Source organism: Carassius carassius, chromosome 12, assembly GCF_963082965.1.
Source record: "Carassius carassius chromosome 12, fCarCar2.1, whole genome shotgun sequence".
NCBI lineage: Eukaryota > Metazoa > Chordata > Actinopteri > Cypriniformes > Cyprinidae > Carassius > Carassius carassius.
Genome location: NC_081766.1, coordinates 14385136 through 14456496, shown reverse-complemented (window position 1 = coordinate 14456496; position 71361 = coordinate 14385136). Strand labels below are relative to the sequence as shown.

The 71361-nt window shown below is 36.8% G+C and overlaps 5 protein-coding genes, 1 non-coding gene and 1 pseudogene across 6 annotated transcripts; 3 read left to right on the top strand and 4 right to left on the bottom strand.

Moving 5' to 3' along the window:
* Positions 1-3280: 3280 nt before the first annotated feature.
* On the top strand, positions 3281-12447 carry LOC132154889 (dnaJ homolog subfamily B member 6-like). Its single transcript, XM_059563611.1, has 10 exons — positions 3281-3433; positions 6547-6632; positions 6817-6926; positions 7905-7967; positions 8112-8219; positions 8650-8817; positions 9083-9242; positions 9632-9702; positions 11815-11946; positions 12033-12447. The coding sequence occupies exons 2-10, from the start codon at positions 6565-6567 to the stop codon at positions 12098-12100; spliced, it is 948 nt and encodes a 315-aa protein (XP_059419594.1). The 5' UTR covers positions 3281-3433; positions 6547-6564; the 3' UTR covers positions 12101-12447.
* Positions 12448-12526: 79 nt separating this feature from the next.
* On the bottom strand, positions 12527-20468 carry trpa1a (transient receptor potential cation channel, subfamily A, member 1a). The gene is made up of 27 exons (XM_059564266.1): positions 20424-20468; positions 19821-19971; positions 19522-19697; positions 19305-19412; positions 19119-19227; positions 18868-19013; positions 18645-18781; positions 18504-18552; positions 18303-18402; positions 17711-17811; positions 17381-17550; positions 17072-17236; positions 16826-16940; positions 16451-16617; positions 16283-16373; positions 16139-16198; positions 15971-16069; positions 15822-15892; positions 15598-15751; positions 15227-15316; positions 14379-14548; positions 14145-14274; positions 13825-14007; positions 13672-13740; positions 13474-13578; positions 13147-13256; positions 12527-12834 (listed from the first exon to the last, which is right to left on the bottom strand). Exons 1-27 carry the CDS (start codon positions 20466-20468, stop codon positions 12618-12620), a joined length of 3288 nt encoding a protein of 1095 aa, XP_059420249.1. The 3' UTR covers positions 12527-12617.
* Positions 20469-26989: 6521 nt separating this feature from the next.
* LOC132154887 (potassium voltage-gated channel subfamily B member 2-like) lies at positions 26990-45579 on the top strand. Its single transcript, XM_059563609.1, has 3 exons — positions 26990-27496; positions 29355-30021; positions 41968-45579. Exons 2-3 carry the CDS (start codon positions 29446-29448, stop codon positions 43870-43872), a joined length of 2481 nt encoding a protein of 826 aa, XP_059419592.1. The 5' UTR covers positions 26990-27496; positions 29355-29445; the 3' UTR covers positions 43873-45579.
* A 202-nt stretch (positions 45580-45781) lies between these two features.
* LOC132154888 (large ribosomal subunit protein uL30-like) lies at positions 45782-60148 on the bottom strand. Its single transcript, XM_059563610.1, has 7 exons — positions 60094-60148; positions 59416-59518; positions 59141-59307; positions 58783-58920; positions 46332-46441; positions 46021-46238; positions 45782-45836 (listed from the first exon to the last, which is right to left on the bottom strand). Exons 1-6 carry the CDS (start codon positions 60105-60107, stop codon positions 46030-46032), a joined length of 741 nt encoding a protein of 246 aa, XP_059419593.1. The 5' UTR covers positions 60108-60148; the 3' UTR covers positions 45782-45836; positions 46021-46029.
* Positions 58986-59075, bottom strand: LOC132155451 (small nucleolar SNORD12/SNORD106). The gene has a single exon (XR_009437245.1). It is a non-coding gene; the product is annotated as a small nucleolar SNORD12/SNORD106 (small nucleolar RNA).
* A 175-nt stretch (positions 60149-60323) lies between the features above and the next one.
* On the top strand, positions 60324-62721 carry LOC132154885 (retinol dehydrogenase 10-B-like; annotated as a pseudogene).
* Positions 62722-68645: 5924 nt separating this feature from the next.
* On the bottom strand, positions 68646-71081 carry LOC132154205 (ubiquitin-conjugating enzyme E2 W). Its single transcript, XM_059562789.1, has 6 exons — positions 70940-71081; positions 70301-70392; positions 69513-69615; positions 69278-69433; positions 69117-69192; positions 68646-68990 (listed from the first exon to the last, which is right to left on the bottom strand). The coding sequence occupies exons 1-6, from the start codon at positions 70952-70954 to the stop codon at positions 68977-68979; spliced, it is 456 nt and encodes a 151-aa protein (XP_059418772.1). The 5' UTR covers positions 70955-71081; the 3' UTR covers positions 68646-68976.
* Positions 71082-71361: the final 280 nt, after the last annotated feature.

Genomic DNA, 71361 nt, shown 5'->3' with positions numbered 1-71361 from the left:
ACAGTCTCCTGCCAAACACACTCCATATTCACAATGCAGTTTAATTAATGGCATCACTAAAAGGTTTGGTGCAATGAAGTTTGCATCAAGTTCAATTTCCTAAGTGCCTCTGTATCCCTTTCTAAGCAACTGCAATACAGAGTTAGACAGAGCCATCAATAATACACCTCCGAAAGAGGTGGCCAGCTACAGTGAGTGACACCAATGTCATGAGACGGGATTGTCAAAATGAAAAGATCCCAAAATTTGTCCAGGAGCCACGTGAGTGTTTGAACTCTTTGATGATTTTACTGGCACTGCACATTTTAACTGTCTTAACAGGTAACAGGTTTACACACAGATGAAACCAGATAGATGTTTTCTAGTCAAGTCTGCTTTATTGTCAATTCTTCCACATGTACAGTACATACATACAGAGAATCGAAATTGCGTTACTCTCAGACCCCCAGTGCATACAGATAACATTAGAGCCTTAAAATCTAGATCAATTTCAATTCATGTTGAAATCACTCTATATAGATCACTTGATTTGTGACTCTGAATGACTAATGGAAAACTGTGAGCTGTGTCTTGTAAGCTCTCTGGAAGGAACATGCGTGTAGTGACTTGTCAAGTGAAGATAAAAGGGGATTCCTGTGGAACACCACAAGATCTTGTGTATAGTTGATTAATCCATTTCATTCAGTCACAGCTGCAGCCTTTTCATGAATTATATCTCATTCTGTGCACAAAGGTTATGTGTATTTTGATGTATGGCCACAGTGTAATTGACTGATAAAATACACATAAAGATATGGTTTGTGCACATAAACTGTATTATCCTTGTCCTGCTTGGTGAAATGCTGTGTTGGGGTACAAAATAGGAATTAGGCATCAGCTGTTCATTCGTTTAAACCTGAAAAGTGAAGATATGTTTTACTGAACATGTCAAAACGGAACGAAAATGAAAATGAACAAATCATCATTTCCTCCTGCAGCAAGTGAATGTGCATAAAATCTTGAATAAGAACAAAGAGAATCATTCATAAAGTTCATATTGTTTAATACAAGATTAATGTACAATTTGTATTGTCAACACTTCAAATTACAAGAAAACTTTTTCATTAACACACACATCACCATATTGTGTTTGTTTGTTTTGTTTTCGAAGGAAAGTGTTACTTTCATTGTTGCATTAAATTGTTCTATGACAATAAAGGCAAATATGTTACAAAAGATTCAAACACATGCTATTTATAAAGGGAAAAAAGTATCACAGTTTCGACAAAAATAAATAAGCAGTACAATGGTTTTCAACATTGATGACATTGAATTCTGAAGGCTCATGTGACACTGAAGCCTGGAGAAATGGCTGCTATAATTTCAGATTTTCCATCACAGGAATAAATTACATATATAATTAAGTAATTACAATAAATTAAAGCAGAAACAGTTATTTTAAATGGCAATAATATTGCCTTTTAAATTCATAAGCCTCTCTGGTCATATGTCTACCAGAATGTGCTGGAAAAAGAGACAAGCCAAGCTTGAGTGTTCAGTGATTAATAAATATGATTGTCTGTCAGATGTCTGAGGTCTTGTGAAGCCCTCAAGTGGTGAGGTGAGGTAGCGTATGTGTTCAGGTGCAAATGACTTTAAAGCCAGTCAAACTCACATCTCACCTCTGCCATGCAATAAACACTTGAGATTAGACTTTGCTCCTTTAGAGCCAGTGACACTATGTGTGATGACATTCCTCCAAATAACCTATAATATGTAAATATCACTCATCAAGCAACAAATCTGACTCATCACTTATCTCTTGATTTTACTTTTTAAGGCATTGATGAGTCTTTTTTCACAGACCTCTCCATCCCTGATGAAGCACTTAGCTAACTTCTATTGATAGCAGCAAGAGCGGCATGATCGATTATTCAACCTGACTCTGATTCTGCCTTCTCATGAACTGTTATTTAATAACCATGGATAGAATTAGACATACCATCCTGAGGGGGCAAATTGGACAGAGTGAGAGAGAGAAATGGTATGGCTGTGATCTAACAGGTCAAGGTTTCCTTGTTGTTTTAACAGGCTGCAATTGACAAACTTCTGCATCCCGCACAGCAGGACAGCAGTACCTGGATGCGTAACTAACATGAAACAGCATTTCCTCATTACGGAAACAGCTACGAGAGAGAGAGAGAGAGAGAGAGAGAGAGAGAGAGAGAGAGAGAGAGAGAGAGAGAGAGAGAGAGAGAGAGAGAGAGAGAGAGAGAGCGAGAGAGAGAGAGAGAGAGAGACTGGAGTTAATAGCTAATTGCTGCACCTATCTTATCATGCTCATTTATCAGTATAAATGCAAATTCCCATTGCCAAAATGACATTGTCACCAAGCCAGTTTGTTTTCCTATATTTATGCATAAATTGGCAATAAATTTAGTTGTAACTGGGATTAACTTCTGATAGTATCCTAACAGTAGCACCACATTCCTGGATTAATGCCAAAGGAACTTCCCATTCATATTTTTTATTTGAAACAGGATAGCCACTGACTATCTGCAAATGGACTCTAACTGATGGGTCTGGAAATGGCACTTGCTGTTGAACTGCTAACAGGCTTAGATTAATTGGAAACAGATGAATGACAGTGACAAGGCTTAAGACCAGCACCTGTTTCTATCAGAGGTGCCCCTCATGCCACACACTGCAAATGTCATTTTTAAAATCTGGCATTAATAATCTTCAACTCTATTAAAGTTATGTTAATATAGTATGCAAGTCTTTCTATTTACGTTTTTTTAATATTATTCATTAATGTAATTAGCCTATGTTTATTTCATTCTTGTTTTTTATGAGGCTATTAGAGAGTTATTACTGACACTGTGATCTAGCCTATAACTCATCAACGATTGAACGCTGCCAGCAGACGAGCCCAGAACGTCGCCAAGGAATCACAAGACAACTAAAAATAAATATAGGGATAACGTAATTTAATTTGTAGTTTGTAGTACAGAAGCATGTGATATCAGCTCTCCGGCCCGTGGATTAATTATATCGTTTATACGTGCGTGTGGTCATATTAGGATCCGAAAACTTCCTGAATAAACACTGGCTTTTTTGTATAAATGGTTTAATTAACTCTTTTTGTTATCGTTGTTTCTGGCTTTGTTCTATAAATGGTTTGTTTAAATCATTTTTATGTGTTTTTAACAGCTGTCAAACTCGTCCACTAAAATGATTTATCTCCTCAGAAAGACTGGAGCCAAAAGCGCGAATGCTTTGAATAACTCAAACAGGACGTGACGTCAAATCTAGCAAAAAAAAAACCCTAGAAGATTCGTGTTATTTCCGGACGCTTCGTTGCTGCTTGTCACATCAGTTCGATACAGCGTCGCACAGGCAGAGGTTAGCGAGCCAAAAACAGAGCAGCTGCCTCTGGCAGTGAAAATACAAGGTAGGTTAAGCGTTAAATATGTGTCCAGGCTTAGGGTAGAGCTTTGCTTCATTAGATAAATAATAATAAAACCTGCTAGCCTGCTCATAGCATTGATGCTAGGTGGCTAGCTCATCTAAAAGATGCCAAGGTTGCCAGGTCGAAATATGAACAACAGCAAGTTATATAGCTGTCCAGGTTTTTTGGTCTGTTGAAAGTGTATGATCAAAAAAGAGTAAGATTTTACTTAGTCTGAAAGACAGATAAAGTTCGTTTGGTGCTGGAAATTATACAGATATTCAGCCGCGAAAAACATCAATACATTATTAGTTGATAAGTATATTTGTGTTAAAATGTCTTAATCTGACAAGTTTTAGAACAAAACTGAACTCCCATCGCAGTTTATTTGTTTTAATCCTCCTCGATATGTTGTAACGCTCAGTGGTGCCTTAGGCCAGGTAGAGACCGTCTATAAACACTGTGGAAGGATAAAACCATTTCTTACTGTTAACCAAACAAGATACATTTATGTATCAAGGTCTTTGAAAGATACCCAGAAAAACACACTTATAACGCTCACTTGAATTTAAATAAGAAACATGTAAACAAGATATGTGGTAGTGGTTGTTATTATATTATTACTATTAATAAATATATTAATAATAGAAAAACAGTATGAAAATCATTAACATTCCATAATCCAAATTTTCTATTCCAGGTCCTTGTGAGAACGTTTTAATGTTGGTTGTATTCACAGAACTATGACAAAAAAAAAAACATGCCATTGACATTTAAATCAATAATTAAATTAATTTAAAAGAAATAGACCTCATAGTATGTGACTTGTTACAGATTAGACAAACTTTTTTTGATGGTGGTTTTAGCCACAGGACTGTAATAGAACGCATACTATTAAAAATGAAACCAGTACATCAATTAGTTTTAAATAAATACGATCTTGTCTCTCAACTTCAAAGGTTATGTCTTGTTACAGATTTCTCAAAGAACATTTTCCAGTTGTTTCCATTGTCAAGGGAGATGCAGAATTCATGCTATTGACATTCAAGAAAAGCTTGTGAAGCCTTCAATTGAGTCTCCAGTATTACTGCCCTCAGTATCTTTAGTTTAAATTCAAACTTTTAATAAATTAATTTAAAATCAATACAGTCATCTTAAATTTTCAGCTTCAAACGGTGTCTTGTTAATAGGGCTGCACAGTTAATCGAAAATTGCACAGGCAATACATCGCGATTAGGCAGAAGCTGTGATTTATGCGTATCTTTCATTGAAGAACGGTTCTGTGATCAGCAGTAAATCTCCATCCAAAGGCCAGAGGGCGCTCTCGCGCTGGAATGCCTGAATCACTGCAGTTGACTAAACGGAAGCTTTAACTGCTTTCATTGATTTAAATGCACGACTATTGGTTTATCTGAGTTCTTATTACAATTTTCATCATAATAAAGTATATCTATAATGAAATGCTACTCTACATAGCCTTTATCACTGTTTAGAATACAATTAACTAGTGTGTGCCTTAATTATTCTGTTCAAGAATCTACATCATCTCACAGAAGGATTTATTTTAAACACTCGACTGATGTTATGATATGTAAAAAATTGATAAACTGAATGCACTTTAAGTCGCTTTGGATAAAAGCGTCTGCTAAATGCATAAAATGTTATAAAGTGAATCTGGAGTTGAAACATGTTATTAAATGTGGTATTTTCACATGCTCTCAGATGGAGCAGCATTTACTATACAGAGCCATAGTTCACTGAGAAGATACGCAAACAGCTATCATTATCGCCAACGATTTAGACTATTTCATAATCCTACAATTATATCGTCTGCGATTATGAAAGTGATTTTGCATAGCTTGTCAGTTAACTAAATAAAGTAAAGGAAAGCAGGTGATTGAGATTTACTGCTAATCACAGAACCGGCTTTACTTCACATTCGATTAATCGTGCAGCCCTACAGTTACTGTGTTCTAGAAGAACATCTCCATGCAGATTTTACTCTCATATGTAAATCAGGGTTTGGGATGGAAATCTATATGTATTTTACATACATTTATTACATTACAATCTTGTCATCATTTAATCTGTATCACGTATGATATTAAAACTGAACTGAAATCATTTAATTTAGGATTTAGTAACAGCTTTGAATGCCAAATATGTATATATTTATGTATTTTGTTCCAAAATTAAAATATTATAATTCTTAATAACATTATTATTATTCTTTACAATACCTAGCATTTGTTGTTTAGCAATTGAGAGATGAGTGTTTGTGTGTGTGCATTTCAAAGTCTTGTGTGTACAGGTCTTTTTTTTTTTTTCATCAGTTAAGCATTTGGATGTGGAACCATTGAATATTTTTTTCTCTCCGTTTTGAACTTTGTAGATGGCCCCTATCCTGTGCCATAACGTTATAAAACTGAGTTGCCATACATCAAGGCAAAATAAGACACATACACAACACAGTGTGTTCTCTTCAACATTTTAAACCAATTTAAACAAAGCACGTTTTTTGCCATTATACTCAATCTTTAATGATCTTTTAAAGTTTTTCAAGGCTGAATATCTGTCTAATATCCAACGTCAAACCAACTTTATCTCAGTGTCAGGAAGGTATTAATGGGATTTATTAATATTGTTGGTGGTTGGCTAGCTTGTTGACATAGAGAAGCTTCAAAGAGAGAGTTCCCCCAGACATGAACAGTCTGTGTTAATTTACTCGCCCTTATGTTCTTCCAAACCTGCATGATTTTCTTTCTTCTGCGAAACACAAAAAGAGATATTTGTCAGAATGGCCGCCTCAATCATTATTCACTTTGATGAAGTTCTGTATAGATAATCAAATAAAGTTGCTTCAGTCCTGTAAATATTCATCTTTAAATAGTAATAACAGTAAAGAAGTTATTCATATATTTATTTGATAAAAATCAGTAAAGATTTCACAGTAAGATTGTGTACAACAGGTTTTTCAGCTAAGTTTTGATCTTAAACATTTAAAGGACTTAGAAATTCATGCACCAAATGAAACTGTAGGCTTTATATAGTTATAGTGCCTGCAGATTTGTGCTAATAATTCTTATATTTTTGTTTATCCACCTTCTGATTGCCAGCCATTGAAGTCGGTGCCCATGGATGACTATTATTACCATGTTCTAGGGGTGCAGAGAAATGCATCTCCAGATGAAATCAAAAAAGCGTAAGTTTCATCTTTGGTTTCATTTAGTCCTATTAATATCCCTAAAAATTCCTTCCTTTTTTAACATTTAACAGTAATTCAGATGTAGAATATAGTAGCATTAATTATTTTTTTTGCTTGTGTTAAATGTGGTATTCTATCCGTCTTGTCTTATTTATCACTCCATCATGTGTTTCTTTTGTAGTTACAGGAAACTAGCTCTCAGGTGGCATCCAGATAAGAATCCAGATAACAAGGACGAGGCAGAAAAGAAGTTTAAAGAGCTTTCAGAGGCTTATGAAGTCCTTTCAGATGGTAAGTCCTAACATAAGGAACTTTAAAAGGCTAATAAAAATAAAATGCTCATTTACGGCATTTCATTAAAGATATTTACCTCAAAATATATTAGCTTTTTTACCTTTGAAAATTTGATATACTGGCCTGAAATAAATCCTTGAGCCTTTCTAAAAATTGTACTAGCAGTAACAGTTAAAGTTTTAAATGAGCTATATCAAATGGGGTTGGGCGATGTCTACCAAATTGGCATCGGACGATGTCTACAGTAAATCCATATGCAGAAAGGCATGGAAAACAAATAAGGCGTTCTACTGAGCCACTAAAGAGACATGGTTAGCCGATTGCTAGCGGTAGACTGTTATATTACAGTACCTGAAAGTTCACTTACCACATACATAGAGGAAGGAGAGATGACTGAGAGGACAATGGCGAATGCTTTGCAGATCCTGAGCACCAATGACAAAAATCTAATCTTGTAAAATGTGTGGTACTACTGCCGCTCCTTATAGAGTCTGTGTGTTGCGAATCTTGAAAGTGAAAGTAAAACGAGAGTGCGCATTCAAACGTGGTTTCAGTGTCCTGCATATTAGTAGTGGATTAGTAGCTCCCTGATGCCTGCGATTTATAAACTGTATAATTACCCATTGATATAATTGCGAGAGAAAGTATTGAAATATTTTTCATAAACAAAATTTATTTGTCTTGTACACACTTTGAGACAATCCTTTATAAAGAGGGGTTGTGTTCAGCAATTGTAGCCGCTGCGTTTTATGATAAACATTTTTCAAATTCAAAAAAATGAATAATGCTTGATTTTACTGCAGCCACTGTGTCTGGTGCTTTCAAGGTGTGAATCAGGGCTGGTGCATGAGTAATATAATTACTAGGTTACTGACAGCTGCTGTGCAAATGATTTATACGGTCATTCACATTTTATGTTAGTATTTTTGCTTAACTATGAGAACATTGCTTAACTCTTGGTTTACTCTCCTTCAGCAAACAAAAGGAACTTGTACGATCGATATGGAAAAGAAGGCTTAACTGCAGGTGGAGGTGGAGGTAAATTGCATCCTACAGTGATTTTTAATGATATGGAGTTTGATCCTAATTCATTCCTATTTTGTAATATAAGTATATAAAGGATATGACAATATGCCAAGTCTGTTATGTTTGAACCTGTCACTTTTTTCTTCATTTGGACAGGAGGAGGAAGAGGTCACTTTAATAATGACCACTTTTTCACATTCCGCAATCCAGAGGATGTATTCAGGGAATTCTTTGGTGGGCAAGATCCATTTGCCGAATTCTTTGGTGAGTGTGTATTTACCTGAGTGTTTTTTTGTTGTGTGCCTTCATTGGCAAAGTAGATTTTCTCACGCAATTCCATAGACCTTATGTGCCAGAGAAACAAGCACATGGCCATCTTCAGAATTTTGTAATTGAACTTCCGTTTTTGCGGTAACTTAGTGTTTTTCTATAGCATTTGTTGAAGAGTAATTAGATGGTGAATTGGATTTACTTAATGTAGAGTTAAAAATTTATCATGAGCATTGTAATGTTTGAACCAGATGTCATAAATAGATTGTGAAGCTTTTAAAATGAGCGGTTCATTCATAAATCTGTAAGGTTTTACCTTCATGCTTTGGAAATACAATCTGGAAGACAGAAGACGTCATACACAACACTGAAAAGGGGCGGAGCTATATAAGGCCTATAAAAGCTACATTCTTTACATTTTTAGGTGGAGATCCATTTGACAATGACTTCTTTGGTGGCGGTCGACATCACCACCACCACCACCACCACCACCACCAGCGGGGCATGAGCAGGAGCCGAACAGGAGGGTCCTTCTTTGGGGGCTTTGGGGGATTCCCACCTTTTGGGGCAGGATTTTCATCTTTTGATGCAGGTCAGATGTTACAAATATGTTTGTGCTTCAATTCAAAATCTTTTCAATTGATGTAAAAGTGCAAACACAAACTGCTCAAAATAAAGAGCAAAACCAGCTTAAAAAAATCTAAAACTTGTACTTGAAGTCAAATGTTGGGGTGTATATATTTTTACAGGTGTTAGGCCATGTGCATCAGGACAACAACTTTTTAAAATGTTTTTTTTTTTGGTGCCAAAGTATTTCTTCCTTTCTTTACTTAATTTTTTTATTTTTATTTCATTAGGTTTCTCTCCCTTTGGGCTTATGGGAGGAGGTGGATTTACTTCTTTCTCTTCAAGTTCATTTGGTGGAGGGGGAGGGGGAGGGGGTGGAAGCATGGGCGGCTTCCGCTCTGTGTCAACCTCCACTAAATTCATCAATGGCAGGAAAATTACTACAAAAAGGTAGACCTCTTTCCAGAGTTGTAATTTGTCTTTTTTGTATTTTATTTTTAACATATTTCTGGTATCATCTGCTTCTAGTTATTTTTAGCTGCACAGAACAGCTCATTATGCTGCTTGAGACTGCAACCTGGTATATCTTTTTTTTTTTTTTTTTTTTGCATATAGTTTATTATTACACTATGTATTGTAATAATTTTTCACCATTTACTGCACTTTGATTTTTTTCTAATTATCTACCTATGGCATCTAATGAATCAGAAGTCTCACACATTCACATGAAATCACTTACATCAAAATATGGTGGATAGGTTTGAGATATAAAAGCAACGTCAAACCAATATATAAGCAACCTTTCCCTGTAATTCATAGATGTGCTGTTGTTTCTGTAGAATCATCGAGAATGGACAGGAACGTGTAGAAGTGGAAGAAGATGGACAGTTAAAATCTATAACCGTAAATGGTAAGGAACAACTGCTGCGATTGGAACACAATTAAGATAATGGAGCCCTTTCTGCACAAACTTGAGCTCAAACAATGTTAGTACTGTCATTCAGATGTCTGTACATTGCATTTGTTTTTTACTTTCTTTCTTCATTTTTAGACTTTTGCTTCTGAACAATTTTTTGTTTATATATTTATAAATGGGAACTGTCAGTATCTTGCACAGGATATGTGTCATTTTACTTGTATTTGGGACCATAATGTGAGATTAGTTTTTCTTTCCGCAAGCACTTTGTGTTACAGTGTCCTCATGAATGCACATAGCATTTGTGAGCCAACTGTGTGGAGTGTGAAATTGGAGTATGTAACTTAATGTTCAAACCTTATGGCAACTTGTCTTATTAATTTGTTAAACATATTTGTAAATGCTGTTAGAGTGCTAGATTCAATGTACTGATATGCAATTTTTATTAATGTTAATTAATTTAAAAAAATTTGTTTAGTTTTTTCTCATTTTTGCATGTAAGACAACAAATGTTGTTTATAGTTGTAATGTTATTACTAAATAACCTGATGAGAATCGGAGTTAATAATATAACTGATTTATTCCCATTCAATGAACCTTGTACTTTGTAAAATAATCTGAACCTAAATAAATGAGTTTCATCCTTTTTGGGGATGTGGCAGCTCTGCAGTCTGTAGTTTTGCTTTAACTGAGAGTGATCTTTGATTTTATTTCAAATCCAGTCATTACAGGAGTGTGTTGAGGCTCATTTGCTTAAACTAACAATGCTCTACTCTTTTATACCAAAAGAGTTTAGAGTGAGTAATATTTTTACCTCAACTCCGTTATGCTGAATTTATGTTGATGATTATTAAAGGGTTACTCCACCCCAAAATGAACATTTTGTGATTAATCACTTACCCCTATGTCGTTCCTAACCCGAAAAAGCTTAATTCGTCTTCGGAACATAATTTAAGATATTTTAGATGAAAACCGAGAGGTTTATGACTGTCCCATAGACTGCCAAAGTTATTCAATTTACACTGTCAAAGTCCAGAAAAATATGAAAAGCATTGTCAGAATAGTCCATCTGCCATCAGTAGTTCAACCGTAACGTTATGAAGTGACGAGAATACTCTTTGTAAGTGAAGAAAACTAAAATAACGACTTTATTCAACAATTCCTTTGTCTCTCTCTCCTGTGTCAGCTACGCAACAAAAATGTGCTGTTTCTATGTGTATTTATGCCTTGATTTGAAAGAAAACAGCACATCCTTGTGAGATGCAGCTTACACAGAAGAGTGTAGGCAGTTTGAGTGATGTGGAGAGACACAGAGGAGACTGTTGACAAAGGAATTGTTGAATAAAGTCGTTAATTTTGTTTTCTTCGCAAACCGTATTCTTGTCACTACATAACATTATGGTTGAACTTCAAATGGCAGATGGACTATTCTGATGATGCTTTTCATACTTTTCTGGACTTTGACAGTGTAACATACTTGGCAGACTATGGGACAGTCACAAGCCTCCCGGTTTTCATCTAAAATATCTTAAATTGTGTTCCGAAGACGAACAAAGCTTTTACGGGTTTGGAACGACATGGGGGTAAGTGATAGATGACAAAATGTTCATTTTGGGGTGGAGTATCCTCTTAATGTTTGTACTATATTCAAATCAGAAACCTAATACAGACAGTGAGCAGTTTCTCGCAAAGTGGAAACTTCCTTAATATGCCGATTCCAAATATTATGTGATACTTTCAGATATACATTCTGATTTGGAATGTATGGATAAAATGTCTAACCATTTTAATATTAATAAGCTGTGATATAATAAAGTTTCATAAGTATTTCATAATGCAGAATAACTAAATTTGTTAGCTGTTGCTTTTTAATGTCCTTAACCAAATGAAGCTGGCTGCAGTGCTACCAGAATGCATGGCTAACTAAACTAACAAGCTTTGTGATTGTGTTTTATGCTCTCTAAATGCATCTCTGTCTCTGGATGTAGTATACATAACATAGAATTATCATCATCAAAACAGACAGTAAATTAAATACAGACATTAAAACACTCATTAAAATAGTGCTCTCCGCCCTTGTAAACTAAACTACACTCCTCTCTCTAGGAAAAGCCCAGGAGATAGGCATGCTGGAGGGTCACAGACAGAGGAAGGAGCTCCCTGACTCCTCTTCCTCCTCCTCACATTCTGCAAGGCAGTCAGCTCAGAGAGAGGAGCAAAATAAAACTACAGGCAAAGGTCAGAAGCCTATTTCATATTCCGTGTGAGATTCCTGCAGCTCGAGCATGAACCTTGTGATACTTAAAAGTTATGTATCTCAACAGAGCAAACTGGAGTCAAGAGGAAGAGAATGACGATGAAGGGAGAGACCAAAAAGACCAAAGAGACCTAAATTTGTCTCTGCGTCTAAACTCATAGGACTGATAGTCTGACATACTGTAGCAGTGGATATTCTTTGTCGAGGTTGGGAAAAACTCGCTAGCATTTTTGTTGTTTGTTGTTGTTGTTTATTTTTTTAGATGCAAAGGTCAAATTTATTATTTTACGTTTTTTATGCCGATACTAATTGATAACAAATAGTAAATCATCTGCTCTGAAGAACTGTGACTGATACGTAAAAAAAAAAAAAGCTGAACTGTGCATGCGTTTCTCATTCACATGATCCACTCAATTTATTAATAAAGAAAACCAATGTACAATGATTTTCAGTAATAAAACCTGTCTCGTCTTCGGTTTCATTTATGGTCAAACTTTGTAACATTTAACACATTCCTTATAGACACAATGCTAGATGCTTGGTATTTGGTTTCAGCCTTGGTTGTACAGAAGCGAGGTCATACTAAGAAATATTAGCCACATCATCACAGTTTATGAGTAAATACAACGACTCTGTTAAAACAATGGCTTGTTCATGACGTTTTCATGAATTTGCAGACTCCCTTCTTTCTGGCGGTCACTGCCCTGAGCAGTGGACCCCATTTGCTCCTACTGAGGAGTTTCTCTCTCAGTTCTTGAAAGACTGGGGGTCCGTCATGTTCCTCTGCCTCTGAGCTGATCTCCATCTTCTGCACTATAAGCTTTAGCAGGTTGTGTTGCTTTTCCATGGAATCTGACATCTCCTTCATCCTGAGAAGATTCACAACACATGGTCAGGTTAAATTAAATGTACTGTAGATGAAAATGAGGATGTGCGGGATAGTCTTTAATCACAACTTACAAAACTGTTTTATGAAGTTTTTGTCTAGCAGCTGAACAATCGATATGTTGTTAAACAACAGTTCATTTCACTGAACGCACTATTAGCATCCCTTACAGCTTAGATTTTATTCCTTTCAAGAATTAAATATGGCTCTACCCTGGCTAAAGTATTCTGGGTTTAATTCAGGAACTGATTCACTTAAATTTGGCTGAGGAAGTTTTGCGTCAGATTGGTGTTACCTGTATTTCTGTTTGGTTAGCTCTCGTTCCAGTGGAGTTAACTGGTAGATTGTAGGACTGAGACGGGTCCTGGACTTCCTCACCTCATTCCCATAGAAAAACCATCTTTTCTGTTCACAAACACATTAAATCTGCCTTAACAATTGATGGAAAGTAAATGCATTTTTTATTTTATTTTTCAGAAAATGCTTTATATAGCTTTATATGTTGGAGTTTGATTCTGTTATTTGAAAGCATGCATTGTTTTACCATATACCGCACAATTATTAAAGTTGGTTTGCCCTTTGAAACATGAAATTATTTTATTATTGTGTTGTGCTGTCTGACCTTTCCACTGAAGCATTTGTTTGGGAATTCTCTGACGGTGACCTGGTCCACCCGTTTCATAAACCAATAGGGAAGCCTCTCTTCTAGATTAGTGTGAAGTTCAATCTGTGGAGTAGAATGACAACAAATCATTGCTTTTAGAGGGGAAAAATATTCTTATTATTAGGACACAGTATTAGTGTGTTGGTGCTAAATTGCCTGCATTGCAATCCTCTTCAAACATGCATTTGTCTGGACTTCTGCTATGTCACCGACAGCCAAACCAATCTAAACTCAAAATATAGGAGTTTAATATGTAATAGTCGAATTTTTAAGATCGTTAATTCAGATCTTATTTTCTTTAGGACTTACCAGAAGGTTCATGAGAAGAATAGGCACAAGTAAGACAAACCAAACGAAGATTGCCAATGTCAAAAGGGGGAAAGGAAGGTCTCCTTGCAGGAAGGGTTTCAAGAAATTGTCCTGGTAGTTGATTTCTCCCACCATCATGACAAAGGTCTGCAGCAGTGACAGGAAAATCCTCCCAAAATGTTGCTGCAAAATAAATAATATATTAAACTTAACCAATACAGCTAAACATTCAAGCTAGGGTTCCAAAATGTCCACAACTTGTAATATTAGTCTTTTTTAAGTTCACCATAATTATCATAAAGTAACACTTATATACACACCTGTTCGATCATCAAGGCATAGAAGGCCAATGCAAATCCCAATATCAAGTAAAAGAACAGCAAAATAATGCTCAGGAGCGTCCGTGAGATCTCCCGAAACATTACCACATAAATACCAATCCGTTCAAACCTAAAGACATGAGAGACACAGATAAGTCTTTGAAGATTGTATGAAGTGCTTCTGTTAACTACTTCTGCTCTTTGGATGTATTAGTCCCTCTAGCAGGCCAATACCGCTGGAGATAGAGGAGGAGATTCATCCAGGAGGCCAGAGCTGCCAGTACTCCAGCCTGCCAGTGCCAGGAACTCTTCACATTCAGCAGCAGCGGAACCACGAACACCAGAGAACAGATCGCAGCGCCCCAGTCCATGTAGTTAGACAGATCCTGCAAATAATTCACCCGCTTGCAAAGAAAGACAAGACAGTTTCAATTAATAGGCTTACAGTACATTAAATTGCAGATCTTTTCAAGCTCATGAAGTGGTGAGGCTGTCAATTGATAAGATAAGCATCCTCAAAATTATATTACATTGCACTTCATGCATTACCATCATCGTTATTAGTATTATTATTACACTGTAGCCCAGGCGTGTCGCTCTTCTTGTTACTCAACTGACCAATTAAAAGATTGCAAGAGAAATTGAAACTTCCACATCATGTTGATTAAATCAAAAATTGTTACGAAATCTCAAAACATGTAAACTTGACAAAACACACGTCGACTAAACTTGAGGTAGGCATATAACTTAATTTTACCATGATGGAGTTCTTCTATGCAAAAGGTTAGTAAATGTTAGATAAAATCCATGTTTATATGTCTATAATTGTGTTTTGTGTACATTATGGACCATTTATGTTGTGTTGGTGATCGCTGAGATTATAACGCGTTATTAATTAAGAACATCTTTTGCGTAGGATCATAATTTTTAGAAAATATAATATAAAAATCAAATCGGTTCCATGCAGTTATTAATTTGATCAGTATCAACTCTGCAGATCAAACATTTCCGCAAGACAGTTCATTCATTTGCTTGCTTGCTTATTTGACTACATACAGGTAAGACTGGAAATATAAACAAACCTGTTGAATTATTTGAAGGATCTCTTTCCCAACTGCATACATATTCATTGCAAGAACCAGGAACATACATGCTGTGATTACATAGGATTGCTGTATAGAAAGAGAAGTTGCATCATAGTTGTTTTTTTTCTTCTTCGACTTGCTTGATGAATTGCTTTAGTACAAGGTTTCTCAAATCTTGCCCTGGAGGGCCAATGCCTTGCAGAGCTTAGCTCCAACCCTAATCAAACACACCTGAGCAAGCTCATCAAGGTCTTCAGGATCCCTAGAAAATCACACTTAAGTGAGTTTGATCAGGGTTTGAGCTAAACTCTGCAGGACAGTGGCCCTCCAGGACTCTATTTGAGAAATTCTGCTTTAGTATATTGTACCTTGTACAGGGATGTGCAGACCATGTTGACTGATGTGACATTTCTTGCAGTGACCAGTGTGGGCTTCAGGTTCACAATGAGATATGTTAGAGGAAACACCCCAAGTGCATACACCGTCATATTGAGCAGATGTGCTTTGATCCCATAGGCATTCCTGTAGAACAAAACGTTATTTAGCTCTTGATGCTGAGATATCAAAATATGAGATTCAGGTTTCCACTTACCATTTCATCTCCAAATATTTCTTGCAGACCGGATGTGTCAGCAAACTGACACGGTTAAAATACACCATAGCCTGTAGCGGAGACACATTTTCTGAACGTGGCCATTCACAACTAACACAGCTATAACATAGTTTTTGTAAAGTACCAACATTTAGTGCACTGAGAGGTTTGTAGGTGTTGTCTTTTTCCATGCCTGTCTTTTTAAGGTTTTGCAGTGGATGCTGAAGCCACCTGAAATTGTACTCAATCTGGAGAACACACAAAGTGTTAGCTGAAGAGGTTGTTACCTTATGCATCCAGTACAAAAGGAAACTTACGTAGTAATTGGTGCTGTTAACATCTTCCTCTGATTCCTTTATGCAAGAGTCTAGAAGATGCTGGGGAAATATGCAATGCCCTGCTGGTTAGAGGGTTCAACCTTCAATTTAAGTGTCAGGCTTAAGCGGCAGTAAAAAACTCACTTTAAAGGAGTCTGGAAGAAACTCAATCATGTCCATGACAATGCAACGTTTGGATGAGTTTGGTTTGTACGTTGTCATCGCCTCTACACATCTTTATTCAACAAAGAGGAGATAAATGAAGAAACTGGGAAACACATTATAACATTTCTAGAAATTGGCCAAGCTGACCTGTCACTCTCGATCACAGTATTGGTGACCTCCTTCCTCCCGTTATGTACTGCCTCGTGCAAGAAAGAGGCATCATTCTTGTTGAGGAGGATCTTGGCCCCTCTGTATAACAGCAGTCTTACTGTTGCCACATGACCTGCTCTAGCAGCCAGATGCAAAGCTGTGTTCTAAAAGAGATCAATATCTTTCCTCAGTAACTGTTTATTTCTTAATATCTATATATATATATATATAACTCTTACTGACACCTTTATATACATTCTCTATAAACAACTTGCAGTAGCCTACAGTTGGTTCCAAAGAACAACAACAAAAAAATCTGTTGCTGTGACCAAGTTGTGTCAGAATTTTTTTTTAGCAAATTAGGCAAACTACCCCATCTCCATCAGTCTTGTTTAGAAGTTTGATGTTAGATGTCAGCAAAGTGTCCATGGTCTGTGTGTATCCTTCAGATGCAGCATGATGAAGGCATGACCATCCTCTATAGTCACTAAACATAAAGCATATAAGTACAGTATGCATGCAAATTTGACATTGCTCAATCGCATCATACTGAAAGTGTGTAAAGCAGGGTTCTTGAATTTGATTTCACTAAAAAGTGAATTGTGCATGCACTTGTACCTGTGAAACAGCGCCCCCTTGCGTAAGAGAAGCTCGACTACTTTCACGTGACCTCCGCGAGATGCCAGATGCAGTGGGGTCAGTCCTTTCTCATCCCCCTCATTCAGCAGTCTGGTGTCAGTCACCATCTCTAAAAGCCTGTGGCATGTGTTGATCCTCCCATATCTCATCAGAAAAAAAACAAAAATAATGCACCTTACTACAATATGTGTTTGCTGCTTTCCTTTTTATTTGAGAAGACTGGCAAATGGAAATGCACTTTTCTGTTTTCTTATTGCCATTCCCGAATCTTTACAGTAACAGACTCACTCGGCCGCAAAATGAAGTGCAGATTTCTTCTGTTTGGACTTTTGATCCAGCGAGACCTCTAACCCCAGCATGTTCTTCACAGACTCTGGTATTCCCAGTCTGCAGGCGTAATGGAGAGGAGTACAGCCCTCAGTATCCTCATCATTGAGCAGCTGTCTCACACTCTCGTGCTGTGGAGAAACCAAAAGGGACTTCAATCAACTTCACACAATCTTCTACCGCTTTTTAATGGAACTAACAGTAGAGGGCAGCAGTGGCTTAAGTTTAGCTGTGAGAACGAGTTATTCAGTGAAACATGGGCACGGTCTCTTAAAGCCCTGTACGTTTTACCTTCAGTACCTCTGTGGGCAGGTTTTTCAGACCCCTGGGCTGCAAGATGGCCAGATGCAAGAAGTTGCATCCAGATTTGTCTTTTTTCTTAAGATCAGCTCCTACAAAACAAATAGACCAGTTTGTTAGTGTTATTTCTTATTATTATTTAGATACTTCTAATAAATAAGACATTAAGACAGTGGTTCTTAACCAGAGGGCCTGAAAATCCTTTATTTAATTCAGTGTTCCTGTTCAAAAATGACTGGCCTTTTGTGGAAATCTCTCAGTATTCTATGCTATCACCAAATCTTGGATTCAATCCTTTTGTTAACTTGTTTTTAGTTTTAGTTTTTTGTCTTCAGTTAGCACAGATACCACAGAATTGATTCCAAAAGCAATTTTTATAGGTCTGGCTATTTTTGACTGAGATCAAAAGTGCAACAAGGTGAGGGGAAAATCACCCTCACTGTTGTCTACAGTTGGGGCCCTTGGAATCAAAAAGGGAAAGGTGAGAACAACTGTTATAAGATGTAAAATGATCAAAATAATTAGAATAATTATTATAAATAATAATGAACTAATATTATTGATGTTCATTTAATAAGGTTACCATGGGAGAGGAGCAGATTGACAGTTCTCCATGCTCCGCAACTTGTTGCCAGAAGAAGTGGAGAATGGCCTTTGCAGTCAACAAAATCAATGTCAGCACCCTGCAGAACAATATTATCCGGCTTTACTGTAATTTTCAGAATATCATGTTTCATTTTACTAGCACAGTCATTTCACTTTCAAACAACTGCAGTTGCCATACCTGTGAAATAAGGTACTCAGAGAGTTCAAAATGATCAAAAATCGCTGCTCTGCAAATGGAAAATAAACAAGGAGAGATTTTTCAGATACGCTGTTTTGTTTAGTTTTGTTCAGTCAGGTTTAGTGGGTAAAGTTTAATTACTTATGTAGAGGTGTCTGGTTGGCCCCATCAGTGATGTTGATAAGATCACACACTTTATGATAAGCCGAGAGCATGACTTTAACAACCTCAATGGCACCTTGACTACATGCAAAGTGGAGAGCAGTGGATTTATCACACTGTAAAAGAAAAAATAATAGGTTACCAAATTACCTGATTAGACATTGTCTGTTGGTGTCTATTTTAAGACAAAATCCTCCATTACCTGCTGCTGTTCAATTTTCGCTCCATATGCAATGCAGAGTTTAATGATGTCAAGATTTCCTCCACGTACAGCCAGGTGAAGTGGACTACTGCAAGATTTATCCACATAGTTCACATGGGTGTCAATAGACAGACCAACTTCTTCTCCTGTTGAAAATGAGAAACAAAAGACACTTGGTTTTTAGGCTCAAAGCACTAATATAATGTTTCAGGCTCAGAATACACAGTTGGTTAAGTGATACAAAAACTCACCTTTCAGAAGAATGACCTCCATGGATTTCTTAGCTCCAGCAAAAGCAGCAGCATGAATCGCAAAATGACCTAGCTTGTTCTGACGGCAGAACTTTGCACCATGTTTGTACTGAAAGAGAGACAATGATCATATGGCTATTATCATCATAAAACAGAGAATATTTCAAACCATTCAAACCAACTTACCAGTATGACCAGAGCCTCATGGTTGTCCAAAGAAGCAGCTAAAATGAGAGGCGTGTTTCCCAAGTCCCCTTCCAGGTTCACATCAGTTTGTTTATGTGAGACAAGTTGCTTTTTAAAACCAAAAGTTTAATTATGTAAGCTTCATAGAGAGGCTAAATATATTGCTTCCAATTAAAAACACAACTATGGACAATAATATAATACTAGGATGGCTTACCTCTAACACAAAATTTTTACCCATGCTGACTGCCATATGTAGCGGTGACTGTTGGCTGTTGTTTAGGATGTTAGGATCTGCTCCCAGAGTCAGAAGCACAGAGCAGCTTCCTGGCTGGTCCTTCTGGACAGCCCAATGAAGAGGTGTATTCCCATCCTCATCCCTGGCATTGAGCTCTGCAGTGTCAAAAATGAGATTTTTATTTTAATTTAGTTTAGCTTCTTTACAGCAATATTTGACACTTGTATTTTGTCATTAATTCAAACTAAAATAAATGTCTAAAGGTGTGGTTCTATTACCTTGTTGTCCGGTGATCTGCACTATTAGTCTGATGATGCGAAAGTGTCCCATGGATGCAGCGTAGTGCATTGGGCTGGCACCGGTGTTGTCTCGTATGTCCAGGTACCTGGTGTGCTTCTCCAGAGCGACTACATTTCCTTGCTTAGTCCACTGCGTTTAAAATTCAGTCATGAGGAATGTTAGACCACCTGTACAAGCTGTCATCTCACAGTACTATCAGACACGGGAAACTGAAAGGCATGGCACAGAATGCTCTCTCTTTGAAAAGTTATCAAATATTTTCTATTGCATTATATGAAATTAATCCATTTATTTAGAAAGGCCACGTTAAATTGAATAAATACATATGACTGTTTCCACAAAAATATTAAGCAGCACACCTGTTTTCAACATTGATAATAAGCAATGTTACTTGAGCAACAAATAAGCATATTAGAAGGATTTCTGAATGATCACGTGACACTGTAATTTTGCCATCAAAGCAAGAAAAAAAAAAAAAAAAAAAAAAAAAAAAACGACTATCGAAATCTTGCTGATCCCAAATTTTTTGTGGTATATGTATAATTTCTGTATAAATGAGTGAATTTAGATAAGCTGAGTACCTCAAATACATTTGCAGATATCTGGTTGCTCTCGTCTCCATCCATTGCACTATCGAATGACTGTTGTCTACATTTTGACTCAGCTTTGGAGATGTTTGTCATTTCTGCACTTTCTTTAGTCATCCTGCAAGTAAACTATGAAAAAACAAGAGAAAAGGTCATTTATTGTTATACGTCCCATGATATTAAACTTTCAAAAATAAAAGTTTCAACAGATCAGAGCATCAGATAAACAACACACAAACAAAAGAAGAAGAAGCTGAAGAGGCCCATTCTTACCCATTTGGAATCTCCTATGTATTGGTTTGTGTGTGGCTTTTTTGCTATCAGTGAGTGGGTTTTATAGTGTGGTTAGATGTGTCCTGGTTATCAGATTACACTGCTTCACTAAGAGAGAGAGCGCAATAGAGCCTTTACTATTTTTCTGATGCAGCCAGCTCATTCCTAATGAGAATAACTGGTGCACTTAGAAAAGAGCAAATACTTTAGTTTATGGATGCCGAGAATCAAGTTCCACAAGCTATATTACATTATGAGGTTTTATGTATGAAAGGATATTATTGTTATTCTGTTTAATTCATGTTAATTATGTTTTATTAACATCATCCATCTTTTTTCTCAGGTAATTCAATAAATAAAGCATTACTTGTGAGATTTGTAAATATCAATCTAGGATTTAGGAGTTGAAAGGTTACATATTACCATCAGAGTGGTCCATTTTAAGTCTACGATCATTTCCTGTGAGTACTTCAGAGGCATAAACCCCTGGTTATGTTCACGGGTCATTACTGCTCATGAAGATCATTTTTGTGAGCAGTACAATTAAAGCCTGGCTATACAGTATTGTTGTATCTCCCTACAAAATATGACAAAAACTAAACTATGTAGACATTGTTTTATTACAATCATGTAATTTGGAGCAGAACCACCAAATCATGTGAGGATTATTTTTGTTAATAAAGCAAACAGCTTATGTCTAATCTAATTATTAGCATGTGTAGATTTTTGCTTTACTTAAAAACACTAAACCAAAGATTTTTTTTCCTTCAATTTCAAAGCACAAATTGATTGTGTAATGTTATTTCAACATAATGAACATTGCCTAGCATTACCTAAGCAAAAATAAAAATCTCTTGACTGCAAATGGTCCAATACAGTTCAGTTCCTTTCCGTTATAAGATTAAAAGGTATAACGTTTCAATACCTAGTTACAGTACATGATAATTATTGATTTTATACTATCTTATCTTATTTGTAAACATTTGCAGATGGGTGCTAAGAAACAGAATTGGCTAGTTTTATTGTTTTTTATCTAATGATCTAATGGTGAAAAACAAATACTGTATAAAGATTATTGGAGCACATTTAACAAGAAAATACGATTTCAGTCTATTTAAAATTTCACATTCAGTTGAATGTTAATTAATGTTTTTTTTTTTTTTTTTTGTAATTATTTGTGACATTTCTTAGCCATATCTGAGTGAAAACTTACAATATATGCAAAATGTTCATAATTTTAACAAAATAAGAGGGATCATGAAAATTGCATGTTATATTTTTTTATTTAGTACTGTCTTGCATAAGCTATTTCACATAACAGATGTGTATATATACTCCACAAGACAAAATAATTTATAAGAATTTATAAAAAATTACCCCGTTCAAAAGTTTACATATTAATGCTGTGTCATTTCCTGGATGATGTTTCGTGATAGTAGAGAGTCCCTTGTTTGTCCTGAACAGTTCAACTGCCTGCTGTTCTTCAGAAAAAAATCCTCCAGCTCCTGCACATTCTTTGATTTTCCAGCATCTTCCGCATATTTGACCACTTTCCAGCAGTGACTGTATTTAGCACAGTGAACGAAGAAATCATGTATGACTGTATATATAGGTGCTTTAGATTCACTGGCATTATTTTTTGTTCTTTATGTTCCTAATTTTTCGCATAACTCAAAACATATTTTAATTCAAATATATTTAATTACTAAGATTAAAATGCATATTTGTGTTAGTTTGTACAGGGTCTAAGCCTTTGGAAAGTTTTAAGCATCAAGACCACCGTCTGGACACATGGCCTCCAGTTTTGAATTTCAAAGGGACCAGCAGATTTGAAAATGGCTGAGGAAGTGCCATCGGACAGACCTCTCAATGGGAGGAACTACTGCCAGATACTATAGCTGGTATGGCTGACTTTAGGAAACTGGTTTAAAATAGCAGGACCGGTGGAAAGCACAGAGACTCTAATAATGGCAGGACAAGAACAAGCACTCAGCTCTAAATCAATAGGAACGGTCCTCCCGAGACAATCCAGCACCTAATTGCAGGATGCATGATACGGACAGGAACTGCATGCACTTCTGGCACATCAGGATTTTACAGGGAAGCATCAGAAAATCTAAATAATTTTGTGATTTTAAATTAAGCAAGCATAATTTTAATTTTAAATTAATCACAATATTTTTTATATGTACCATACCACTATATATAATATAATATACATATTTAGTTTATATTTATATTTACATCATGTTTTTCATGCCGACTCATCTTTTTTTAACTAATTACAAGCTCTTTCTCTCTCTTCAGAGACTGGGTGGTATTGAGTTACTCTCCATAATCTCTTTCAGTCTCAGTGATGTGAGAGCTTTGGGTGAAACCTCACCACCTCATGGGGCTCTACTGTTACAAGTACAATAGGTTTGCCTCTCTAGTTTGTCAGAATCATCACTCAAGACATTATGGTCCTTCCAGCTTTCTATTCCACTGGTGAATCACTGCTGTACAGTTTGAGAGAGGGAGCGACTGTGACCTCTCAGACCAGAGAGATTGTGATCATCTGCTTGAAGGTTTTGTTCCAATGGCACTGGTGGCATAATGTAGAAAGCCTTAAAGGGTACATAACATACACAGTTTCACCTAATCTCAGGTTAATCTTGAGTACCTATAGAGTAGTACTGCATCCTTCATATATCCAAAAAGTCTTTAGTTTTATCATATGTATAAAAGAAAAATACAGCTTTCCGATTCTTTCCGGAAAAAGCCGAGCTCCTGGAGTCGTGCCGTGGGCGGAGCTATAATACTGTTGTTTCGTGTTGTTTCCATTAACTTATATTCACTGATGTGCTGATTTCCAACAAAATACAGAAATCTGATGCAATTGTACTTACATGAATGGGGTCTTTTATCACAGGGCAAATCCATCATCGACCTTTGGCCTTGTTTACAAAACATTCGTCACTCAAATGACCAGAACACACAAACGCACTTGATACACTCCGTTGCTGCCCCGGAAAAACAAACTGCATCCACCGTTCATGTAACGCTAGGTTCTTGGGGAAGCTGAACACTGTAAACTTTCCCTCACATCCAAAAATGCACTTATTTGGAGGCATTCTCGAACAAATCCTATGCAGTGCTGCCGACAATTTTGAAGCGCGTTGATGTGCGCGGTCTTGCTCTCCTCTGGTCAATATAAGGACTTCCATTCTCGTCTACGTCATTAGATCCACGATGAAAAAAAAAACAGCTGAAACTTGTACCAACCCGGAAGTAAGATTTTCGGCACAGAAATTCTAAGTCATTCTTCTAAATCATTTTTTTAAACTTTGGCCATGTTTAGCACGAGAATCCATCTCTTAAACTCTGTGAACAACTCTGAATACATGAAACACCATTGTACCCCCTCCCATAAAACTGTTTCCAGTCTCTAATAGCTTTGTAGTTTGAAGCAAAATAATGATATATACTATATATATATATATATATATATATATATATAAACTTCAAAAGTAAACCCCAAGCTGAAAAATAACCTCAATATTACACTTTAAGTGGCCATTTTTCCTTCCTTTTTTTATTTTTATATTTTAGAGAGAGAAGAATGGACAAAACACTAAAATGTATATTATTTTAAATCTGACCATAATGTAACAAAAACACATACATGATAACAAAAACAATAAGGAAAAAAAACATTTAAATAAAATATAAAGAATGATGTGCTATGCAGGGACCTCTAAAAATGTCCTTTTTCTGTTTGTTTTCACTCATAAATAATGTCATTATTTTACATTATTTATCATTAATGACCATTTTAACAATAATTTACTGAAAAGCTGCATAATTTTTCTTAAGTTTTTTACTTAATATTTACTTGCATTTTACAGTAGAGTTACATATTATGTGATGTTAAATCACTGATTTGTATAAATGTCTATTATAGATCAGTGTGTTAAATCATTTAAAATAATAATAATATATTTTTTCATCATGCTAAGGTAACTATAGTTTACCAATAACAGGTAAAGAAGTAAAAACTGTAGCATTTTTACAATAATTTTCTGTATTTGTAAAGTCATTTGCTTAAAGAAATTTGAAAGACATTTCACACTTTTATTTTAACATGAGACTTTAAGACTTCTTAAGAATGCTTCTTACTTAGCATAGCTTCTCAAAACTTTGCACTTGACTTTCATTGGCAGTGAGTGTTTGGTCTGTATTTTAATGAATTTGCTGCTTTTAGGAGTTTCGATAGGTCCAGGATCGAGCACGAGAAGGAGGGAAGGTGGGGTGGGAGGGAATATACAGTTTATCTGTTGACATAGAGCATGGCATGAATCCCAAAGGAACAATTGTCCCACTCGGTTAAAGTTACCCTGAAGAAGGCAGACAATAGGTGTTGAGTACAGTCAGTGTAATGGAGGGAGGGTGAAGGGGCGAGAGAAAGTACAGAGAAAGAAGGATCATATCCCCATCAAGTGGCCAATTACAGTTTTTCTCGATTGGTTTGGCTCATTTCTTGAAACCGAGATGACATTCTCAAAATAACATGGACAAATCTCCAAACCACCTTGCAATTGTTCACATCAGAATGTCATTTTTCATTGGTTTTATCAAATTGCAAATGCTTTAGTACATGTCTCAAGTGACTCTGTGCTTTTTTTCAAATTATTATGTACAAGTAGCTACAGTTAGCACAATGAGCCCACATTTAGCACATTTTCCAAATAAATAGATCTTGCTGATCTAAACTGATTAGTTGATTTTTCAGTGAAATGGTTACTCTCTCCAAAACATATCAGCATGGTTTCATTGTGTAAGTCATCATATGCACAATTGTCTGTTCAACTGTCAAAATTAGTCAAAGATATAATACCATGAAAGAATTTCTTGGAACATTTGATAAATTTATGACAGTACTTGACAATCAATCAGCTTGGAGGTGGAGGGTGTATGAGCATCAGGCTCAAGACCAGAGGGCCCTGCTGCATGCAATGGATGCTGCATGTGAGGACATCACAGGGGATCAATGTAGGGGATGGTTGAGACATTCACGCCGTTTCTTCCCTCGCTGCATCGCAAGAGAAAATATCCGTTGCGATGTGGATGAGAATTTATGGCCTAACAGAGAGCAGCGCGTCGATGGCCAGGAGGATGAGGATGGTGGCCAGGAAAGAGAGGGTGACAATGGCGACCACTGAAAATATTACTGTACTATAGTTCTGAAACTTTATTTACAGTATGGTAGGCTAGAGTTTTTTTTTGTTTTTTGTTTGTGTTTATAACTGTTCACATTTACAGAATCCTGTATATGTTTTCTTTTCACAGTATGTTCTCTAATGTTAACATTTCTTTGTACGAATAAAAATGTTTACAGTTTCCTTGAGTATGAGTGGTTTATTGGAGGCTGATTTTACTGTAAAATCTTTTAGTTTTATTCATAGTGGTATTCTGTTGCTAGACCTGTGCCTCAGTGACAAAACGTCTAAGCATTTTGACTTGCAGTGCTTAAACAATGCCAAAGGTATAATGCATTTTGGGGGCATTGACTATTTATATGAGAAGGATATTTAGTTTTGACACATGGATAAACTGTTTTGGGAGAGATATGAGCTTTTGCAGGGGATCCATGGTGTTGTGCTAAACCATCCAGGTTACTTTGACAAAAGCACTAAATGAATGCACATGTGCCAAGGCAATTGAGAAGGATCTGTGCTATTTTGACTGTACTGACCTTTTATATGGGAAAGGAATCTGCTTTTGAAGCATGGAAGAAGAGTTTGGGGAAAGATATTTGATTTTGCTAGTGAGCTATAATGTTGAGCAGAACTGTAAGACTGTTTGGCCAAATGACCTTATGGTTTTGAGAATGTCATCTCGATTTCAAGAAATGAGCCAAACCAATCGAGAAAAACTGTAAAATGCAGCACTTTCCCCCACGCTACAACTAATGGCCATAATAGAGGTTTTGTGTTTAACTCATTAACGATCTGCAGAGAGGATTTCGATTTTGCTATGTCATTAGTTTTATAAAGTTTTAGGTCAGTGTGAAAATGCCTGCTTTTGAAGATAATACCATAGATAGATAGATAGATAGATAGATAGATAGATAGATAGATAGATAGATAGATAGATAGATAGATAGATAGATAGATAGATAGATAGATAGATAGATAGATAGATAGATAGATAGATAGATAGATAGATAGATAGATAGATAGATAGATAGATAGATCACGCACATGATATCAGGTTCCTTGATACGCTCTATATTAAGCCTTTTCCAAATGTGGATCATCGTGTTCCATTGTGTCATGTCCCCACCTCGTTTGAACTTGCTATGAGCTAGAGATCAGTGACACTGACTCCTGTATGGGACGGAGGCATCTGATGCTGCTGCTATCCTTGGTGATGTACAGCTCAATCCAATTAGGCTTCACCTCCGGGCTGTGATGCAGCGCGCGGCGTGAACACTCCTGCTCAGTCGATGCTCCGCTGAGCGCTGCGCGTGACAGTCTTTTACACGTGCTGCTTTGGACTTTCAACACTTTATCATGGCTTCGTGGCGAGAATAAGCAACAGTTTCTTTTTTTTGCTCCAAACTTCGTCTTTGTGCTTAATTCGCGCGAGTTGTTTGTGAGATTGAGTTCATACAGAATGGAGAGGAACTGCCGCCCTTTCAGCAGGGCCACCACAGACGACTCACTTCCCTGAGCTGATGGAGCGGGAAATAAAAGGCTAGCTAATTCTTTTTGGTTGTAGAGGTAAAGGAACAAGAGGTGAACGGCGGGAAGGTAAGATTTCGCTGCTTTTATTCGCTTTAAAGGAAGTCGTTTGGATAGTTTGCACCAGGCACAGTAAACTCCACGGACAGGCATGCTAGGACACTATAGTTCTGCTGCTCTCAGCGTGTCCCAGCTATTTAGATTTCACTCTCAGAAGACTCCTGAGTCCTGACACAAACAATAAAGAAAAGGGCTTTGCTGCTTGATGCAATTTATTTTACAAGAACTTTATTATATCATGCAGTTTCACCTCGAGATGTTTGTCCAGCAAAAGTGGTTCTTGATCATCTAAGAACCGCTGAAGAACCATTGTGTATAAAAGAGTTTGATCAGCTGTCCTGAAACAGGTGCACTGGAAAGAACAGCCTCTTCCTTCCTGATTAAGGATTAGTGTGTGATGAATGTACCTGAACAGCTTGAAATGCAAAGTTTGTAAGGGAAAACCTGAAAAGAATTGATAGGAAGACTGAATAGTTTTTAATTTTGTGAGAATCATATTTTTAGCTGTGTAACAAACTTCTGTTTCTCCTGTCTCGTGCACCTTATTAAGTTAATTTTTCCTCAGTAGGCTAATTGGAGCGAGTTGGTAATATTAGGGCACACCTTCTTGTGTGGGGATAACGTATAAAGCCTCGGATATATTATGGCTGTGTGTTTAAGTCATGGAAACTACATAACGGGACATTATAGTTCTGATACTCGCAGCGCTGCAGCATTATGAAATGTTGGCCTATATAGCTAGTTCCCTCTCTGGCTGGGAGTTTTAAATAGCCGACTGTTACGAAGTCTTTTAAGGAAAGAGATGCCCGCTAAATAGTCCTACGGGATTTATCATCAAGACATTGTTAAATACTCAATCGCATTACCGTCTGTCCTCAGAGCCAAAAGTATAGCCTACTTGACATCCAAATGATACACAAGAACATTTCAGTTGTCATTGTATAATTTATATAAGATAAAAAAAAACAGAAATAGCATTAATGTGCTAAGTTCTTAGAAATTTCATTTTTGTTTGCAAAATTGACAAAAAAAAAACGTTATTACACATGAACTTGACTATCAATGTGAAGGCAATGTCAAGTTTAATAATATTAACAACAATATAAGGCTATTTTCAAAATTTGTATTTTTTTTAAATGTATTTATTATTGCTGATTTTACTTATATCATTATAAATGTTTAAATATCAAAAGGTTTTCTCAAAGTTGCTCCAAAACATGCCTCTACATGAAAATGTCAGAATATGTAAAAGTAAAATGAAAAAAAACTTAATGACCTTGACACGCTCTGTTTTTCTTGTCACATGACAACAAATGGTCTCCTGCAAGTTAGTTATGCCACAAGAACTTTGATTTATTGAATAAAATGTTATCAAATATTTAGAATATTTTAAAACAAAATGTTTCAGAACTTGTATTTATTCTTTTTTTTTATTGATTTGTGGACAGTTACACCACCTAGACATATTTTTCTTTAAGCCCCACAAATATTATAACGCTTTTTATTTCTAAGCTGAAAACATGCTTACACAGCAGCAGATCTAAAGACATGTTCTGCATGAATTCATTGACCCCATTACAGTAAAACTACTTAAGTCCAGGGCCCTTGTTAAGATTCCTCCTTTCATAATTCTAAAAACTGTGTGCTTTGGAGACTTGTTTTAGCCTGCAAAGTTTGTTGGTTCATTAATTTTTTGGAGCATAAATAGGGTCATTATAGTGTTGGAGATCTGAATGCATTGAATTCCATAAAATGATACTTTTATTATATTAATGGCTTTATTTAGAAATCCACATTTATTTTTTCTAATCATATGCCTATGTATATGTTACATGATAAGGTGTCCTGAAATATCTTTGTTTTTCAGGTGCTACCATGGAGGGCCTTGTCTGAGGTGGATTCATCATTGTACCCCTGATTGACATCTGAATTAGCATAAGATTTAAGTGGTAGCAATCATGACTGAAAGGGCAACCTTTGGGGCTCAGAGGGTCTCACGGCCACAGGGCTCACTCCCGCCAGAACCCATCGACATTATCCGGACAAAAGCCAGATCCAGAAGAGTCCGGATTAATGTGGGTGGGCTGGTCCATGAGGTGCTATGGAGAACCCTGGATCGACTGCCGCGAACCCGTCTGGGGAAACTCAGAGACTGCAACACCCACGAAACCTTAATGGAGATCTGTGACGACTACAGTCTAAATGATAATGAGTATTTCTTTGACAGGCACCCAGGTGCCTTTTCCTCCATTTTAAACTTTTACCGGACTGGCAAGCTACACATGATGGAAGAGATGTGCGCTCTGTCTTTTGGTCAGGAGCTTGACTACTGGGGCATCGATGAGATCTATCTGGAGTCGTGTTGCCAGGCACGGTACCATCAGAAGAAGGAGCAGATGAATGAAGAGCTGAGGAGAGAGGCTGAAACTCTCAGGGAGAAGGAAGGAGATCAGGTGGACACGGGCTGCTGTCCAGACAAAAGGCAGAAGCTCTGGGATTTGCTGGAGAAACCAAGCTCTTCTGTAGCGGCCAAGGTAGGGCAACCACATGGCCATCACATACACAATACAAAATATCAGAGTATATCCACACTAATTATCTCGTTATTGGCCATGCTAATAATTAATTTAGGACATTTCCACTTAGGATGTTCCATTTGAGCATCTGAGAGAACATTGGATCAACAAACCAGCACTTAAAAAAATACAGAAGAGGGTTAGATTTGAAATGAATTATTAATTCACCTTACAATGACTAGGGGCAAATTCAGGGCTAAAGTTTGGACTGCGAAATTCTGAGACTGACACCAAACAGTGATATGATAAAAAAATAAATAAATAAACCAAAAGAAGAATTTATAAATGCACACATCCAATATGCATTTCCCCGGCTGTCGTGATTGACATATTAGCCTAGGCTTTTATGCCACAAAAGAAGAGGCATATTTTTTGTGGTATATAGCTTGCTGGAGGGAAGATTTATGGTGCTGCATGTCAAGTGTGAAACTATTTGGGCTGTATTTTCCATCCGAGATGTTTGCTATTGCTCTGTATTTTGCGATGTAGTAAGATTCTGCATGGATGACTGATATGTGCATGCATTACTTAATTTAGAAAAAGTCTATAAAACAAAGACACCCGCTTGGTCTGTTAAATGTGAAGATGGTGCTTTAAATATCTCCCATTGCAAATTTAAGTAAGTTTTGACTAATTATATTTTCTTATACATTAGTAGATTGTCCTGGTAGAAGGGTGTTGAGAATATTAAAATGCTTTTTCACAGCAGCTCAAGAGCTTTGTCTCCACTCACTGCCCAGTCCCAATACACAGATCGCCTACTTCCCAGAATACAGAGAGGGAAAGAAGTCAGAAGAGCCATTAGTGAAATGCTTTAATGTACAGGATTTTTTTCTTGCCCTTTGGCTCTGGAGAAAAGAGACTTTCCAGGGAGTAAATAAAAGCATTTTAAAGAAATAAAAAAAGTTGATAACTAGGTTTGATAAAACTCACTATAATATAATAACTGCATTTTGCATTGTGATAATAATTACGATGTCAGCATTTTAATTATGATAACTAACATTCTAATTAAGCTGATCATATATAAAATTATTATAGATTATATCTGACCTTTTTTATATTTTTTTACGTTTTAAATTTATATTATCTTTGATGCCACACAAAATCACATTAGTCCTTTATTCCATGGATTTAACTTTCCACATTTGGAGCAGGATTGGATATGCCACACTGAAAGTTTTGAGGAGAGAAAGGACAGATGGTAATACTCATAAACATTCCCACTAGCCATGCAGCTCAGTGAACTCTAAGAATCTAATAAAACTTCACCCACGTGTTTTCTTGGGCATACTTGTCAACAACAGTTACCTGACCGGAAAGGACAATGTACATCTTCTCACTCTCATTAACTGTGTTTAACAGATTTACATTAGCATTATGTGTGGTAGTGGGACTGGGCAGGTGGACGAGCACATTCTGCTCTCAGAGAGGAAGATGAAGGTTGAGTCACTGCCACTATGATTTGTTGCCAGCCAATCGTTTGAGTGAGTCAGCACATACACACAGCATCCATTCAGCCTACACCTATAGGCTATAATGTGTGTTCTGACAGGCCAGAGGCAGCTGTGTATTGACTGAAATCACCTTCAACTTAGTTCGGTTTATCATATCACTGCTGTTCACTGGAGGGAGGTTTGAGATGAAAAAAAAAAAAAAAAACTGGCAGGATTGCAACAAACCTATTTAGATGCTATGGTAGAAGTGTGCTCACAATGTATAACGGTATATTAAATTACAAAGCAGTTCCCTTCAGTAAACCCCACTTTACTATCTGGTAATAAATGTAACTCTGAATTTTCGATTTTCATGCTTGGATCTGGTTTCTATTTTGGACAGAGCAAAATCCCTTTACATTGCAGGGGTCCAGTCATAAATAATCGCATGCGAGCTGCAAGATTAATGGCAAATGGTTCCTAACCTTGACCTCCACCTTCACTTCTGTGGGTTCAGTGGTTTGGTTATTGGACACTGCCTTTTGAGCAGGAAATGACTGGTGGGTTACTGAGTAGGTATTTCCCAATGCAAGTTGATGGAAGATTGCGGCAGAATATTGCAAGTAATACTTTACTTTGATGCATGAGAAGTTTCATTACATTCCCTTGTATATATTTAAAATTTTATTCTATATATATATAAATCTAACTAGTCTTTTTGTATTCTATGTTTTCTTTTCATTTATTATACAGTTATATAAAATAAGACCTCTAACACTAGCTTGCTCTATTCTTATTCTATTCTGACTGTTTTCTTTTTATTTATTATATTATTTAAAGGCCCTTGATACGTGTACTGAATTTATGCTAACTGAGACTTGTCATAGCACTATATATCAGTAGTGTTCAATAGTGTTCCTGTAGCTCAAGTGGTAGAGCATTGCGAAGCTAAAAACAAAATTTATATAGTTACATTATAACATATTACCAATATATATTTAAATATATTAAATAACTGAAAATAAATAGTTTTGCTTCATGGGTTGGGATGGTCTTAACGCGAACAGTGCCTCGTTTAGTGGTCAGCATATACTGCTCTCTGTGAGGCAATGGGGACTTAATCTCCTTTGGTGATTTACATAGTCTGCTCCTACAAATAGACTGCTGAGGGCCCTGGCTTGTCTGGCTTATGGCTACAGTGTGTAACATGGTCACATGTTTCATCAGAGCAGTTAATCAATTAGTGAAGGCAGTTTTCCACTCTACGGAAGTTATTAAATGCGGCAGGGAATGCTGAGTTTTTCACATTGTTTCCGTTGTTTCAAAATGCCAGGATGAGCATTGTGAATCACCTGGGTACATGAACCTATTTAATGAACATTTTAACCAGTCATTTTCTTGTCTTAAAGAAAAAAAATGTTTTGATGTGCTGGCAGAGGTGTGAGGAATCTGGTGTATTGGGGTTTTTACGTTTTGTTTAACTGTCCAGTTTCCCGTTGACTTATCTCAGAGGACTTGTGCGGTGTATGTCCTTTTAAAAGGTCAGAGGACTCTAACCCTTTCCATCACATGGCCAGGCCGAGCTCCTTTAAAGAGCTCGTCTGTCACATCACCTTCATTTGTGCTGTAAACATCCTGAGCCTTTAGTAAGCAATGCAAAGAGACATCATGATACAGAATAAGAATGGATGAAGGTAATTAGTACCTCAGGAACTGATTTTGATTGATTTTGTATTGTCTACCTCTCATCGTCCTCTCATTTGAGATGTTTTGATAATTTCGTTTGGTTGTCAAACCAATATTTTATAGTTTTGGCTAAAAATTAAAAATAAAAAATCATGCCACTCAAAATATTAAATTAAGTGCCTTAGATCAGCCTGAAAAATAATGCATGATATATAACTAAAGTGCATAAATATACACTTGTTTTTAATTTTAATGCAACTTCAAATTAATTCTCAAATATTAATTTTACTTAAGATTAAGGTTTTTATAGAATTTTTATAAATCTCGAAAAGCTAAGAATTATACTTTATATTGAGAGACATCTTGTCAGGTATCATAATCTGTAAAGAGGTGTTCACTGCAGATTGTTTTGATAGGATCACTGTTCATCTGAAATGTGTGTGGTGTGAATAATTTATGTGTATTTACTGTAATTGATCATGACATGATAGTCTGTTCTCTCAGCTCTGTGGATAGAGCGGAAATTCTCTGCACCAAGTGCATGAATGGGAGAGGGGCAGAAAGGGAAAAAGAAGGAAAAGCTCTTTGTCTGTGGAGGTTCTGTTACTAAATAAAGAGGCCTGGGTTTTGGCTGAGACTCTGGGTGCAAGGAGATACCCAGTGAATTCCCCTCCCAGCCATCACTTCAAGATCCATGAAGGTCAACAGACAAAGTAAATGTGAAGATGAGTAAAGGTCACATCCAGTACTCTTTTAAGAGTCTGTTAGATTCTATTAACTATAGTGAGATTGCATTAATCATTTTAAAACAATTCACCCTTTGTCTACTTCAGTAAAGGCATTCTTTTTCAATGAACTTTCAGAGGAAGGATGGTAAATCGATCTCCTTTTATGTTTATTATGGACTAAGGAGACCTATTTTCATGTGAATAGTGTGCTGTACGGAGACAGATGAATGTTTAATGTGTTAAGTAACTATATACTTTGAATTTAATTTAATTTTATTATATTTTAAATAAGTTAATGGTATTTATTACAATTACAATTACAACCATTTTTTTTAAAACGATGGAGCACTTCATCTTAAAATAGATTATTAAAAATTCAAGTTTCATATATATAAAACAAGTCTATATATGTTCATAGATTTTGTTAAAATCAAGAAAAAAAATGACAAAACATTTTTCCAGTTCAGTTATTAAATCCATGTGAGAGTTCAGACAAAGTTTAAAACTATGAAATTCAAAGTTGAGATAGCCTCAAATAAGAACAGACATCTCTGAATTGAAAGTAATTGTCATGTTATGTATGAGTTTCCATCCTCCACAATGTCACAGAATTATGTAGTTAACCCTGAGAAACCTAAAGGGATTTATCTTTAATTGGAGTAATGAGCAAACAAAATAGCTACAGTTCCACTTTTCATTCATCTGTGATGGATAAAAGCCCAATTAGTGGATGTCTGCTACAAGCTTTAGACACAATCTGGGGCCAGTTGCATAAACTGTTTAGACTAGTCTTAAAAAGTTAGTCATCTTGAAGACTTGTCATAACTTTTTTAATTCATTTATGAAAAGGTTATTTTAGTATAGAATAGATTGGTCTTATTTGTATTGGAAAAGTAAGACTGCTAGTTGTCAAACTTGTTCTTAAGACACAGTCTTAACATGGTGCCTAAGTTTATGCAACTGGCCCCAGATCCTGTAATTCAAGCTTCATTGAGGGTTAAAGCCAATTACTAATCTAGTGTGACCTACTACAATCAATAACTACCGAGTCCATCCGTAGTGTGTCTATCACTTTTGTAGCACGTATGACCTTAATGTCCGAGGTGCACATGAGTATGAAATCTGCCAAACAGTCTAAACAAACAATTTATGCTTTTACATGACAAAGCTGAAAGTCACTAGACAAAATAATTTATGTGAGGTTGATCAATACTAAGAATGTTGGTAGAATATTACATTTATATCAGAATAGTCAATAAGACCATAATTCAAAACTAGAGTTATTAAAATGCTGAATGTTTAACAAATATCAGATGAAAAGTGCAGTGATTTTTCTGAAGTAATTTTTCATTTATTTTGACGGAGGGTATGGGCATGCATAAGATTTCCTCCTGTCTCTACGTTATAATCTATATTGATTTTTGGATCAGTGATCAAGTAATTGGATTATTTTTTATTGTCATGTGTCTTTAGAATCAGTTTAGGTCATTATTGAGTAATTTTGTATAAGCAGATCAGATCTCATGCTGTTGTGCTAATGATGCTCTTTCTTAGGCAATCTGTGTGCTTTTCATACAGTGTGACAACAAAATGCATGCTATTAGCTCCACCTGCCCAACCCACAAGAGCTAAAACCCTGCCACGGGCAGGAGCACTGCCAGTCTTGTAGGATAAGACTTAGAGTTTTATCCTCTGAGCTCAACCTCACCTTGAACCCCGTTGTGATTTCCGTTCTGCAGATGCTTTTTTGGGGGCAAATGTTGGACAAATTCTTGTTGATCTGGTATGAGGGCAGATATCTTTTGGGCAGATTGTGTTAAAAATAGTCAGTGGCAGTTGGACACACTGAATACCAGGCTGTACACTGTGTTTAAGTAGAGATTGCCTGCCAGCTCCACTTGTGAGGCTGAATATTTTGCATGTGAGTAAGTGGTAGGCTGAGGGCTAGCCTGTAAATCACAAGCAGTTATTAGGGCCACATTATTGACTAATCACTATAATCACAACCCCCTGCTTCCTCTCACCCCCGTGCATGCAAAGACATTGTCAAAGACAGAGTTGTCATCTTACTATCTTGTAGTTCAGCTGGTTTAATTTATGTTGGAACATCTATTAGTTTTGCATGCTCATAGACACTCCATTGTGCATTATAGAGGAGGATAGTGTGTCTCTTACTCAGCAAAAGCTACTTGACAAATGTGGGAGTTAAGCTCCAAATTATAAAAAAAACGCAATCAAACAGATCCCATGACATTCTTTTATAAATAACCTTTCAGTATCGATCAAGACATTCTTGGGTTTCCATACAGAGTTTCTTCTTCCTCTCATGGCTGCAATGATAACAGTTGTTCTCCAGAAATAATTTAACCTTCACTTCCTCTCAGGAATAGAGGTGTCTTCTGAAGAGTTGTATTTTACACTGCATTACAGTTAAAGTTACATTTTATAAAAAATGCATTATCTCTCTTACATTAGTAAGGTGTTTCTCAAGTAGTTCAGCAGAGAGAAAACAAGGCCTGTCAAGCAATAGACTCCAACATTGCTTGTGCAAACAAACAAACAGAAGAGCTGAAAGCTTGGCCTGTTGTAATTGTTTCTGAGAGAACACATTACTGAGTCATTCAAGCATCCGACCAAGGTTCGCAGATAAAAGAAGATGGATTTAACACTTTAATTCCTGAATCACTGGCCGTTTGCTGTATTAGTGGTGTATAGAGTAAGGAGCTGTCCATGGTGCTGCTCTTGAATCAGCGTTACCAAATATCTATTTTTTCTTGCAGTAAAAATCTCATGTTTCTATTTTATGTCTCTGTCACACATGAACTTTCCACTTTTTGAAATACAGGTAAATCCACCTCACCCTGCAGATTAAAAGGAAAATCCTCATGTTTAGCCAGTAAACATTTTTTCCATATATATGCCAAGACAATAATTCTGTGGGCAGTGAAAATTTGGCCAAAGTCACCATAAATGCCAGATGTTCCAGCACCACTCCACAGTCTAGTAGATACCTAAACTTGTCTCATGTTTCATTTCACCCTCACTTTACATTCTTTTCTACTGTTTAAAAATGTCACACTCTGCTCATGTACATTGTTGGTTTTGCAGTCTCTTGAAATTCTACATATTTGATATGAGATACTGCAACTCCATGAAAGGGGATACAAGATCATGTAAGATTATACGCTAAAGACAAATTGATTTATGTGTTTTAATGCATTACATTTGTTCCATGCAATTCTCGGTTCTGGTCTATAGCACCATCTACCTGTCAGATATTTCCTAATATTTGCCATAATACAAGGCAATGCTATAGATTTTTCTGCTCATCCCACTAAATGAAACTGGTGCTACTGTCATGTCTCTTGTATCACTCTGTAGATTCACTCTTTCATTTCATACAAATGCAAACGGCACAGTCTTGTGTCGCAGTTAAATTGTAGAGAAAATTACTTAAGTATCAATGTTACTGTAATATTGGTGCAGTGTTCATCTTGTTATCGATTGTTTTCTACATTGTGATGGATTGACAACTCAAATAATTTAAACTTAAATCAGTATTTTTTAAAGCCATATAAGTTTAAACATCCAAAGCACATGTACAGAAAGCAGCTGTCACACAACATATGAGCAGTAAATTAAGTTCTGTCATGACAATTCTGGGAGGGATTGGCATGGTAATGTACATGACAATGTTAGTATATTTGGTCTTGGCTGAATAGATCTGCTACGTTGCTGCTGCTGCTGCTGCTGCTGCTGCTGCTGCTGCTACTGCTTCTGCGGCAAAGTAAGTGCCGAAACTTGCTACTGCCAGTACATCCACAACATGTACTGCTGCTGTGAGCATGTAAAAATATTGCTGCTGCAAATATAACATACATGAAATAACCCCATAGCATACATGAATCACCTCGTAGCAAATCTATACAGGTGGAGCTGGGGAAGGTGAAGGGTTTCAGAAGCAAGCTGCACTACTACAGCAAGCTCTAGTCATATATTTGAATGCTGAGCAGCGAGCTCATTGGCTACCAATACTGGAGAGAACCAATCAGCTGTGCCATGTGATAACGATATCATTACATCAGATTGAGTTAGACCTATTGGACTGCGCCATCAGAGTTTCATGCCAGGACTGTATTTCTCTTTCATATCTTATTGCGCTTAAGTTTATGTTAAAATACATATAAGTTACAAAAACATAGTCAGTTATGTCTGTAAAGGCAAACACTTAGGAAAGAAATTGCATGTTTATATTAGATCCTTGTATTAAGTGACAGCAGCACTATGGGTGGAAATGTGCAGATTAAGGGGCGGTTATATAATAATAAGTTGCCCTTCCTATGTCACTAAGGGAGTAAATTCTGAGCGTCCTGTTTGTTCACATTATTTGCAGAGAAAAGCTTACCAAAGTTTACTAGGTTGCCCTTTTTCATGTTTTCTGGGTTAGTAGATGCACCGGGAACCTGATTATAGCACTTAAACATGGAAAAATGTTTAACATTTTAAAATGTCATTCTGAAAATAAAATAAGCACATAGCAATGATTCTAAATGTCCCTGAAAGAAAACATTAAACAAATGTAAACAAAAGTCTTTGTGACATCAGCAAGGTAGTACCCTTTCTCTAAGACAGAATTAAATTAGGGTTAGGTGACTTGAAGGATCTCTTGGTGTTCCTGTGCTTCCCTATACGCATAAGCCCTGGCCCAATGCCAGACATCTCCCTGTGTTGAGATCACTGCCCATGTAATCACGTTTATGCAGATCTACTGATGAGGACATTTAACTAATCCTCCTTCCTTTTTCCTTCAGTACTTATCGCTCCTGTCTCTCTTGCGTTGAGAACAAATACAGCCCTACTGTATGTGTCAGCAGAGGCATTAAACTGTGGCCTGTATGACATACCTTGATATAAATGTTTTTCCCAGAACCTCAGTGAAACTGATTAATGAGCTGACCGCAGCTACACATCATGCTGGGAATTTGTGTCCTTCAGACTTTAAGTCACCATAAAGTCAGAACATTGCTCTGATTTTAGTGCCATTCCATCAGCTGTTAAAGGTCTGTCACAGCTGATAATAGCAGGGTGACTGTAATGTTTTTAGAAAATTTCAAAGAAGTTAAACGAGCAGCTCTTTTTAATGGTAGCATGTATACATAGAAGAAGTTCAGTAATTTTAACAGTAAAACAAGGTAAAAATTAGTTAGTTGATATTTGTTAATTGTAATAATTGTTATTGTAATTTAAGTTACATTTATTTTTATGGGTGGCAAATCATATAATTTAAAAGACAATACAATGGTGTAAAGTGTCATAAAAATATTATTCAGAAGGAGGAATTACCAAAAAAAGTACACTTTTACAGTAACACATTATTAAAACATTAAATATTGCTAAATGATAATAATAAATAGGGAAAGGTGCATACAAAGATTTTATTCATTTAGAAAGTTAGTTTATTCTTGTTTTTTTATTACCACCAATGTGCACTGAATGTTTTATACTGCATTTTATGATTTTAGTCCATATTCGTTTTGATTTTAGAGTTATGTTTTTATTGTTTTTGTTTTTTGTAGTTATTGTTTTAACTTTAAAAATGTTTACAGTGAACTTGTATACAGTCACCTGCTGGACAGATTTTCAGCATGTTCAGTATGATAGCTGAAAATATGTTATAATGTAGTAATGTTGGAAAGATAGAGTTCAAAAGAATTCAGTGTGATTAAATTACCTAATTTTCCTAAAGCATTTTCTTACAAGAAAAAAAGCACACAAAATGAATAGGATTTCAGTTGGATGAAATATAACACGTCCTGAGTTACCTCACTGACCCTCTCCCCAGGGATTAAATCAGCTTCTTTTTTTCTCCATGGGTCAACCTCTGACTGGACTTTAGGTTTCTTGGTCGCAGTCAGACCAGATGCTACTCAACCCTACCTGGTGGGACAATCCCTGCGTCATGCAATGGCTATTCAGAGTCCTTTTCTTATACTTCTAGTGCATTACACAATGTCAAATATTGTGCCTCCCTGTTGACCCCGACATTTGTTTAGCCTGGCTCACCAGTTGTTTAACGTGCTCTAGCGGCACTCAGTACTTGAGTAATCGATAACAACAAAGCACTCTGATTTACTATAGAAATAACATTGTAGCAGGCAAGGTTCCTCTGTTTAGATGCTGGTTAGGTCATTTACAGTTTTGCCATTTTATAGGCTTTTCTTGCATAGTTGACAGATCCATTGTTGGTTAACCATTCACTGCATCTTTCAAGCCCCCAAGACTTTTGAATTAACCTTCTCTATAAAAGCATTCATTGTAATGTAATGTTATCATTACTGGTACTGCATCAGAACATTTTTCACTCTTGTTTGAGAACTGTATGGACCTTTGGAAAGGTGTTCACATTGTCGTCTGTGTGGGAGGACATTTCAGGATAATTGTAATAGGATTGAGTTTCTATCTATAGTAAGGATATAGAAAGGTTAGGAGCAGTTACTCAGTCTTTCCCCTCCCCCCCACAAGGGAAGAATCAACCTGTAATCTCTTTAGTTTTCCTTAAACATTGTAATATTAAGCATTCTACATTCTAAAGGACAGCTGGCTGACACATTGCGTCACAGTGAAATTGGTGAAATCGTCTATTCCTTAGTGCATCATATATTTTCAGGAAGTGTGATCAATTTGGATTAGTCTTAAAATGTGAACATTTCAGATTGGTCTTAATATAACTTCACATTTGTCTGTTGGGTAAATTAATTCTGGTGTAATATCATGAAGTTGATAAAATGTGCTGAATATGTAAAAGTGTGTCTTGACATTGCTTTCATAAGGGTATTTACACCTCCCACAATGACAGGACACTGTCAAGGTCAGCCGTTTTTTTCCTCATCCAGGGTCAGTATTAATCCCTTCTTAATTCAGTTCCAGTGAATGAGTAACAGTTTCTCGATCTATTGCTCACTGTCTTTTGTAGTACATCACAGATTATTTTTTTTGAGGATGAGATTAGAATTCATAAGGGAGTAATGACAGTACAATAATCTAAATGAGTTCCCTAAAACTTGGAATATTTGACAATAAACTATACAGTGTGCACCTTCTAAGAAACATCTTATTAAAGCATGAAAGTAAAAAAGTAAGAAAAGTAAGTAGACGGGTGGTGTAACTGGAAGCTGATGGCATCATGGAAACCATTTCACATAATTTAAGGATTTTTGAAGAGGCCTAAAATTGATACAGGAATCTTAAAGCACGTTAAGGCTCAATTTATCAACATTTCATGATCAATGTAAATTTTTCAGTTGAAACTTAGGAACTCAAGTAGTACCTTTTCCTAAAGTATAATTAATAAATTTCTTGACATTGATAAATGTCGTTATCCCAACATTTCTGCAGACCTAATGCCTGGATAGCATTCACAGATTGACTTTGTCATACGTACATTTTACACGTTTTGCATTGTTAATGCTTGTTTTTTTTGTGAGAATGTGATGTTTCTTCTGCCTGTGATGCAGCAAACAGGCAAATTTGATGAAATGCAATATAATAGCCAAGTAACTCAGTCTGATCAGGGTTATTTGATTACCTTGCAAGATGATTTAGATAAACTCACAGGACAACCTCCATATTCTAACAAAGTAGCTGATCAATAAGTGCTGTTCAAAGCCATTTGTGAATTGATGTGCGGTAGGAGAATGAGAGAACAGACGATGCAGATCACATTATCCTAATAAGTCTCTTTCAGTCTCTCATTTTGTTTGCTCTTAGTCCCACTGGCCTTTGCATTATTATTATATACTCCAAAAATGTCTCTGTTTCTTTGAACTTTTAAATATCTGTTACATTTCACATGTAAAAGAGTACGAGTTTTACAATTATAGAATGTCCTTTTGAACACACTGACTTAAACTTAAGTAGCACTGTAAATTTTGATATGTGGATTTATGTTTATTCGGAATGATACAGTGGTCACAATTATTTGGGCACTTTGGAGTTTGTATATGGAGTAAATTATGTTACGTCACTAAATGCTCTCCTCTTTTTTTCTGTTGCAGATTTTGGCCATAATATCAATTCTGTTCATCATCCTTTCAACCATTGCACTGTCACTGAACACCCTGCCGGAGTTACAAGTGACTGATGAATTCGGCCAATCCAACGACAACCCGAACCTGGCCCATGTTGAAGCCATTTGCATCGCCTGGTTCACTATGGAGTACCTTCTGCGATTTTTGTCTTCACCCAACAAGTGGAAGTTCTTCAAAGGGCCACTGAATGTGATTGACCTGCTGGCTATCCTTCCTTATTACGTCACAATATTCCTCACCGAATCCAACAAGAGTGTCCTCCAGTTCCAGAATGTGCGCAGGGTAGTTCAAATCTTCCGGATCATGAGAATCCTGCGAATTCTGAAACTCGCGAGACACTCAACTGGTCTTCAGTCTCTTGGGTTCACTCTTAGAAGAAGTTATAATGAACTTGGGCTTCTGATATTGTTTTTAGCCATGGGCATCATGATCTTCTCCAGTTTGGTGTTCTTTGCTGAGAAAGATGAAGATGCTACGAAATTCACCAGTATTCCTGCTTCATTCTGGTGGGCAACAATTACCATGACAACTGTAGGCTATGGGGATATCTATCCCCAAACCCTTTTGGGCAAAATAGTGGGTGGTCTCTGTTGTATCGCTGGCGTGTTAGTGATTGCTCTGCCCATTCCCATTATTGTGAACAACTTCTCTGAGTTCTACAAAGAGCAGAAGCGACAAGAAAAGGCTATCAAACGAAGAGAAGCACTTGAGAGGGCCAAGAGGAACGGGAGCATTGTGTCGATGAACCTGAAAGATGCTTTCGCTCGCAATATGGAGCTATTGGATGTCGTGATAGAAAAGAATGAGGACAAGGGCGCAGACAATCATCTTTCACCCAGTCGCTGGAACTATCCAAAGAACCCAAACTCTGACTCGAAATATCAAGAAATAGGTCAGTTGGCTTCTCCAGAGCGATTATTCAAACCTACTTCAAGCCCTCAGCATCTGAACGCGAAATCCCTTGAGCAAATGTACAACCAGATGACGGCTGCCTCATCCGTGAGCAGCAGCGGACAATCGGCTTCCAAAGCGATCACTGTTGGAAGAGAAGAAGAGATGGAGATGAAGGTAGTGCAGCGTGAACCACGACACAAAGAGAGACCCATCACTGAGATAAGAAGCCTGTCCAGCGTTGACAGTTTCGCCAGCTGTGCCACAGACATCAGTGAGGTAGAGAGAAGCGCGCTACTGCCAAATTTGGCAGGAGCGCAGACAAGGCACCCACGTGCTCCTCCGCCGCTCGACCTCAGCCAGATCACCTCCCTGGAGAAACGGGCTCCTGAGAAAGCAAAGCAGCCCACGATCATCAAGGAAGGCCTCTATGAGTTTGTCCAGTGCAAGTCAGACAGCAGCGCCATGTCACAGGGTGAGGAGAACCAAAGCTTTGATCCGAGCGATGAAAACATTCAGAGCCCCCCACGAGGAAACCAAGTCAAAGCGAAGGGACTCAAAGTGAACTTTACCGAATCTGCAGATGAGGCGGTTTCCAATTTGCACTTAGTCGTGACGGATGACGCAGCCACACTGACACCAAAGCTACCGGTATCTGACCCATTACTGTCGGTGGGTTCTCCTCGGCACAGTCCCAGATCTCCAGGGAAAGGCTTTGAAGGAGATGGAGCCACAAGCTCTCCAGGTTTCAGCCTGTCGTCTTCTGAAAGCCAAAGAGGGAGAAACCACGTCGATAGAGCCGCAGTTACTCCCACCTCCCCTAAAAGTGCACAAAACTGTGCATTTTCCACGGTTGGTGCCATTGGAGTAGAAGACAACATTCAAAGTGGACAGAAGGTGGACAACCACCTCCTTTCACCTGATATTCTCAAGTCTTCAGGGGAGGGAGGCCGCTCACCACCGTGTGAATCTAGCATGTGATGCGATGTGTTGCATTAACATGTTCACAGAACGAATGCATCAGAGTATGTGGACAGAAAAAAAGCATACTGATGTAGTGAAGGGGATTTCCTTTTGTCTTTCTTCGGACTGCATAGCCGCAAAGATGGACTTTATGATCCTGAGAGAGAAGGTCTGCTCTCAAATTCAAGAGCTTAGTGATATTCATACAGAGGGAGGACATTAAAAAACAAATCATACTCTTATTATTCTATCTTTTTTTTTTACAGTACGACCCTCCATGTGAAGTATTAGTTAGCAGAATCACATATCTTTTGAATCATAGACCGATTCAGACAACTGTGATAAGATACCACAAACGGTTCATTGTCATTTACAGGCCACTGAGCAGTTGTTGTGCGTTCACAACACTGTAACATTTGTGTTGGGTTTGTTTAATAGTTCTGACCAAAGTGCTACCAGCGTAATTTGGCAGTCAGCATTTGACTTTAAATAATATTTTTGATCAAACTATGCCTTCATTTGATATTACTCCTCAGCAGTCATATGTGAAGCAACACAAAGTTTTCAGTTCTATCTGCAAATGTGGATCAAATCAAATCCCATTTTTTTCCTGTTGGGAAATTAATAGAAAAGAGAAAAAAAACGTACCAAAATAAAACAAGTCAGTACTAAATATTCTGATATCTATATGAGCATGTCCGTTTCAGTGAAACACAGGTTCAAGTGTTTCCATTTGCATAATTTTAAAGTTGAGCCATAGTCTGCAAAAAAATACAAAATACATACATAATTTAACATAGTTTAGCATGGTTACTGCTGTGGGCAGCTCTCCACATCAGTGAATCTGTAAAACGGTAAGGAAAGATCATTGTTTGAGTTGCCTTCAAATCAGAATCAGCTGAGGGAAACCTGACAGCCATAGTAAATCAACTATGCCCTCTGCTGGATGAAGGAAATGGCACTTTATTTCTACAAGATGTCAGCTTGACTGGATGGGAATATTGTACATTAAAGAATGTCATTTTAATATTCCTCTCTTGATGTGCAATACAGTTGACCGGGTAACAAAGAGGTCATTAGATATCAAAAGCTCCATGCAGAACCTTGAGTGTATTAATTGTATAGTAACTGTACATTCAAGACAATATCAGCTACATTCATTTAGTGTGTAGAAACACAGGTACACAAGTTGTCAACCATACTTAAGTGATTTTTAAAACAAGGCAGGAACACAAAACCTATTTTAAGTATTAAAATCTGTGCCTTTTCATAAACAGTCATTTATGAGAAGGCGTTAAGATCTTTGGTTTGGTTCAGACAAGTCTGAACAGAACGTCCTACTTTTTATAGAGTAAAATATGCAAATATAATCAAATTCTCAGGTTTTTTTTTTTCTTTTTATGTAATCTTGAAAGCCCTGTTTCTGTATGTGAAAATCATTGTTTGCGGTTCAAATCAAAGTAATGGAACAGAACACTGAACATAACTAAAGCGCTGAACAATCATCTACTTGCACAAGCACTGAGCATAGTTCAATACAACTTTACTATTGTATGTACATTCCAAAACAGACTTTAATTTCTGCATATGAATTGTTTTTCATTAAGTTTGGATCCTAGTTGATATATCAGTGACATTGTTTATAGTTGTACATCTTTTCTTTGAAATAGTAACTGCATTGTTCCAAATACCTAGAACGACCATTAAATAAATGTTTGTACAGGACTTTGCAAGCGTGTTCTTCAAAGTTAAAACACCAGTAGCCCTTCAACCCCCTCAAGTTGTTTAAAAAGTGAGAATGGTTGTGATTAGGGGACACCGATGCACCATCTTTTCAGTGCAGTTGAGACTTTAGATACGCTTTATGGTACATAATATTAGCGTCACACACACAGTAGAAGCCAAGAAATAAATCTCAAAACCAGTGTTTGTGTAAATGATTTTATTTTCCCACGGCACATTAGCAGAAATGTTCCAAAAACCTGTAGAGACAAAAAAAAAAAGTTTTAGATTAAAAGTTTGAATTGAGAAGAGCAGTTAGTCAATAGGCACATTTTCTCTTCAATCTACTAATAACCTGAATCTCACACACATTTCCAATGTGGTCTGCAAGAACAAGTTGAATGCAAATAAATAAATATCAAACTTATGAGGTCAGGTGGTCACCTTATGGTCTTAGTTCATTCTCCTGATGAGTCTGTTGATCTGGTCCTCCCTGTTTCCTGCATCTCCTCCCTCAACAAAGTGGGTGGTCTTCTTGTTCATGCCACCACGAGGGGAGGACAATTTGAATGGCCAGAGGAAGTTGTTTGCACACTTGAAGTTCTTTCCAACAGTGTAGATCTCATGGATGAGATCCTCAACGCAGATGATTCCGTAACGACCTGGAGAGATGTAAATCATGTAACTGACTCCTAATAAATGCTACCACTGTAATACCTAGTGTTCAAGCCGAGTGTGCACTGGCTTGTCCTTACCAAGGGCCCTCTCAATGAGGGAGTTGTCTGTCAGAGGAATGCGCTGCTTCCTGATCTTGCCATATCCACGCTTGTAGATGAGCTCACGCACAGATTTAAGGTTGGGGTAACTGAAAACAAAAACAGAAGCATACGAAGAACATTTTAATTAATGTTTAAGCGCCAAGGTGCCATGCCACACATTACATTTCACATTAGACAAAGAACAGTTTGCTCAAAAATGAATGTCTTTCTCCCGAATGATTCTTCCATTGAACACAAAAGGGGAGATACTGAGGTAAGACACTTTTTTTCATAAAACGGAAGTAAATGGGGAATGACAATTGACAAAGAACCAAATACTGACTTTCATATGCACTATATTAGAAGTCTTCTGAAGCTACACTAAAGATCGGTGCAAGAAACAAAATGCATTCAACTTATGACACCTTTGATGGGTCACTTTTGATGTGATGTCAAAGCCAACCATTCATGTCACTGATGCAATGGAAAAAAAAAGAATTTCAAAAATGTATAACTTAAAAACCAGTTCACATTCACTTCAATTACACAAAAGAGCAGCCAGTACATTCAACTCTTTTTCCATTCAATGAAAATAAAGTGGCTTATATTGGTTTGAAATGGGGCTGTCAAAATGGCTGAAAAACTAAATTGGAATTTTGTGCTTAAATGTTATCAAAGTTTATTCAAATTTAAAATGCATAATTTCAGTTAGGTTTCTGTAAAAAAAAAAAAAAAAATAGATCATAATTATTAAAAGATAATAATACTACTAATTCTACTACCATACTAACAATATACAATGCACTATGGATTGATGAGCTGCTGGGCTCATGAATATTAATCACGTTGTCTGCGTTCGGTTGAACTGATTTGCTGAAATCAAAACAGGGACGGTAACAGATGAACGCCAGCCAATGAAATTGCCATTTGCGCATTAGCTCTGCCCACTACTGGAAAAACCAGCATATCTTCTGCTTGTTCTAAAATATGAATAATTCTAAATGAACGCCATTATTTTGACAGGAGAAGACAAAGAATATAGTTTACATGTAGCATGTCGATTCAGCGTGGTAAGACTCTCGCTCTCTCTCTTTGCATGTGTGAGAAACAGAGCTATAAGCAAAGCGACGGCGAGTCGTGCTCCTTCACATAGAGTTTACAGTTCGGCAAATACCATAGACAGTAAAAGAGGCAAATACAGGTGTACTGTGCGTCCATTGAGATGAATTGAAAAGTACAGATCACTTGATGGAGAGAGAACTCTGAAGCGCTCAGTGTTCAGCGAGTGAAAATATATCTGCGCCAATCTTATAATAGCCTCGAACACACACAGGCGAGTAAAATCTAAGAATTTATTAGCCAATGGCTAACAATAGACAATTTACGTTTTCTGCCTCGCGGAAATCATAGCGCTGTATGCATCCAGAACCAGGTTTGAACGGGTCCTCGGTACCACCGGTACTTACAGAAACGTGGTACCATGACATTTTCATTTTTTAGTACCGACTTGGTACCGAAGTACCGGGTCTTTTGACAACACTAGTGCATAATGTTTAAAATAATGTTTATGAACCCATTATTAATTTGATCAAAACAACTATAAACAAAACAGCATCATGTATTCAGAGTTAAATACAAAGAGCCAAAAGCCAATCACAAAGAGTACTTTTAATTTAAAAAGAATTGAGGTGGGATGAAAAAAAAAAGCCATTAAGTCTTTTTTTCCAAAGTTGAACTTGCCTTCATTTTAAATGGCTTTCTAAACATGCAGTTCTCTTCAGCTAGACACAAGAGCAACTGTAGATGCGTCTCTTAGAAAGTTTTGACAAACAAGATCTTCTATGCACCTTACCAGCAAACTATTTGTAATTAACGCAGCTGCAATGCATTTAGTGGCTTCAACTGGATAGGCCAACAAAAACATTAAAACGCAATGACACTTATATCATCGCCTCTGGTGCGCCGCTGATAAGGCTGCCTCAACACACCTACAATAGGGCTTATTCGCAAACACCGTTAGTAGCTAACCGCGGCCATATTGTTGACATGACATCTGTCCTGCCCCTAGTCACACGCTGATTGTAGTTGAGGGGAGCAATAGCCTAATGGCTTAATCTCGTCGATATAAAAAGATAAGCTTGATTGGTGTGGACCCATATCAAATAGACCCAATAGCCTGAAGTAAAGATCCGTCCTTATTGCCAGCCGTAACTAAGGACAACTGGCTCCATTATATGGAGATACTTCGGTTTTCAGACGTTGGGCGAACAGCAGGCAGATGTCTACTGTATTGCCCAATGATTTCCACGATGCAGAAAACATGGAGGGAATTGCATAATCCAGTCATAAAAACGGAATTTACAGTTTAACGAGGAACGGCACGGAATTTGTCGCTTCCCTTATTGCGCAATACCACTGCGTAAACAGGCCAATGAAAACTATTATGTTAGGCAGATTCAACACGCAACAACCAATGTAAAAACCGCTGGGAGGAATATTTTTCTAACCCAATCAGAGGAAGGTTACCATGATTTATTCTAGCCATTCAGAGGACTCTGTAGCTCTGCTGTAGCCTTGTAAAAGCTGGGCTGGACTATAGTAAAACGACCTCCAGCCAGGTGTAATCAATAACCGATCGGAGAATCAGCATGAGGTGGAGAAAGCAGAAAGCGATCGGAGTGTTACATAGAGCGATCGGAGTATTAGCGAGCACAAAGAGATAAATTCGAGAGAGATATAGCATTATTACAGAATTGTTTTATAAAAATTGCAAGCAGTAAAAGATTTACGGCAGAACAAGCTCTGGAACAATTACTGGAAAGTGACGAGGGGAAATCTGGAGCAGACAGCTTTTACACAGATGACGAAGTATTTTACCAGGATGAGGAAGATCCATTTGAGGACTGGTATGTAACTTCAAATAACCTCTTTATCATTATAATTTATTATATCATACATCTCGAGTATGTATATGTTTTGGATTTTTAGTCAGATAGTGATTGAGGCATGAAATATTTGTTTTAGTGTACCATACTACTCTTTCCCTGTAAACTCAGTTCAAGAGTGGTGTGAAATTTGTTTCAATAGACTGACTTACTCAACTAAGTAAACTGCTCAGGTCAAGAGAGGTGAAATGTGTTTTTAGTGTACAATGGAGTTTCATAGGGTTACATGAGTTTATAGGAGTTATTTTTTCTACATTGAATTTTGACACAAAAAAAGCTTCCAGTTTGATTGTGTATTTGCTCTGATGCAGGATGCAGACAGGACAACTCGCCGCACACCCCTACCCATTGTCCCTTGGACCCAGCAAACCCTGCACACAAGCCTGCAGATGTCAGAAAGTACTGTGAGCACTGCAAGGCAAGCAAAGTGTACAACAAGACCTCCTGGCCTTGCTTTGCTCACTGGCATGCCTAGGATGCCAGTTTGTAAAAAAAGTTAATTTAATTGTTCTTTACACATTTGATTAAACAATAACACATTTCTGTCAAGCAAAGAGTTTGAAAAAAATTTTTTTTTCAAAAACTGTTCTATATTGTGTGTTTTTCAGTAATAAATGACAAAAAAAAACTCATTTTCGTTTTTGAAATTCTCTAGTTTATTGTACAATTTTTCACTCATACTTCATAAACATATTGCATGCATGCTTATGGTAGCTTAGGGTCTTCTGAATCCATCAATACCAAATACATGGTGGTCCATCATCATTACATATGGTTTATAAGCCGAAATGTAAAAATAGAGAAAACAGACCAAAAAGGGCTTAGTCCCAAAAATGAAAAAACGCCTAGGACTGTTTGTAAATAAAGTTAATTATTGAATTGTTCTTTACACATTTGATTGAACATTAACCCATTTCTGTCAAGCAAAGGGTTTGAAAAATATATTTTTGGGTCAAAAACTTTTCACTTTTGTTGTGTGAGGTAGGATTTTCAGTAATAAATGACAAAAATCTCATTTTTGTTTTGAAATTCTCTAGTTTATTGTACAATTTTTCACTCATACTTCCTTTATAAACATATTGCATGCATGCTTATGGTAGCTTAGGGTCTTCTGAATCCATCGATACCAAATACATGGTGGTCCATCATCATTACATATGGTTTATAAGCCGAAATGTAAAAATAGAGAAAACGGACCAAAAAGGGCTTAGTCCCCTAAGGGTTAAGACATAAGTGTTGATTGAATCGATTGTAAAATCAATTTTCCATGTCTAAAAAAACAAAAAAACAAAAAGACGTTTCCTTTTTCAACGTCTAATAACGGACGAACGTAAAGAGAGCGCTGGAAACGCAGAAGTGAGCAATATTTCTTATTTATTGGCATGAAGTTTCGTGCAGAATAACAAACAGCAACAGGAGTGCAACATTCTCGAAAAATATATATGCAGAGGGGACGGCTGCCATAAAAGAAAAACATCACTGCAGGCTTCAACCCGGCTGCATTTATGATTTAGGCCATACAAAAATCTCAAAGATTATTTTAAATAATGATTCAATCCATTTCAAACAACGGTTCAAAAAAATGAAACTTTAAATGGACTTGAGAAATAGGCCATGTGTGTTTTTCATTGAACGTAACCGACACTTAGGCTAGGCGGCACTAGGCAGGCATAATTAAAGGCTAGGGCCATTACAAATTTATTGGACAGGAAAACAAGTCGATCAACATTTTCAGGGTCCCGAGCAGAGCGTTTTTTATTCACTATATGTCCAGCTGTTGAGAAGACGTGCTCCAAACGCACTGATGTCCCAGGGACACTCAGGTACAACTGCACAAGGTGGGGGTATTACTGCCAATTTTCCATCACAAAAGCCGGTCGCTGTCAGCTTGCAATGGTCCTTTTCATAACTCAGAATCTCCTGTAACTAGATGCGCGAATGAGGCGAATTCACGTCTACAGCGCCGCAAGAACCCCGAGACGCGCATAAACGCGTCTTTACATTGACTTAACATTAGGGCTGTCAACAAATATTCAAAATTCGAATATGTATTCGAATAGTTTTTAAAAAACGAATTTCGAAGGTGAAAATTTATATTCGAATAAACAAAAAAATGTGGAAAAAAGGCCCGCGGTAGTAGAGGCGTGGTTGTCTGCTTTGCGAGTGGGCGCGCTAGCGCACCTGAGGGTTCAGGGACAGGTCACAGCCTCACAGGAGTCGCACTGTCTGGCACAGCATCACTGCTGAAAGTTGACGCGTCTTCATGGAAGATGGCAGCAAGTGCAGAGCCCAACTCGACCGCAGCAGAGAAAATGAGGTAAAATTGTTGACCCGCTAGATAAAGTTCTATGCAAGCTATTTAAGATACAGTTAGCATACCATTCGACCACTAGCAACATGAGGTCACATCTCAAAAATGTGCACCCAAATGAGCATGGCATAATGTGTGGAACTCCAGCTAAACAGTCACGTCTTGACACTTAACGTTACTTTGCATCGCTCGCCGCAAGCTCTTTGTCTGCAACACGACAAGAGGCCATAATGGATAAAATAATTTCGTTCATTTGTAAGGACATGAGACTGATCAGTATCGCGGATGGAGCACGCTTCGGGGAGTTCTGTCAAGCAATGGATCCGAGGTTTGATTATTTATCGTTTCATGTCAAGGAAAAGTTCCATGTTTACCACAGCACAGCTCGTTACATATGCTGTAAAACTTCAATTAATATTAATAATATTTGTTTCAATCACTGAATGAAGCCTGCTATATTTGGGACAACAGTCGCGACCTTACATTGCTTGCACAAAAATTTGTTTGTTCATTTAAACCATTATGCGCAGAGAACGTGAGGTCTGCAGTCTTGGCCATTAGTTGATTTCCTTGTTTTTGTATAGGTAATACGTTGTCATATATGTTTAAACTTAAATAGACTATCTATACAAGTAGTTATGTCTCTTTGTATTATTTTTGCCTGTTATTGACAACATGCGCAACCAGATGTTCGAATATTCGTGTATTTTTTAGAGGGAATATTCGAACGTCAATTTTGACAGCCCTACTTAACATTGAAATTCTTCGCGCCAGATGCTCTATTCGCGTTTGGTGTGAACGCAGAGGTCGCTTTCGACATCACTGGGTCTTATAGGCGCGTAAAATTGCTGGCATTTTATGTCTAGCTTTTGCAAGGCATCCTGCACTTTCGGAATTCTTTATTTTCTTTTTCTGCTTGTTTGTGAGTTTTGTTAGATCTATATTTTTTTATTGTTTAATTAATAGTGTACATATTTGGTTTAAATAGATTCCCTATTTTCATTTTAGAAAAATTTTTTGGTTGGTCCGATCGATTGTGCAATCGATTTTCGAACTAAAAGTGACAGGCCTAGTAAAGGTCTATTTAAATATGAATCCTGCGTGTCTGTGTTAATGAATGGTGCAGAAGCGCGTCTTCATTCATTAAACACACGGAAGCGCGCGTGACGCTCACGGTGATTTCAGCTTCTGTCATCTCACTAAATCAGGATGTAAACACATGGAGAACATCTCCAGAACTGCTCTGAGAGTCACTTGATGAGCATCTGACCGTTTGATTTGAGTAAAACTAGCGTCATATCACATCATAGACTGTAGTATCACATACACAGAGCTGTAACGGTTCGTCAAAATAAAAGTATTTGCCAGAAATCTATTACTATTGTTCAGCAGAATGTACATAGCCCACTACTACTACTATTAAAAAGAAACCAACATAATTTTTAGAGGAATAATCGCAACATTTCTTCCAGGTTTTATTTTTAATAGTAAATTCCCTTTATTTACCAAAAAATAAAGTAATTTTAAATAATTAAAAGATAAATTAAATTAATGTTTTATGCCTTCATTTGATAACCAGAAAAATGTAAATACACAGAATTTCTGAAGGGAAAAAACAAAGCTATTGTAAGAATTTGTGTAGAATTTTTAAGAACCAATTAAGTTGTTTTTATGCATTTAAATAATTACACATGCTAAAACACTGAATTTGGTAACAATAAAACATATGAAGAAAGAATAAAACGTTTCATAGGGCCCTAAACATGTAATATTTGGCATATTTGTTTTTGCAGTAGTTTTTGGGGGGTTATTTTTCCTGTAAAGATAGAGATATATCGTATATCGAGATATAGCCAAATATAGAGATATATTTTTTGCTCCATATCGGCCAGCCATAATCTCGTGCATACAGTATCCGCTTACACTTCGCAGGAGCCTTCAAGTCACTTGAGTCATACTACATCTCTGGCAAAGTCGGCAGCCTTCTTACTTTTGTTCCACCAACGACATCGTCAAACATCGTTGTGATCGCAGAGGATTGTAAATGTGTTTTTGATTTGATGATCATTGCTGTAGCTAACAATTAGCATACCAGTACAGGGTTGCATCAGCTCTGTATAATTTATATCTAAAAGTCGACACTAGAGGCTTAGTAACTACTACTTAGTTTGTAACTACATCAGCTACTAAAATTAGTTACACCACGATTACTTGGGGCATAACTTCAAGTCACAAATAAGGCAATCAATGAATGGTCAAAGATAGAGGTCCATCATCATTAGCGTTCTGGCTGGCATAAGCCAACTGGCATCGTAGCACATCGTAGTAAGCTAGATCGATATTGAAATGCCATAAAGAAATGTTGTCTCTACTGAATTACTGACGTGCAAAACAACATGCAGTGAATAAAAACGGCTGTTTTAGGATTAGTGAGTACGTTATAATTATATGACATTTTATGATTTACACAGACCCTAATTGTTACTCAAGAGTAATGTTGTAAATTATCTCCGTGTTGCAATATTTTATTTTAGTGAAGCATAAAATCACAACTTAGTAATAATTTACATTGTAATTAAGCTACCTTTGAACCTACACACAGCTGGTGCAACAGGCTGCAGAATAACATCTGAAGCTAATTGCATTTGTTGTGATTATACTTTGTTTCTGCTTCAGATACTATACCACAATATCTGAAAAACTTTTGAAACTGTTTTGTGAAAATTATAAAATACAGCTATAATACCGTCGATGCCTTGCTTTTTTTTTGACAGACTGACAGTTGCCGTGGTTTCCACGTCAACAAAATGGCCGCCGTAAACATTGATGACGCAGATCGAATAAACCCTATTCAAATGCAACGTTTTTGTATTCAAATGTGGAATTTTAGACTAACAACTAGAACTAGTGATCTGAAACAATGGCCTTAGCACCCAAAAGGCTAGGGATGAGGTGACCAGACGTCCCGTTTTTCCCTGGAGTCACAATTAGTTGAAAATTAACTTAAGTTAGTGCAGGCGTAATCTCGCTGATAGAAGTGATCACTCTCGCGCACGCGCCACTTCTTCAGTTCTCATATACAGCACGAGATCAGTTCTCAGTGCTCTAATACACACATAGCAGTCCAAATGTCTTTTAGTGAAGAATATCTCATGTAAATACAGTTACAGATCAAGTGAAGGTGAACAGTTGGGTGAAAACTGAATGCGTGTCAGCATTGCTTGCATGCCTTCCATCTTAAAGGGACGGCATTCCTAATTAAGTACCTATCCGTGTCATTATTGTTAACCAACAGAAGATATTAAAGGGTTAGTTCACCCAAATATTAAAATTATGTCATGAATAACTCACCCTCATGTCGTTCCAAACCCGTAAGAGCTCCGTTCATTTTCAGAACACAGTTTAAGATATTTTAGATTTATTCCTAGAGCTTTCTTTGCCTCCATTGAAAATGTACGGTATACTGTCCATGTCCAGAAAGGTAAGAAAAACATCTTCAAAGTAGGGCTGCTCCGATCGTGATTTCACATAGAGCAGCTTCTACTACACAGAGCCGTTGTTAACCGAGAAGATGCACAAATAAACGCTGAAAATGAACATGGATTTGCACAGCTTCTCAGTTAACAACGGCTCTGTGTAGTAGAAGCTGCTCTATGTGAAATCACGCACCTGGGGGAATTTACCGCTGATTAGAAAACCGGCTTTACTGACGAGATGCGCATAACGATCGGCCGATCGTGATCGGAGCACCCCTACTTCAAAGTAGTACATTTGACATCATCGAAAATACATTTTGGTACAAAAATCGCAAAAACTACGACTTTATTCAGCATTGTCTTCTCTTCAGTGTCTGTTGTGAGAGAGTTCAAAACACTGCAGTTTAGTGATATCCGGTTCACGAACGAATCACTCGATGTAACCGGATCTTATTGAACCCGTTCACCAAATTGAACTGAATTGTTTGAAACCGTTCGCATCTTCAGGGTTCCCACTCTTTTTCAGAGATCATTTTCCAGGACATTTCAAATTTCATGATGGGAATAAAATATAAGGATCACATATTCACATCCTAAAGTAATAGATTCCTCTCTCAAAAAAAGCATACAATTTATGGCTATAACCCCACTATAAAATCAGAAATGCACCAAACACACACGTCTGGTTCACTATCCTGCTAGAGAATCTCCTTAGACATAATGGTTTTTATACTGTACAAACTGTATATTCTATCCCCCTACTACACTATCACAGAAAACTTTTGACATTTTTACATTTTCAAAATAACATTTAGTATGTTTATTAATCCATTTCCCCCATGGGGACTGCTGGCTGGTCCCCACAATGTAGATTATCTCAGGTTATACTATCCTTGTGGGGACCATTTGGTCACACACACACACACACTTCTGAAGGTAAACTCTACACTTTATTTTAATGAACATTATAACGACTGCCTAGGCCCTTCTTGTTAAGCTTCCCCTTCCCTCTTCCCCCAACTGCAGTCTCCAAAGAAATAAAAGGCATTATAAAAAAAATAGTTTGCAAAAAGCATATGTCCCAAACAGACTAAACAACAAATAAATGTCTGTCCAAAATACTTACTACATTAAGCTCCACAGTAACCTTTGAATTTTTTTTACTGTTTGAGTTGGCTCAAACTCTCTTGCAACTTTTCCAAGCTTTGTTTTAGAGCTGTAAACTCCTCACTTTTGTCTGCGACACTTGATTTTGTCAGTAAGGTGAAGTCATGCTTTCTCTCTGCCCTGACGGCCATTTCATCTGCCTCTTTCTGCATGGTTCCAATGCTTGGTTTCGAAACTTGTCCAGCCTGGAAGTGTAAGCAAAATTTTGGAATTCTGCTTTATGGTGTGTGTAGACGTGTATTAAAAACACTAGTAATAATCTAGTGTTTTAATAAAATATCAACGAACAGTATATCACAATTGTTTAAATAACGCAACAAATTTAATGTTTTAAAATAAATACAATTTAGAATAGAAAGAGGAAAGGTAAGATGCTTTAAAAATTAAACTATTACCACCAGCAGATGGCAGCAAATAACAGTCTTAATGAGTGAATCATTGGAGTCACTCTATCAAACGATTCATTCAAAACGCTTATTTAGGAATGAAGAAAATGACTGTCTTCATGAATGGGTCATGAATCGTTTCTCAAAGATTCAGTCGGCAAAGAAACGTCACTGTACTGTTTGTTGCTAAGGGAAACGTCTGTTTGGAACTACTAGGTTGGTGAAACAGAGCAAACAGACAATAGTACAATAGCAAACGTGCCTTTATATATACGTTTATATAAGTACTATTATATACTACCGGCCTCCGCCTCATGTTCACAAGTCTCTGCTGCACTATGAACATGCAATTATCGCTGTGCATCGAGTCAGCATTTCATTTTCACTTCCTATATCGTTCATAAAACAGGTTTGGGAAATTTGGGTCTGATTTGTCATGGGGATGCAAGACGTTCCAACGATTCTAAATAAAATAGACTTAACAAATCGATAACCTTTTCTCAGGCAAATGCCGTCACTCATGCTGTAATTCGCCGTGCAGACCCTCTTGCACATGCGTATCTAAATAATTACTTTACAATAATATTAACATGTAATTAAATATTACCTCCATACCAGTGAACATTTGCTGCAAACATTCGAGCACTTAATTTCTAGCACCTGAAAACCGGCAACACGAGACAGCGTCATACGTCACAGGGAGCTTAAACAGTGTGAGCTCACGTGTCAAAACTCAGCATCCCTGAACAGAGCGCTTTCTGTTACGTTAATTGTTTCAACCAGTTGTCGGCCAATTCTTTAATGATCAAGAAAATTTTAAAATAATTTTCCAGGACAACAAGATTTTTTTCAGGACAATCTATGTTTTCTCTCATTTTCCATGTGTTTTCCAGGACTGGAAAATTGGTCATTAATATTCCAGGATTTCCAGGTTTTCCAGGACGCGTGGGAACCCTGAATAAGCATTAATCCACAAATGACTTAAGCTGTTAACTTTTTTTAATGTGGTTGACACTCCCTCTGAGTTAAAACAAACCAATATCCCGAAGTAATTCATGTACTCAAACAGTACACTGACTGAACTGCTGTGAAGAGAGAACTGAAGATGAACACCGAGCCAAGCCAGATAACGAACAAAAGATTGACTCAGAGGGAGATGGACTACTTTGAATGTTTTTCTTACGTTTCTGGACATGGACATTATACTGTACATAGGTTTTCAGTGGGGGGACAGAAAGCTCTCTGACTAAATCTAAAATATCTTAAACTGTGTTCCGAAGATGAACGGAGGTCTTACGGATTTGGAACAACATGAGGGCGAGTCATTAATGACAATTTTAATATTTGGGTGAACTATCCCTTTAAATATTTTAAGTAAACCTAATGTATCTGAATTTTTTTTTTTAATTTGTATCTTTCGTATTTGTCTTATCCTGCTTTTTTTTTTTAATTAAAAATTAAATGAACTATAATTTTTTTATGAGTTGCTCCCTTTTCACTACTGTTATAGGGATAGTTTAACTAAAAGATGACAAAAACGCTTTTTTTTGTCATCAACAAACTATACAAACTCATGAATAAAATGCGACAAAGACCAAATCAAGAATTCCTGTCAAAATTAACACTGGTTTGGAGTAACATAAGTACATGAGAAACTTAAATTTGAGCAAAGTATTCTCTACCAATTAAATGGGGTTAGCCAAGACTTTCTCAAAATTAAACCATTCTCAAAGGTCTTAACCTAAACAGCATTTATTTGATCCAATTTGCATTACAACCTATACAAATTTCACATTACTACTGTATAAAACATAATAAATTATAAAATGTATTTTCTTCCAGTTATAATGCTGAATTTTCAGCACTTACTCGTCTTGATTGTCATATGATCCTAAATATATAATTTTTATTGAGCTGATTTGATGTTCAAGAAACATGTATTGTTGAAAAAAATGGCGCTACTTAACATTTTTGAAAAAGTTAGCATCTATTGAAAACCGTAAACTTTAGTAAGTTTAATGCATTTGTTGAATAACCATTCATTTCTTAAAATTAATTCTGACCCCAAACTTTCAAATGGTATTGCACCTTGAACTGTAAGACAGCTGTAAATACTCCATAGACATTCACAATATTTAAACTACTAAAGCCATCTTTACTTACCCCCAGGCAATGTAGGGCTCTGCAATTCGGAGCATGTTGATGGAGGCCTTGTTCAGTTTAACAAAGACACCGTTGAAGATCTGGCGGAGACGGAGCAGCTGAAGCACCTTGCGGACTTTAGGGCTGACACCATTGATACTGAGGACACACAAGGCATTTCATCAACAACTTTCAAAACTGAGTTTCATTACCATTAATACTTGGTGGTGGTTTCAGAGGATTTGGCTTATTTTCAAGAGGAATCACCATGGTCGATAAGACGGGGAAAAAAGAGCAACATCATTAACCACATCTGGTGACGTCTGCCTGTACAGCATGGCAGATAAACAAAAACAGCATTTGAAAGTGGAACATTTACCCTCTGATCCTGACGACAAAAGCCAGTTTGGGCTCAGCTGGCACGTAGTAGTTGCCGACCTTGCGAGCCATTCTGCTCATGCGGATTTCACGCCTGTACATCTCCCGGTATTCCTTGTGGTAAGCTTCAGCTCTCTTGAAGATGAGCTTCCTGGTGACTTTGTGGGCCTATGGGCATGAGAAGAGACACATGCTCAATTCTGGCTCTACGTTTTTCAACATTATCTTGACCTTTTTAGAAACGCCAAAGAAACGGGTCAAGTCTGAAACACCAACCTTTTTGTCAGCTGCTGCCTTCTTCAGACGCACAGCCTTGATGGCAGCAAAGCGTTGCCGCCTCTTCAAGAGGCTTTCGGGGACTGAGGGAACCTTCTTCTTTCTGATGAGAAACCAAAATTATGCACATTTGTCATTTTCTTAGTAACGTTATCCAGGTTGGGCCTGCAGACCAGGCGGCGACATGTCACATTAAAAAAGCAATCTATGTAGAAACTACACAACAAATACATATATAAAATGCAGAATACATTATTTCGTAGACTTAACAGTTAAGTTACTACTTTTATTATAAGGACAGTACTAGCGTGTAGCGTAGCATCATGTCTTTGCCTTCAGTTAGCAGTCAGCTAATGACAATAAGTAAATGTTGGTTCGAATAAAAATATTTTCTAACCAAATACCATATTTTGGTATTTACGTGTAGAAATATTCATTCGGACACGTTTAACTGTTGTTTCCCTAACTGCTTTTGCACACGTTGCTGAACCGATTCAGCCCAAACGGACTACACGACGTTCACAACAAAGTTATTGGTTCATCATTCCCCACTGCTCCCAATTTTCCCACCATAATACTTAAATATACACATATTGCCCACTTAGACGCCAAACAATATCGTATGAGCAATAATTCAACCGATGGAAAAGGATTAAAATAGCACGGTTTACAACTTACGTTTCACCCGCCATTACCCCAACAGTAAAAGAGGCTTCTACGCATGCGCAGTGGCGTCTTATAAGGGAGGTCCTTCAGACTTCCGGTTAAGTTAGGTCTCTAGATCTGTTGCCTGTATTTAATAGTGTAATTATTTTATTTTTTAAGAGACTTTCAGGTTGCGCTGATAGTTTATTCCCAAAATGCTTTGTGTTGAGATGTAGACTGGAAACGGTGCTTTAGACTGCTCAGCATACCAGGCGGACACAAACACGCGTGGAAAGTTATGAAGTCAAAGTGAGTTCGATCAAAGAGCTGGAGAGTGACAGAAATAGACTGTTATGGGCAGAATTCATTCTGGCGTGAAAACCGAGGGATCCAGGATGTATTTAAGCCTCAACGGGATATTTCTGTGCAGCATATTTGCGGTTTGATTTTTTTTTTTTTTTTGCATTTGTTTAGTTTCGCGAGTGGAAACACAGAGGCGCGTATATCATGAATATCGTAACTGAATTATTCGTGGTCCCTTTTAAAATAATATGGTCGTTTTTATTAGTCGGTGCTAAATTGTTCATTCCTCCGCGGGAAAAGTGTGTGGAGGATCAAGTGTGTGTGATTACCGGAGCTGGAAGCGATCTCGGGCGACTCCTCGCGCTGGAGTTTGCCCGGAGACGAGCGAGTCTCGTTCTGTGGGACATCAACCGACAGAAGAACGAAGAGACCGCGGAGATGGTGCGAGAAATGTACCGATAAATCAAACTCTCCTCTGGGGAGTTTAATGGTAAACGACCCTTTCCCCCTAATTTTAGTCTTTCACAAGATTGTTTTTGGAAAACTGTACAATAAAGTCCCAAATAGTTTGTTTATTGTTATGCTGCAAAACATTTGTTACAGTAATAGTTAATAAAATGCAACAGTTCGTTGTTAATGTTAGCTCGTGTGCATTAATAACGATACTTTTGATTTCAGTAATGTATTTTTTTAAATGGTCACATTAATTGTAAGAAAGATGGATGCTTTAGAAGTATTTTTGGTTCCTGTCAACTAATACAGTTAAGTAATGTTAACAAATGAAACCTTATTGTAAAGTGTTAAAAATATTATGTTTTTTTTTTTCTGAACCCGTTTTTTCTTTATCCCAGGTTCTCCCAGGAAAGTAAACACGTGCTTTACTCCTAGATAACCCAAGTTAAAAGTTTAAGGACTTTGTGAAAGTATGCGTTTTATTAATGATAACTGATGGGAATTTACAGAGTTTTTCTATGTTGGTCAGTTAAGACCCAATAAATAGAAAGTTAATCATTTTGTAAGTTTTATTTTTAGTTGGCAATTCTGTGTCAAGTACATCATCAACCCTTTTCAGACCCTGGGAATAAATGGGATAAGAGATTTTAAACGGGTAAAATTGTGCAATACCCTATTTTTATGTAATCAATCTTTTTTCTTTTTACAGGGTCTTTGGATGGTGTTCAAGAGTTGTCTCTATTTCAGCCAAAAGTGTACACGTATCTTTGTGACGTCAGTAAACACGAGAGTGTGTATTCAACCGCAGAAAAGGTGTGCAAAGAGGTGGGCAACACTGACCTGTTGATCAATAATGCTGGAGTTGTCTCAGGTTGTCATCTTCTCGAGTGCCCAGATGAGCTTATCGAAAGGACTATGATGGTCAACTGCCATGCTCACTTCTGATTCAGTATATGGCTTTGATCAACACCATTAATGTCTTCTCTTTTCCATTCACTTTATCTTAAATGTTTATCTTCTGATTCTGTATGTTTATATTCACAGACTGCAAAGGCTTTCCTTCCCAAGATGCTTGAGCTGAATCATGGACACATTGTAACTGTAGCTAGCTCATTGGGCTTGTTCACCACTACTGGTGTAGAGGTAAGAAGTTCTCACTTTTTCCATCTTCTATCTAGTATAATGTACCACAGTATGTTGCAAAAACACTTTTGCAGTTCATGAAACTACACTTCTCTTCTCTTTATTGTAGGACTACTGTGCAAGCAAGTTTGGAGCCATAGGCTTCCATGAGTCTTTGAGCCATGAACTGAAAGCAGCTGATAAGGATGGAATAAAGATGACGCTTGTCTGTCCTTTTTTAGTTGACACTGGCATGTTCAAAGGCTGCAAAACTAGGTTTGTGGTTTTTACAGCATGTCGTTCATTTAATTATGATGGCAAGATGTTCTTATTTTGATGAATTGTTCTCTTTCAATCTTTAATCTCTTTTAAACAGGAAAGAAATAGCTCTGTTGTTTCCACCACTAAAGCTAGAGTACTGTGTTAAACAGGCCATGAGAGCCATACCAACAGACCAACCAATGAGCTGCACACCACGATTCATGTAGTACATGGTCACTTTCATGAAAGCGTAAGTAAATAAGTCCAATACTTAAATATTCTTGTTTAATTTAATATGTCTATTTATAATGGCCCTCAATCTCTCTTATTTTGCAGTGTTTTGCCATTTGATGCCATTGTTTCCATGTACAGATTTATCGGTGCCGATAAATGCATGTACCCATTTTTGGCTCAACGGAAGGAGTCCTTAAACAACAATGAATCAAAGACTAGAATCTAACTAATGCTGCAAAATAATGCTGCAAAAATATGTGTTAGTTCCTCTGGAATGCTGAAAGCTGTACTTTTTTGTTTTTGTTTTGTCTTCTCAGATGAAATTTTGCTGTCAACTTTGAGGTTGCAATAATTACAAAATGTAGAACACTATGTAGCGATTGTCTTTAATTGTAAGATGTTGTGTGTTACCGTAGGGATCATATGATGTGACCTCAAGTTTTCCTTTCTCTTTGGAATGTTACAATCTGTTCATGAATAGATAAAATCACTAAAGGTTTGCAAAGACTAAAGTCTCAAACCCAAAGAGATATTCTTTATAAAAGTTAAGAATCTTCCACGCCCCACTAAAACGGTTCATTCAAACATGGCCCCACGTCTATGTCACTGTGTGGGAAGATTTGCATTACACCGCCCAAATGTTCACGCAAAGAAAGAGGGCGTAACTTTAATTTCACTGTAGTATTGTTGCTGCAGCTTGCATCTTGTGGAGATGCATTTTGTGGTAAAAGTGAAACTACTTTGTTTGGCCTGCCAAAAGAGGACACAACTAGAAATCATTGTTTAGGTTGAATTTACAACACTGTTCCTGAACAGTTTAAACCAAATATTCAGATGTGTGCAACGCATTTTACAGAGACGATGACTGTTTCCTGAGAGAGTAGCCTACAATGCCAGTGTTCTGACATCCCCACTGGATGCTACAAAAGCCTTGTTTCTAGTGGGTGACACACAGCATCACCGGTTGGTAAGGTGTAATATTTCCGCCACACACTTGAGGCATTTAGCCAATCACAACACAATAGATAGCTGGCCAATCATAGCACACCTTGCTTTTCAGAATGATGAGCTTTGTAAAAATCAACGTGTTTACGAAAGCTGGGGCATAGAGGAGAAACATTAATGTACAGTATGAGAAAAGGTTTTTTTTTTTTTTTGTTTTTACACCTTAAAACGCAAAAACACATTTAATTATACCGAATATGTGTTATAAGTGGTAATAATGTTTTTTTACACCTTAAAACGCGAAAACACATTTAATTATACCATATATGTGTTATAAGTGGTAATAATGTTTTTTATTTATTTATTTATTTTTTTTGTAATGTCATATGACCACTTTAAGGCCTTTCTCCTTGTTTGTATGCATTCACATTTTATTTGCCAAGGATTGTTGCTTTCCTCTCAATATTCCAAGACTTTGTAACTTTAGAGGATTTATCCTCCTAAAAACACCATGAAATGCACTATGTAATGAAAGTATTTCTTCTTGTTGTTTTTGTTGTCTTGATCTGTTGATAATTTGGACAACAACAATGATTAAAGTAAAAGATTAGCAGAAAATGGCAAAAGTGCTGATTGGTAAATAAACGGTCTTCAAATTAACCATGTACAGTTTCCTTGTTCCCTAATTTTAAGTGGTGAAAAGGTGATTTGGTTTCTGTATACATGTTCTATTTTCAGTGTCATAGCAGCTTTTCAAGTGAGGTTAAATCCATGCTTAAAATCCAGCATCTGCTTTTTCTCTACTTTGAATGGTAAATCCCATTTCTTTATGCATTCAACTGCAGGAAACATTTCAAAGCATTTAACAGCTATAATCTCAGTAATAATGTACCTTATTAATTGACCTTTGAGGTCAATTGAAAGCACAGAGCTGACCTATTAAAATAAGTATTATATATATATATTTATATATATATATATATATTTCTACTTTTACTTTCAAATGTATACATTTAATAGTTATGTAAGGACATGAGATGTCTATTAAATTTATCTGAAAATATGTAACTGAAAATGAATGAAAAGTTCTTTTGAAAATGATTGTTTTAAATTGTGCATATGCTGAGAAAAATAAATGTAATGCAGAGAAAATTGCTGAAATAAGAGAATTGAACTGAAATAATGCTGATTCAAATGTATATCTGTTAATTAATTACAATAGTAAGTTTTTAATTTATTGTACAGGTTCATCTCAGTAAATTAGAATGTCGTGGAAAATTTATTTTTATCATTAATTTCAGTAATTCAACTCAAATTGTGAAAATTGTGTATTAAATAAATTCAGTGCACACAGACTGAAGTCGTTTAAGTCTTTGGCTCTTTTAGTTGTCATGATTTTTGCTCACATTTAACGACATCATTAATCTAAAAAAATTTGAATACTTCATAAGAACAATTTAAAAAATTGTGAATTGTTGGCCTTCTGTAAAGTATGTTAATTTACTGTACATGTACTCAATACTTGTTAGGGGCTCCTTTTGCTTTACTGCCTCAATTCGGCATGGCATGGAGGTGATCAGTTTGTGGCACTGCTGAAATGGTATGGAAGCCCAGGTTTCTTTGATAGTGTCCTTCAGCTCATCTGCATTTTTTGGTAACTTGTTCCTCATTTTCCTCATATTCTCTATGGGGTTCAGGTCTGGTGAGTTGGCTGGCCAGTCAAGCACACCAACACCATGGTCATTTAGCCAACTTTTGGTGCTTTTGACAGTGTGGGCAGGTGCCAAATCCTGCTGAAAAATGAAATCAGCATCTTCAAAAAGCTGGTCAGCAGAAGGAAGCATGAAGTTATTTTTCTTGGTAAACTGGTGCAATTACTTTGGTTTTATCAAAAAACACAATGGACCAACACCAGTAGATGACATTGAACCCCAAATCATCACAGACTGTGGAAACTTAACACTGGACTTGGGCTTGGGCTATGAGCTTCTCCACCCTTCCCCCAGACTCTATGACCTTGGTTTCCAAATGAAATACAAAACTTGCTCTCATCTGAAAAGGGGACTTTTTACCACTGGGCAACAGTCCAGTTCTTCTTCTCCTTAGCCCAGGTAAGATGTCTCTGACATTATCCGTGGTTCAGAAAATTCCTTGTGAAGTTCATTCAAATTCCTGAATCGATTTTGCTTGACAATCCTCATAAGGCTGCGTTTCTCTCGGTTGGTTGTGCATCGTTTTCTTCCACACTTTTTCGTTCTACTCAACTTTCTGTTCACATGCTTGGATACAGCACTCCCTGAACAGCCAGCTTTGTTAATGAATGTTTGTGGCTTACCCTCCTTGTGAAGGGTGTCAATGATTGTCTTCTGGACAGCTGTCAGATCAGCAGTCTTCCCTGTGATTGTGTAGTCTAGTGAACCAAACTGAGAGACCATTTTGAAGGCTCAGAAAACCTTTGCAGGTGTTTTGAGTTGATTAGTTGATTGGCATGTCACCGTATTTTTATTTGTTGAGATTGAGTGAATTGGTGGGTTTTTGTTAAATGTGAGCCAAATCATCACAGTTAAAAGAACCAAAGACTTAAACTACTTCAGTCGGTGTGCATTGATTTTATTTAATACACGAGTTTCACAATTTGAGTTGAATTAGTGAAAAAAATGGACTTTTCCATGACATTCTATTTTATTGAGATGCACCTGTACATACAAGTCATTAATGTCCCCTATTAGTCCCATTAACAACACTTAAAAATGAATGTATTGTATGAACTGTAACAATGTAAAGCCTAATATGCAGAGTCTTTTTCTGCCCACTCCCTTGCAGAAATGCCAGTGACTGTCAGAGAGAAATATCAGACATCCTTATAAATGGAATGAGACAATAAGGGGATCACATTCAAATGCCATAAAACAGATTACAAATACACGTGATTGTTCCTGGCCAGAGGGAAAATGGGATTCCTCTCAATTGTCTGATAGTCAGTCAGTAATGAGTTCAGCCTTTCTCTCTCTCTTGCTTTTTATTATAACTTTTCATGATTCCATGACTTTATTTCTCTTTAATGTTTAACAAGTGTTGACATCATCAAAAAGAAAGCTGCCAGTGTTACTCATGGCATGGCCTAACAAAAACCTTACAGTTCATCTACTGACAGGTAAGTGAATAAAAGCCAACAAGTGATGCCTGCCTGTGGATTAGATAACTCCACTTTCAGTCTTAATACCAACAAATTAAGGGCCCCTTGTACAAACTCAAAAGGTATGCAGCATATTCCTCATTAAGAGATGACAGCATAAAAGAACAATTGGTTGACGTGTAGCAGCAATTGCAAGATGCTTGTGAAGTGCTTTCACTGGATTTGGTAATAAAAGTTATTAATTATGCACTGACAATTATTTTGCTTCACCAAGAATTGCAAGATTGTAGTTTACATTTGACAAGTTATACATATATCTGAGCCTCTTTTACATTCTTTAGCTCTACATACAATGGATAATTTTAGAAACAACTTATTTCCAGATATGTATTGTTGTTATTAAAAAATACTGTTAACTTTCGTCATGGCATCACTGCCCTGTTATCTCAGTATTGTTGGTTTAGTAACTATGAGCCATGAAAGCCAACAGCACCCCTTTGGGGCTCTCCCAAAGCTACAACTTCTGACTATAACAGGTTTATATTTGGCCTGTTAAATGAACAAGCATGAGAGCTTACTGATGAACAGTCAATCCCGTTCCCTTTACCAGGAAACGACACCCACTCCCACCATGCTCATTTGGATGAGTAAGAAGTATCAGTAAGTAAGAATCATTATTGTTGCCTAGTTAAACTCTGCCGATCACTAGTAACAAGTTATTTTTTTTTCATTCTGTACAATTTAAATAATAGGAAATAACCTTTAGTCTTCCCAGTTACTCATTCAGGCACTATTTTACTGGCCTGCATTTCTCATTTAAAGCAATATTATATACAAATATGCATAGGAAAATGTGTTAAAACTATACTATTATGCTCTTACCATTTAATCGTTTAAACTTAATACTAATTCCTTAATAAAGTAAACGCATTAAATGTTCTGATAGCATCATTGTTCTAACAGAACTTGACATAGTATCAAGACTTACATAACTGTTCAAAAGTTATTTTATTATTATTAATCCATTAAATTGGTAAAAAGTGACTTATTGTACACTGTTACTTTCTATTCATGGCTTTCACAAAAAATTAAATAAAAAGTCAAGCAGTATGACATAATAATAAATGTAAATATTAATAATAAATGTTGCCTGAGCACCAAATAAGTATATTAGAATGATTTCTGAAGCATCATGTGACACTGGAGTAACATGCTGACAATTCAGCTTTGCATCACAGGAATAAATTGATATATTTAAATGTATTAAAATTTTTAATAGAACATCTTTCCACAACATTAATATTTTTACTGTATTTTTGACCAAATAATTACAGTCTTGCGTTAAAATAAATAAATAATCCAACCCTGAACTTTTGAACAGCAGCTTAGTTGTTTGCTGCTATGCCTGCAACAAACTTAATGTGAATGTAACGTGTCTGTTTACGTTACTGTGCTTCCCTCTAGTGGATATCAATGCTGATGTTTGTATTTTTGTACCATTTTGAGGATAAGTTCATTACTCAATATTTGAAGTCACACAATATACATTTATAAAGTAGTCTAATTGAAATACATGACAGCTTTTCAAAATATATTACTTTAATAAGAACATTTCTTTTAAATAAAGTTAAATAAAGTTTTAACAAAACAATGAAGACAGACTTCACTATTTCTAAAGTTAACAGCATGGAAAAGTAACCTTTCCCAGGACAGTAGGATAAATCATAAAATCAAACAAGACAATTTTAATATACCTAGATAGAGCTTCTCATAAAAGATAAAGTGATTATGCTTAAAGTTATCTCATTTTAACTACACAAAATGGGGGTCTATCTATAAAACCAGTGCTTGAATCCTAACCCATAAAGCATCTGTGTATTCCAAATAACCTTTAAGATCATGTCATATGAGCATTAAATCTGTACATATCCGTAAATATGACATTCATCAGAATAGTAGCCTACTATACATCACACCCAGCTACAATATTCAATTTAAAATGGCCTGTTTTAAAATAAACTATGCTTTTAAAATATTTGTAAAAATATGCCTTGTTCGATTTTGACAGTGCATAACCAAGCAAGGCAAGGATAGACATCGGTCTCTGCTTTTGATGAGCGATCCATCACGGTTTCTGATTTGCACTGACTTTCCTTTTATTCCAAACTCACACTGAAGTTATTATTGCACAGTCGGTGCAAAACAATACAACGTAAATCAAACATAACAAAATAATAATTAAAAAAAAGCTCCACATCTTGCTTCTAACAAAATATAACTGCTGGGTGGGTTACATTCCTGCAGTTTTTATGCTCTTTTTCCAGTCAGCAGAAGTGTACGCCTAATCCACACATTAATCACCATCCCAGGGTCTGCTGGTTCAGTCTTAACCCAAAAGACTGTATCGTAAAGTACTTGATGTACTTGGAAAAGTCTGTTTATATATCAAAATTGTGAGGATACTAGCATGTATCATCTGAAAAAACAAACAAGACATGGATTTAGCATACAGATAGAGCAAAGCAAACAAAGTAATTGAACTTTGACACTAAAATATCTCGCATGAAAACTAGTTCTATAGAAGATAACGGGACACACTCACCGTGATACCACCACTTAGTTTTCTTTGGATTCTTATTACATGTCTTTACATAGAAGGAGTTATCTGGAGGCCGTTGCTGAAAAGGAAACCGTTCATTAGACAACTGTAATTAATGAATTATAAACCTTTCCCAGTTTGGTCAATTAAAAGGTTAAATGTACCTTTTCTTTGCAGCTTGACAGCATGCTAATAATGCTTAAACAAACAGATTGCACAGACAGAGCTGGTGACCAGTCCTCCGTTAAAATAGATAAACAGATGTGACCGTTGCTGTAGACGTGCGGGTGGATGGGGATATTCTCTCCAGTGAACATTACCTAGAAACAATAGCAACAAGCAATCAGCTTTAACACACAGACAAACACACCAACATATTATAAGAGATTTACAGTTTACCTGAGGTGAATCAAAAGGATATCGACTACTGAATTTGAAGAGGAGCTGAAACTTCTCTCCTTCATAGAGAGTCCCTGGAGCACCTTCCATATCTATTAACCACCTGGACAAACACAAAGGATTCTAGCTGTGACTCAAATAAAAATAAATTTACCCATTTAGTACAAAAACTTGAATATTTTAAAGGAGTTATTTTACCCTGAAACTATAATTCATCATTTACTCACCCTCATGCTGTTCCAAACCCATGAGACTAAATAAAATTAATGCTATTTTAATAAAACCTAGAAAGTTGCCGCTCAACTGAAAGTCTATTCTACCAAGATTTTGATGATTCAAAAAATTTATAAAAACATACATGTGATGCAAACAAGTTTAAGCATTTGTTTACCGTTAATGTGCTTTATGTGAGTCAATCAATATTTATATGTGAATAAAAGCGATCATGTCTTTTCAGAAGATTTGGATCGGTTTTGCTACATGGACGGAAATCTCTCAGGAATTATCAAAAATATCTTCATTTTTGTTTCAATGAAGAATTAAAGTTTTATGAGTTTTGCAATGACATAAGGGTGAGTAAATGAAAGTGGAGGAAGATAAACCTGATCTTGAAAGGGCGGGGTTTAAGATGATTTCATTTTTGGAAAAGTCTGCATACTTCATCTCTTCTGTCATTTTCACTGGAAGATCCAGCTGACATATTGATTAAACATTATGAGGTAAGGTTGCAGGTTGTCAAAATATGATCCAGCCTCAACTGCTCGATCTTTACACATCTCAGAACTTACTCCGTGATTGTGTTCTGCACACTTCTCTCATTCAGAGTCATTCCAGGAGGTGGATCACTTTGCAATGCCAACAATTCCTTTTGTAATCGCCTCTGGAAAGTGAAAATAGCTTGATTTAAGAAATAACTCAGAAACAGGAAAAGCCCTCATTACATCATTCTAAAGCACTAATCTACCATTTTAATATAACGTGTATGATTTTAAACACTCCACCTTAATAAAATCCTAGTGTCCGAAAAGTATTGAAAATGCAACTACCAAGCAGACCGCTAAAAACGCGCTAGTCAAACGAGTTGCACTGCTATAGAAGCTAGCGATTAAGCACAATTACAATTATTTACAGCTCTGGTAGAACTCTGCTACATTATTCCCGTTTCACATCCCTTTCATAAGGATCGTCTTCCACCGCCACAACAGTATGTGATGTGACAGCACGGAGTTTGTCGGGTTGTGAGGCTGACTGAACGTTAGCTTACAAAGTAAACAAACGTGCGTACAAATGACAGCTTACTGTCCTGGGTTCAAATCAATACTGATAGGGACACCGGACGAAACCCTGTACGTGTCACAGCTATGTGTGAAAAGTAGTTTATACTCTTATTTGACCATAGCTGCTAGAGTATGTAGGAAGATACTCACCTGCATAGACGCCATGATGGAAAGCCCCTGAGAGGCGATTGGCCGAGTGACGTCTGATATGTTTTTTTCACGGAACCGCAGTGCAACAATGTTTAGCGGGAGGTACTACAGGTGAACATGCTGAAATCCTCTTATCTAAGCCAGAAAAATCTAAAGATCCTCCTTTTACGTAAGAAAATACGAAACTGTATTGTAACGTTATGTACAAAACCGAGTTAGGGAGACTGCGCTTCTTGCTACACTTTTTACTCCCGTAAATATTGCTCAGGGTGGGTTTATTTTTAAAAGTAAATTTCATGTAGGTTTAGGGACATGCACAGACATTTTAAGGGGCTCAAGTGAAAAAAAGGGCCGAAAAAGTTAGAAAAAAGAAAAAGGTAAAAATGCCCATAAAAAAATTAATGAACCTATTGCAAAAGATT

What these genes read in the sequence shown, in the direction of transcription:
- LOC132154889 (XM_059563611.1), top strand. Translation starts at nt 6,565, where the DNA reads ATGGATGACTATTATTACCATGTTCTAGGGGTGCAGAGAAATGCATCT. An exon ending in TTATGAAGTCCTTTCAGATG is followed by an intron (nt 6,927 to 7,904) that starts GTAAGTCCTAAC and finishes ACTCTCCTTCAG; the next exon opens with CAAACAAAAGGAACTTGTAC. An exon ending in ATTTTCATCTTTTGATGCAG is followed by an intron (nt 8,818 to 9,082) that starts GTCAGATGTTAC and finishes TTATTTCATTAG; the next exon opens with GTTTCTCTCCCTTTGGGCTT.
- trpa1a (XM_059564266.1), bottom strand. Translation starts at nt 20,468, where the DNA reads ATGGATGGAGACGAGAGCAACCAGATATCTGCAAATGTATTTGAG. An exon ending in CGAAAATTGAACAGCAGCAG is followed by an intron (nt 18,782 to 18,867) that starts GTAATGGAGGAT and finishes TTTCTTTTACAG; the next exon opens with TGTGATAAATCCACTGCTCT. An exon ending in AAGGGGGCGCTGTTTCACAG is followed by an intron (nt 16,941 to 17,071) that starts GTACAAGTGCAT and finishes CTTTATGTTTAG; the next exon opens with TGACTATAGAGGATGGTCAT.
- LOC132154887 (XM_059563609.1), top strand. Translation starts at nt 29,446, where the DNA reads ATGACTGAAAGGGCAACCTTTGGGGCTCAGAGGGTCTCACGGCCACAG. An exon ending in GCTCTTCTGTAGCGGCCAAG is followed by an intron (nt 30,022 to 41,967) that starts GTAGGGCAACCA and finishes TTTCTGTTGCAG; the next exon opens with ATTTTGGCCATAATATCAAT.
- LOC132154888 (XM_059563610.1), bottom strand. An exon ending in AGGCAGCAGCTGACAAAAAG is followed by an intron (nt 59,308 to 59,415) that starts GTTGGTGTTTCA and finishes TCATGCCCATAG; the next exon opens with GCCCACAAAGTCACCAGGAA. An exon ending in CCTCATTGAGAGGGCCCTTG is followed by an intron (nt 46,239 to 46,331) that starts GTAAGGACAAGC and finishes ACATCTCTCCAG; the next exon opens with GTCGTTACGGAATCATCTGC.
- LOC132154205 (XM_059562789.1), bottom strand. An exon ending in GTGCAGAACACAATCACGGA is followed by an intron (nt 69,616 to 70,300) that starts GTAAGTTCTGAG and finishes GTGTTTGTCCAG; the next exon opens with GTGGTTAATAGATATGGAAG. An exon ending in ATCCTTTTGATTCACCTCAG is followed by an intron (nt 69,434 to 69,512) that starts GTAAACTGTAAA and finishes TATTGTTTCTAG; the next exon opens with GTAATGTTCACTGGAGAGAA.